This window comes from Pogonomyrmex barbatus, unplaced genomic scaffold (assembly GCF_055798465.1).
Source record: "Pogonomyrmex barbatus isolate J1 unplaced genomic scaffold, ASM5579846v1 scaffold7, whole genome shotgun sequence".
Taxonomy (NCBI): Eukaryota; Metazoa; Arthropoda; class Insecta; order Hymenoptera; family Formicidae; genus Pogonomyrmex; species Pogonomyrmex barbatus.
In genome coordinates this window covers 54645-126733 of record NW_028297171.1, presented here as the reverse complement: position 1 = coordinate 126733, position 72089 = coordinate 54645, and the positions used below count along the sequence as shown (strand labels likewise).

General features: G+C 37.1%; 1 protein-coding gene, 1 non-coding gene and 2 pseudogenes across 2 annotated transcripts; 1 reads left to right on the top strand and 3 right to left on the bottom strand.

The window, feature by feature from the left end:
* Positions 1-6591: 6591 nt before the first annotated feature.
* On the bottom strand, positions 6592-6663 carry TRNAT-GGU (transfer RNA threonine (anticodon GGU)). Its single transcript has one exon. It is a non-coding gene; the product is annotated as a tRNA-Thr (tRNA).
* Positions 6664-45360: 38697 nt separating this feature from the next.
* LOC148934798 (uncharacterized) lies at positions 45361-47234 on the bottom strand. The gene is made up of 2 exons (XM_089083077.1): positions 46323-47234; positions 45361-46250 (listed from the first exon to the last, which is right to left on the bottom strand). The coding sequence occupies exon 1, from the start codon at positions 47232-47234 to the stop codon at positions 46647-46649; it is 588 nt and encodes a 195-aa protein (XP_088939203.1). The 3' UTR covers positions 45361-46250; positions 46323-46646.
* LOC148934797 (uncharacterized) lies at positions 45361-48038 on the bottom strand (annotated as a pseudogene).
* Positions 48039-51095: 3057 nt separating this feature from the next.
* On the top strand, positions 51096-54989 carry LOC148934796 (uncharacterized; annotated as a pseudogene).
* The last annotated feature ends 17100 nt before the right edge of the window (positions 54990-72089 follow it).

The following is a 72089-nucleotide window of genomic DNA, read 5'->3' as shown; positions in this document are numbered from 1 at the left end:
GAGAGTGACAGTCATATTGTACAGTCACGGCAGGAATGCTTACAAAAATTGCTACGAACAGAACATCTAAATCACGAGGAAAAGAAGGCATTAACGCAGATATACTTTTGCGATATATTTCACAGAGAACGATTCATTGACTTACATTACGACAATAGCACATGAAATAAATACACGTAGCGATAGCGTGCCTGTAAATGTGCGACCTTATAGATTGCCGGAGAAACATAAGGCAGAAGTAAATCGGCAGATTGAAAAAATGTTAAATGATGGAATAATACGTCACAGTACAAGTCAATGGAATGCGCCATTGCTAGTAGTAAAAGTGGATGCATCTGGGAAATAAAAACTACGCATCGTAGTAGATTTTCGAAAATTAAACGATCTAACAATCGGAGACTCTTTTTCACTATAATCCAAATATAACAGATATCCTATCAGAGATCAACTGAGAAATGCAAAGTATTTTTTAACATTAGACTTCGCATCCGGATATTATCAATTCCTATGAAGGAAGAACATAAAAGTAAAACGGCTTTTTCTACACTACGAATTTAATAGAATGTCGTTCGTATGTCTTAAAAATGCGCCCATAACATTTCAACGGCTAATGAACTCAGTATTAATCGGAATTCAAGAACTCAGATATCTAGTTTATCTTGACGATATAGTAATATACGATGCGACATTGAACGAACACAATAAACGACTAACTAAAATAATGAAACGACTGAAAGACCATAATTTCAAGTTGCAACCGGATAAATGCGAATTTCTCAAAAAAGAAGTTACTTATCTAGGACATATTATTATGGAAAATGGGATACAATCTGATCCCCACAAATTGCAAGCGGTAGAAAAATTTTCAACACCAAAAAAGGTGAAAGATATACAGTCATTTTTAGGAGGGTTTTTTTTTGTTTAGAGAGGAGGAATCTTCGGAAGACCCCCACCGGACGAAAGGTGGAAAGTGTGGGATTCGAGTGAGTGGCACATCGAACAAAGGGCCACTCAGCCTCGCCTACCTACTAAACCTCTTCTATAACCGACACGATCATATGGGGAGGAGCCCTGGTACGTTGACAGAACAACTCATCGCGAGCTCCTCCCCTGGTCTTGGTCAATAGCAACGTAGATAGTCGTCAATGTCACTGTATTATACCGTGTAAATATATATATAAATATGTATGTATATAACCACTCCTATTGGAGTTTTAACGAACACACCATTGGATAAATAAATTAAAAATAGAAAGTATCGTAAGAGAAAGAGGAAAAGCAATTAGCATAAAAATGGGACTTTAAGCCATGGAAAAACTTGAAAAGTGTCACTTTATGAACACATCCCAGAAGAGGTGTGTTCAAATTAAAGATCCCTATATATTATTAATAGTGATTCGCATCTAAAAGAGCATAACGTCTAGGAACATATCAATTCGTTCACCGATTAATTACTCGATAAAGCTCGGTACACACCACCGCGCCTAGCCAATGCCTTGACGTTCTCTCTCCGCTTTTTCCTTAACATTCATTACTTTGTCTGCAAATCTTTGCAAGGCTAGTCATTGTTGACTGCCCAGAAGTATTGCTTGCTATATATAATATTTTCCAATATATAATATTTTATTAAGATCAGGTGGGTCGATATCTCCAATTGTAAGCCCAGTAAAACCCAGTTCATGAAACAAATCATATCTGTCCCAAGTCCACGCTCGGCAATCAAGTAAAGTGTGGTTTGCATCGTCCCTTTTACCTCTGTCACAATGAAAACAAAGAGGGGTGGGTGATCTATTGATTTTAAATAGGAATTCGTTAAAACACCCGTGATCACTTAAAAGCTGGGTCATTCTAAAAGTTCAACGAACCGTGTTTACGCCCCAACCAATTTCCCAACAAAGGGGTTAATGCTTCTCGAATCCTTGCTCCCGATTGTCTCTGATCTTGCAAAAGGGATTTCCAAGATTCCAGCGCTCTCTCATCTGCCTCCTCTCTTAGTTCTCTTTTGACCCTAAGGACCAGCGGAGTATTTGTCTCCTCTCTCTCTCTCTCCAATAAAGGCTAACCAGTCTTTCTGCCCTGATTTTAAAAGGATATATCCCGGCCAAAAGAGAGGCCTCCACGTACGATACTGTTCTGTAGCCACATATTACTTTAATGGCTAAAAGTCTCAGCAGACTCTCAACCTCCTTGGCAATGACTGATCTGAAATTCAGACGCTCTGTCCAAATGGGTGCGCCATAATATAAAACGGATTGAACGACGCATGCGTATAGGAGCCTCTTCCGTTATCCAGGACCTCTCATATTGGGCATTATCCTGCCCAATGCACCAATCAGGTGTCTAACCTTCGGTATAATATAAATCATATGTTCCCTGAAAGACAAATGCACGTCCAGTACAATGCCCAGGTATTTAATTTTAACGTCTATCTTAATCCTAGCTCCATGAATATCGATTACGGAGATGTCTCGGGGTATACGCACGCCTTTCTTACAAAATATCGCCGCTTCTGTTTTATCTATAGACACATTTAAACCTAATTTCTCTATTCTATTGATAGTATGTACAGTGCATATTTTCGCCCGGTAAACCGCATTATTAAAATTTTTTACTACTGTAATTATTAAAGTGTCATCCTCATAACAAAATAAATGACAATTTTCGCAGTTGTTTTCAGAAAGAATCCTGTTATATGCGATGATCCACAGCAGTGGGCCTAGCACTGATCCTTGTGGTACACCTCTGGAGACTCGAAAGCAATTCACATATCGTTCTTATCGATATAAAACGCTTTTCGATTACTTAAATACGCCCTAATAATTGTCCTTAAATAATCAGGCAGACCCTTACTTTCGATCGCTGTTATAATTTCACGCCAGGGAATAGAATTGAAGGCATTCTTTATGTCCAAACTGACCCTCAGAGTAAAACAATTTCCTGTATTGGCGCTATTAATATATATTTACAATCTTTTAATTGCATCTACGGTAGAGCGTCCAGTTCTGAAGCCAAATTGCCGGTCTGATAAAAGATTATCTCTTTCGATCATCACATAAATCCGATTCGCTATTATTTTTTCAAAGAATTTTCCAATCATGTTCAACAGGCAAATAGGACGAAATGATGAAATAGCATCTAGGAACTTATTAGGTTTTTTCAGCAAAACCAATTTGGCAGCTTTCCGCCGGAAAGTATGATTGTCGAAGGGCCGACTAGCCAGACTACTATAAATATACTACCGAAAATTTATTCAAGATTTTTCGAAAATTGTCAAACCTCTAAAATTAACAAAAAAAAAGAAAAAATTTAATTGGAGTATTGAGCAACAATACGCTTTCCAGACACTAAAGGAAAAATTAATTATTTACGGCACCAATATTAAATTACTCAGATTTTACTAAGGAATTTTTAGTAACCACCGATGCGTCCGATTACGCTATCAGAGCAATATTATCACAAGGACAGATAGATCAGAATCGTCCAATAGCCTATACCAGCAGAGTATTGAATAAAGCAGAACGAAATATATAATATGACTGAGAAAGAGCTTCTAACGATAGTATGGGGAATTAAATACTTCCGATCGTATTTATACGAACCGAAATTTAAAATAATCGCTGATCATCGACCATTAGTTTGGCTATTCAGCGTTACAGACTCTGACTCTAGATTGATACGGTGGAGACTCAAGTTAGAAGAGTATTACGAAATTATTCACAAGGCAGGCAAAGGAAAGACAAACACGGATGCGTTAAGTAGAAACCTGATTACTCTTGACTCACAGTTAAACACCATCGCACACGACGAAGAGAGGAACGATGACGAAGAAAGAAAGAAAGAGATAAAACAAGAATACACTGTAGAAGAAAAGCGACAAATACTTTATGAATATCATGATGCGCCGACAAGGAGGCATCAAGGAGTCGCACGAACTCTGAACCGAATTAAACTATTACATAATTGGCACGGTATAACGCGCGACGATGGAGAATTACATTAATAAATGCGAACTTTATCAGAAAAATAAATTAAACCAAAAAACCAAACTGCCAATGGTCATTACCGACACGCCGAAAAAATCGTTCGAAAAATGTGCGTTTGATATAGTGGGACCACTATCCATTACGAACGCTGGAAATAAATATATCTTAACTTTTCAAGATAATTTAACGAAATTTAGTAAAGCGATTCCAATAGAAAATCAAGAAGCGAACATGGTGGCAAAAGCTTTTGTTATCAAAATAGTTGCCGAATACGGAATTCCTGAAAAGATTTTAACTAATCAAGGCACGAATTTCATGAGTGAAATATTTAAAAATACATGCAAGTTGTTGAAAATCGAAAAGATTCAAATAACAGCCTATCATCCCGAAAGTAATGAAGCATTAGAACGCTCACACAGAACTTTGACAGAATATCTTTGACATTACATAAATGAGAAACAAATAGATTGGGACGAATGGCTACTCTATGCAATGTTGCATGTATAATACAACGCCATACACAATGACGGGATTCACACAATTCGAATTAATTTACGGGCACCGGGCGGATTTATTGATAGCCTTGACGAAACCGCCGAAGATGACTTATTCTTATGACGATTACGTACAAGAATTACGAGAAAAGATCCGTGCAACGAACCAAATAGCGAGAGAATGTGTAAAACAAGAAAAGGTAAATTGAAACAGTACTCTGACCGAAAAGCGAGAATGAAAACATTTCAAATAGGCGACCAGGTTTTACTATACGATGAGACAGTTAGACTAGGACACTCAAAGAAATTAGAAGCGCAATGGATCGAATCGTACATAATTATCGACAAATTGTCCGAAATAAATTACAAAATAAAAATGGACCGTACGATAATCGTGCATGCAAACCGAATGAAAGCATTCGTGGAAACTAATACACTAAAACTAATAAATGAAAATAGAAATAAGAAGACTCATCAAAATCAGAGTTCCAAGGAAACGCCTAGAGAAAATCCAAAATTATACACTAAGAATAAAATAAAACTTGCGTACTACACACAAAAAAAACTAGCTTGCACTAAATACTACGAAACAAACAAAAAACTAAAGTAATTATGGAAGGGTTAATCCCGAATTAATTAAGAGAGGAGAAATTTTCAAATTTCTCCTCCTCCGGAAAATCGAATAACAGATCTTCATCAAGAACCATAACCTCCTCCGGAAAATCACTCTCAATGGGCCCGGGAGACATAATAAAACGGGAAGATTCCGATGACCACGCAGACTGAGGAGCATCATCATCCGTTTTACCACCACTAAAAACACTCTCAGTTACACTAGAATCTTCACTGATGCCCATAAAAGGATCCGTGAGCGAAAAACTTGGTAGTATTGATATCACAGCGTTCAAAGTTGTCACGCGCCAAATTAAAAAGATCCCCATGAAACATAGCGAAATATTCGCGCCAAATACTTTTCTTCCCAGAATCCTGAGAAACGTTAGCACTCTGAGCATTATCCGAAACATAGGAAATCGTATCTGCATTGAAAATATCTGTGTTCAAAAAATCATCGATTTCCTCCTCACTTAACTCGCAAGCATCGCGCACGGGTGAACTACCTACTAAAAAGGAAACTTGCGAGGAGACATCGCCAAGAGCATCCGTTAGCAAAACCCACGGGAAACAATTAACATTAATATAATAAAAAGGATAAGCAGGTGCTATCATGAAAAAGATATCTCGAAGTCAAAAGATAGACACCAAAATCTAAGAAAAGATATAGTGAAGAACGAAATAAGAGTATCTTGTAGAGTATCTATAACCATATCTTGAAAAGTAAAAGAATATACGCGTCAATCCCGACGCTACAACAGCAAAAATTTTTAAGAAGCCTTATTATAATTCCAAAATAACTTTATGGGCCATCATAAACACTGAAGAAATTCAGAGAAAACGCCATTTGAAATAATAAGTTTTTTCCATCATTCTAGGATATATTTCGAAGAAATCGGATTTATCAGTTACAAACTATATGGAAGTTAATTATCAAATTAAATACTACCTCTAGGAATACAAGCACAGCAATTACAAGATTACTTATAACAGACGGACCAGCGATGCAAAAGTATTATTGGACCAAATTTACTTGCCAAAATATCCTACAAATATTGCATAGGGACAACGAGAAACTAACGACTATTAGCATGCTTACAAAGTGTATATAAAACCTCTGACAGCAAAAGAGGATTATTAGATGCAATTGATACGATGAGCAAAACATTATTTGGTACGATGGATGCCGATGACGCGCTACACATAGACAAGCAAATGCAGTTATTGCAACAACCAATAAATCTTACAACATGTTGCAAGAAATCAGATAAAAATTATCAACGCCACGATCAAGGCCACATAGATGGATTAGAAAAAACCATAAGTTATAATGAAGATTAGCTAAAAAATGTAACAGCGCGAATGGAATTGCAATTAGCAAAATACATGCAGCGAGAGAATATGGATGAAAATTTATTAAATAAGAAGGGAGGGTGTGCGTCACGGTGGGGCCCGACCATGAACCAGTCGTGAAAACTCGTAATTATTTTGCGAAAAAATATTACCTCAGCCAGGAATCGAACCTGGATCTCCTGCTTACCGGGCAGGCATCTTATCCTTTCGACTACCGAGGCATGTGATGATATTTATCGCAAATAACGTGTTTAGAATAACACGTCAACAATACAATGATACACACACACACACATATATATATATATATATATATATATATATATATATATACATGTATTCTTTCGAATCCCCACGACCGGTATTCCAGAGAGATGATGGTCCTATTCTCTCGATGGATGCAGGTCGGACTGCAGCGGCGACACCCTCCAACGCCATTGGCAAATATACAAATAATCCTCCTGGAACACGACAGAAGAGATTGCATCAAGCATGGCTCGAGCCCCCGAATAAGAAGGGAAGGTGTGCGTCACGGCGGGGCCCGACCACGAATCAGTCGTGAAAACTCGAAGACAATAATGACAGATTTGATTAGAGATGTTGAAAATACTATTTATCATTAACGAAAGACAGAATAATGCAAACTCCTATTACCCCTCGAGAGTGTTATAAAAGAATTGCGAGAAGCCGCGACACAGCTAACAGAAGGACAACACTTTCCGTTTAAAATTAGCATAGAAAATTGGCGTACTATACAGAAAGAAATACGTGAGAAATCGCTTTCCCAATTCAAATTGATAAAACCGATACCGTTCCCAATACGCGAACATGCGAATATTTTTTTATTCATACGGGTAAATCACGCCTTATTAGCGGTAGATTTAAAAAATCATCATTATATATTATTAGAAGAACGTGAACTGAATGCATGCGTGCAAAACGAGCAAACTTACACGTGCGAACGAAATTTTCCCGTCTATCACATAGATACGAACGCGTCATGCGAAATGCAAATTTATATAAATGCGCCCAAACAGCTCCAGAATTGCTAACAAGGAACGTATAATTTCCGATATACCTCATTATGGTTAACGCTAACGGAACCACAAGCGTGGCTATATTCCGCACAAGTAAATAAAAAAATAGAAATTCAATGTGATAAGTCGGAAGCAAGAAAACTAGAGATAAATGGTAAAGTGAAATATAGGTAAAGTAAAATTAAACGGTGATTGTAAACTAACAACGCCGGAAATAACGATAGTCACGCGACGACAAATAGCAATCGTTATGTACGAGCACACTTACTACATACAATTTAACGTTAATATCGAAAGACATCAAAGATGTAAACAGCTCACAGAAAAGAAAAACTGCGACCGATAATAAAAGATCTGTTAGAATTAACAAGGTTAAGCACAAAAATAGATGAATTAAATAAGCAACTAGATGAGGAGCCGAACGTGTTCCAAAATGTATATTTTACCTACTCCGTTGGTTTCAGTGGAATATTAATAATTATAATTATAATAGGTATAATAAGTGTAATTATAAGAAAAAGAAAAGCGAAAAATGTAAATAAAAACAGCGAACTGCGCACAGTAAATCCAAACGTCAGAAAAAACGAAAGTTCACGATTTTAAAATTTTATAGCATAAATGTATCGAGTTGAAATTTTATAATGCGAGTTTTATAATGCGAAAAATCGTTTTTCTTTCCCGGCGAGGGAGGGGTGTTATAGCCCGAATTACTTTTTACATATTATTTTATATCTTCATTATTTCTTATTTTCACGATCATTTTCGATTCTCGGAATAGCCGGCCGGCAAGCCAGAAATGCAAGCATACAAAAGCAAGTCTGCAAATTCCAAAGCAGAATGCGAACGAGGAATTTGCGAGAGTGCGCCGTTTTGATCATATATGATTTAGAATTATAACGTGACGAAATGCGATACTACTAGAATATTATAAAAACGGTCGTTAAATCACCGAGAGCGAGCAGTCACAACAGGTGGGCAGTAACAGGGCAGTTGTACTTCGTTACGACCAGTGGTTATCAGTAATAGCGAGATTTACACGAAACATTGTCAAGAAGCCGTACCAATAAATCAGCTACTTAACAAAAGAATAATAATATTTGACCAGAAGAACCTTCTACCTACGGTCCTGCTCGGAGTTCTAATTCCTAAAGCTCGGCGAATCCAACTTTCTCTAAATACAATTTTGTAACCCAATCCGGGATATAACAATATTGTAACGGAGCATATGGAAAGGCTCCGTTACTAGCGCGCTATACAGCCCACGTCATCCGAGGCCATCCGAACATCCCCGATTGCGATCGAACAATACACGCACACCGCGGATTAGTCCATAGACATATGAAATATATAGATCGAGTATAAGCTGTCACTTTAGACAAGGGGAGTTCTGATATATGAGGCGAGGGGCACTCCAAGGCGCTCGTCTGACATCGGTTCATTTCGGGTAGACTCGGTAACATTCAGTTTATTTATGTTTTGTGCTCCATTTGAATAGTGATAAATGAAAAAATTGGCCATTTGAAGCAAAAATATATTAATGTCTCATTAAATATATTAAAAATATAAAATAATAATGAGTTTTTGTGTTATATATAATTGTAAAAATCGACATAATAAAAAAAATATGGAACAGCTAGAGATGAAAAATATTACAAATAAAAATCTCGTTTTATTTGTAAGTATTAGGTGTACAAAAAAGTTCTGAGCTTTAGATTTCATACAACCGAAATAACAATTTAAATTTTATATATCTTCCCGCCTTTTTGCGGTTTTAAAGCGTTGACATTTGGCCTTCTAAAATGCCATACGATTTGGCGTTTCATGCACATAACCTCAAAAATCAGTAGTGTTCACGATGGCAAAAGAGCATATTCGATTTTCCATCCACTTCGCGTTTCATCTGAAGAAAAATGCTGCTGAAGCCACTGCAATGATTTGTACTGCATATGGAGAGAATGCTGTAAGTCATACTACATGTAAAAGATGGTATCAAAAATTTCGCCAAGGAGATTTCAGTCTTGAAGATGAACCGCGTACTGGACGCCCTCAAAAGATTGAAACGGACGAATTGCAAGCACTGCTGGATATAAACTCTGCGCAAACTGAAAAGGAGTTTGCAGAACAGTTTGACGTTACGCAGCAAACCATTTCCGTATGTTTACATACGATGGGAAAGGTTCAGAAGAAAGGCAGATGGGTTCCGCATGAATTGTCCGAAGACAACAAAAATCGTCGGCGTGACACTGCACTCACTTTGCTTTCAAAGTTCCGGAAAAAAGATTTTCTGCACAAAATCATTACAGGCGATGAAAAGTGGATTCTTTATGATAACCCTAAACGTATAAAATCATGGATTGACTCTGGTCAACCTTCGACATCGACGCCAAAGCCCAATATCCACGTCAAGAAGGTTTTGCTCTGTACCTGGTGGGATTGAAAAGGTGTATTGTATTACGAGTTGTTACAACCGGGTGAAACAATCACGGCAGACCGCTACCAACAACAATTGACCAATTGGAGCGATGCATTAGAAGAAAAGAGGCCATTTACTGGCCAAGGACGTCGTAAAGTGATCTTGCTTCATGACAATGCTCGACCACATGTTGCGAAAGTGACTCAGGATCATATCTTTGCGTTAAGCTGGGAATTTCTCCCGCACGCGGCGTATAGCCCAGACATGGCGCCTTCCGATTACTACCTATTCCGGTCGCTGCAGCATCATTTGACATACACATTTCGTGAGATTTGAAGAGATACGAAAATGCATTGATGACTTTATCACTTCGAAGCCGGTGAGCTTCTATCATCAAAGAATTCGCAAGCTATCCGAAAAATGGCAAAAGGAGAATATTTCGCTGATTAATATTTTTTGTTTGTTTTTGAATAAAGATTGAATTTTACAAAAAAAAGCTCAGAACTTTTTTGTACACCTAATAAAATTATTGTTAATTGTTAATTAAACTCAAGCATCACGGATTCTTCTGTAAACTGGCATCCGACGAGCATATCCGTCCGACCGAACTACGTCCCCGATTTCGTACTGCTTATTATCCGATTGCGTAGAGACGTATCATTACAATACTAAAGAACGTGAGTTTTGCGTTGAAATCATTAATAACTTTTTTAAGTTTAGTCGCAATTCCCAGAACAAAGGGTAAAGCAGACCATTTCGTTCCCTGTAATTGCACTGTTGTATTTGACAAGTTTGATCTATCTTCCCGCCTAAATAGAGTTTTTAATTTCAAATGGATACTATCAAAGATAAAATTGAGAGGGTAATAATTCATTAACAGAGTCGCGATCACCAAATTCAAGTTTTTTTTATTTCGGGTGAGACAGTAAGAACGCTCAGTAGATATACTAGGTGTTCTAACGCAGGAGCTCCGAAGGGGATGTGGTTGTGCGGGGGAAGAGTGGAGGGGGCAGGAGCGGCAATCCTTTGAAATGAGTCGCAGGGGGGGGAGGAGGAGTAGATAAGACAGAAGGATTCGGTAGTTATAAAAACAAATAGATAAACAAATTCGATATAAGTTATAAACAAATAGATAGAAAATTGCGACTCGAAGGACATGACGTCACGGGGGGGGGGTGTTAAATAAGATAGTAGCTACAAAGGCGAAGATGAAATAAATGAGTAGATAAACAAATTGCGGACAGGGCGCGTGAACATGACGTCAGAGGAGGGCCCTCGCCGCTGCCGCTGCCGCCACCACCACCATGTTCTCATATTATCTTTTTCTTTACCAACTATCTCTCTTTCTCTCTCTCTCTCTCTCTCTCTCTCTCTCTCTCTCTCTCTCTCTCTCCCCCCGTCGCGGCTCTCTCTTATTACGAATCTTATAACTATTTTTTTTCGGATAATGATTGTTTTATGGCGGGAGGAAAGGAATAAAAGACGTATTGTGTATATTATATATGTTTACTTCTATACAAATTAAATACATTTTTTGATTTAAGTGTGAAACTTTTTTATTCACATTTTTTTCTTACACACTAAAAATTAAAGCTAACAGCTCACAATCGATGAGTTGACATCTATCAAAGATATCACAATCACGTATCGCGTTCTGAATAGGACCATCATCTCTCTGGAGTACCGGTCGTGGGGATTCGAAAGAATACATGTATATATGTATATTGTAATATATATATATATATATATATATATATATATATATATGTATCATTGTATTGTTGACGTGTTATTCTAAACACGTTATTTGCGATAAATATCATCACATGCCTCGGTAGTCGAAAGGATAAGATGCCTGTCCGGTAAGCAGGAGATCCAGGTTCGATTCCTGGCTGAGGTGGTATTTTTTCGCAAAATAATTACGAGTTTTCACGACTGGTTCGTGGTCGGGCCCCGCCGTGACGCACACCCTCCCTTCTTATTCGGTACTTTCTCGGAATCTGTTACAACAGACGCGATGTTGAAAAGTTGCGTATACTTGGCATCGATTGTACCGACAAATCTAATGATCGTACGTCGATATATCCGTCCAGATCAAACATTCGGCGTAACGTCAATTCGATCATCGTTATGTGTACGTTCAAAGATTTGAGGCGTACGTCGAGTGTAACGTCATTCATCAGGCAAATTCTGACGATTAACGGTCTGATGATTATAAAATTGTCTTTGTAATCGTTTCGCAACAATTTATAGATATTCCATCGCTCGTAGAGTCTCTTTCACGTTTCGAGCGACAGTATCAGTTCCTGTCCCCGATGATTTCTCAGAGTGATCTCCACGTAGTTCGGTGGACCAACGTTTGATTCCAATTTCCAAAAACTTGTAGCCCGTAGCTGTCAGAGTGTAATGCGTCAGCTCATTAGGCGCACCGCGCGACGCTCCACCGAAATGCTGTGTAATGGAAAATAAAATATTAAATATATAATATTGTACAATATTGGAAAAAAAAGAAAGAAAAAAAATAAAATGAAGTTGAAATTTATGCGTTATGTCCGATCTTTCCTTGTTTCGCTATCATACGGTGCGCTGCTTCCTTTGGCGGAGTACATTGTCTGATCGTACGTACAAGCGAATGATGGAGGAGTGGAGTACTTTTCGTGTAGATCGTTCGGGAGGACTGATTGCATCCACGTAAATTTTGATGTAGCAAACCGTTAATCCCCCTTCTTCTCTATTTTCTTTCTTTCTAGAAATTTTATTGTTGTGGTCAAACATGTAGCGATATGTTCGCAAAGGATCGCGATGATGTTTAAATTTTTTTCCAGGAAAAAAGCCGCGATAAGATGGCTTTTCGTGGAAATTGACGTACGTGTTAAGAAAGAAGCGCCGATACTCCGGCTGCTATAAACAAATTGCGATTCGGAAGACCTATGATGATGCCCCCCGATTTAAACAAAGAAGTAGTATTGATGACTATACATTGTAGCCTATACGTTGTAGCCAGATTTACAGAGATGCCATTTCATGTACGATTGCAGCCACGCTGCAGCACGTAGAGGGGATAGGCTGGCACACACACTAGCGCGAGCGCTCCGTGTATGCTCCGCGCTTCGAGCGGTAAAGAAGGAGTATCGACAACTGCTGTTTTCTTTCTTGAGAAACGTTATATTGCTGATTTGAAGCTGGCGTCTTATGACATGACACGAATTAATCATACGAGGCGCGATGTCATTGTTGATTATTTTTACACTTTTATACATTTATTTTATTAAGTTAATAACATTATTACAATATATTTTTTTCATACATAAATAAAAATTAAAATTTGTAAATACAAAAATCCACTCTTTGCCAATATATACGCTTTTTATTTGCAAAAAGTAATTATTATATTAAAAAAAATTTATTGTGGTCTTATAAAGATATTTAGATATAACTATTAAAAATTGAATAAATATATAAATAAATATATAAATATGTAAATAAACAATATATATATAATATATATTTATATTATATATATATATAATATATATACAAATAAATATATAAAATAAATATTAAATTTATTATTATATAAAAGGGAGTTGCTGAATATAAAAAGGCTATATAGCTTTTATGATAATAATAAATAGTAGATAATAATAAAACTAATAACTGAATATATCTATTAATATGAATATATCAATCGCAAAAAGAAATTCAAATTATGTTAACACTCTTATCTTTTCATTATTGTTATTAGTTTTTAAATGTTTAATGCTTCTTTGATAAATTTTTATTAAAAGAAGTATTAATTATTCTTTTTAGTAATAATTTATCAAAGAAGCATTAAACATTTAATAACAAATAACAATAATGAAAAGGTAAGAGTGCTGACATAACCCACTTAAATTTATTTTTGCGATTGATATATTCTTTTTTATATCAACTATTAGTTTTACTATTATCAATTATATTTATTAAATAAATTTAATAATATTAATATATTCTTTATAATTGTGAATATATATATAAAATATAATTACACACACACACACACACACACACACACACACACACACACACACACACACACACACACACACACACACACACACACACACACATATTATATATATAATTAATAATGTATATATATATATATATATATATACAGAGTGTCCCAAAACTCCTGCATTTGGAATACGCTACATGATTTTTTTATGCTAAAAGAAACAACTTTTTCCTTTAGCAAAATTGCATGCGACGAATAGTTTTTACAGTAAATCAAATTAAAAGTGACGAATGAGCGCGCGTATGTGCGTAGCGGTCAGGGCCGGCGCGCGTTCTTCAGGCTTGGGACTTAATCTTTGACGATTTCACGTATTGTATTATTTAAAATATGATACAAGTTAACAAAATAAGTATTTGTATTCATCTTTCTATTAATTTAATTACTGTACAATTGCATATAACAAAAAAAATATACTGAATTTGACGAATTATTTAGATACTATTATAAAAAAAATCAATTTTTTTACTTTTTGTGATTACGTACTCACGTAATTAATAAGTATTCATTAAATTCAGTATTTTTTTATTGTTATATGCAATTGCGCATACGCAATTACGACAATAAAAAAATAATTAAAATAATAGAATGCTCAGTTCATACACCATAGTGTATTTACATTTATTTTTATTTCGAGATAATGCTACGAAATCAGACAATTTTTTTATTAAATCGTTAAAGGATGAAAACAATACTTATTTTGTTAACTTTTATCATATTTTAAACAATATAGTACGTGAAGTCGTCAAAGATTAAGTACCAGACTGCGCCGGCCTGAGAAATGCGCGCCAGCCCTGACTGCTATGCATATACGCGCGCTCATTTGTCACTTTTAATCTGATCCACTGTAAAAACTATTCGTCGCACGCAATTTTGCTAAAGGAAAAAGTTGTTTCTTTTAGCATAAAGAATCACGTGGTGTACTCCAAATACGGGAATTTTGGGACACCCTGTACACATATATATTATATATATATATATATATATATATATATATAATATATATAATTATATGTCGACTATTTTGACGACACATAAAAAATACCCAATATTATTGTATACATTGGAATACATTAGTATTTTAAAGCAAATGTCGTTTGTTATTTTGATGTATGATGTATCAATAATTATGTATAAGCACTTAAATATTTTAATAATTAATTTAATATGAACTTAACTTAAATATCTCTCATAGATCGACGAATTTGATGACAATTTATGCAAAACGATTAATTTGATATACTTGCACATTTCATTTTTACGATAAAAAATGATATACGAATGTATCCTAATGTATACATTGATACAAACATGAAAAAAATAAGGTAATGAAATGTATAAACAATTAATTGTTCATTATTATATAAATTATTATAAGACAGGGAAATCATAAGAGATTAGGAAATATGTCATAGAGTATTTGCAACACAAAAGTGCTGAATACTATATAATATATTTATTATATCTTCTATGGTATTTTTGATGTTTATGAAAATATTAATTGTGTTATTCTATATACACAACGTCAATGTTATACTAAGAATGCTGCTATGTTATTTTTATTAACATTATTTCCAATATAGAGTTCTGCAAAATATATGTGCATAAAATATGTATGTAAGAAAATTCATTATATCCGTTTTATATTTTTATCAATACTATTTTAGACATAAAAAAATTGAGGGTTACATATTCCATGAAGATGTAGTTTACATTAATAATTTATCTAAAATAATGTTAATAAAAATAACATAATATAGAGCTTATATAATATGATATTAAAAAAGCACTAAGCTTATGTTTTCATAAATATTTGATCCAAAATAGAATATACACAATAAATATATATATATTACTTTATAAAAAGTGTTGTTATGATATATGTTTTGTATATTTTAACACATACTAATAAATTATTATCTTTGTCAAATTTTTCATAGCTGTATTTTAATAGTTTAATGTTGAATATATGTAGTTCATAATAAAAGCAAAAAATTTTCACAATAATTGTTTAAGTTAACTTAAAAACAATAAGAATATATAATATATAAAAAATCCTAATATTGTATTATGTATTTTATTACGTTATTCTTATCAATATCACTTTAAATATAGAATATTGTTCTGTAAACTACATATTCATAGAATATATAACCTTCAATCTTTTTATACCTAAAACAATTTTGATAAAAATAACGTAACAGCATACATAGTATGTTATTAGAATTGTGCAAATAGAATAATGCAATTAATGTATTATAGGCCTTAGATCTAAAAATATTACAGAAAATACATAATAAATATATATAATATTCAGCATCCTTGCCATATAAACACTGTTGTCATGTTTCTCGTTTCTCATTGTCACATATTTTCTAATCTCTTGTGATTTTATCTATAATAAATTGTTATTGTCCTTATTGAGTTGTAAATTTTTATTGTTATTATTGTAAATTTTTCGCCTTTATCAGTTATATATATTCAACTGAAAAATAGCTATTATATAGCGACAAATTCACAATGACTTGGGAATAATAATAATTTATTTTAAGACAGTAAATTAAGAAAAAAAAATAACAACAGTGTTAAAAAGGCAAAGAATGCAGAACATTATGAACTAATAAATGAAATTTGTTATGTATAATGCCATTTTTGGATCAGATACTCATGAAAACATTAATTGAATGCATTACTCCGTACAAAACATTTTAATATTATATTATTACACACTGTTATATTATTTTATTAATAATAATTCAGATACTATTCTGCAAACCACACATAATATATAATCCTCAACCTTTTTATACATAAAATAATTTTAATAAAAATATAAAATGCATTTATAAAGAAATTAAGAGCTGCATATTCTGTGCATGTGTATTTTGCAAAATAGAATTCTATATCTTAAGTAAGAATTCTATATCTTAAGTTGAGAAAAATAACATAACAGCATACATAGTACAACAAAAAATTTTAAAAATTTTATATACGGAGTGATGCACACAATTAATGTTTTCATAGGCAACTTATCCAATGATATCAAGAATATACATAACGAATATATCATATAATATTAAGCATCCTTGCTTTGTAAACATCGTTTGTATAACATATTTTCTAATTTCTTGACTTTTGATTTCATCGACGTTTAATGAATTATTATTGCCCATATCAAGTTATTGTCAATTCTTTATATTTATCATGAATTATATATACAGAATATTGAACTGTTAGAATACTGTTGTTAAGAATTTATAATGATTTAACAAAAATAGTAAATTCTTATAATGTTAAACTTAAGATGTTAAAAAATATGTCATAACAAGAATGTTTGAAAAATGAATTTTATTATGCCCATTATGTATACTATATGATATTTGGATTCGATTTTTTAAGAAGACACTGTTAAGACGTTTTTTATAAGGTCGTCACTTTAACACATACATTATATTTGTCAAGATATTCTAAACTCTATATAACTATATTTCAGCAATGTAGTATTGATTATACGCAGTTCATCGTAAATATAAAAAATCGATAATAACTCAATTAGAGCAATAATAATTAAAAGATTAGAAGTCGGTGATCACAAGTGATCACTATAATAAATCATTATTGTTCTTATCAAGATATAATAAATTCTTCACCTTTATCATAAATTTGCGTATATTTAATATTAAATTACTTGAAATACTTTTATGAAGAATTTACAATGACTTTATAAGAACAAAAATAATTTATTATAAGATGATAAAATCAGACAGGTTAAAAAGCATGTCATAACAACAGCGTTTGTAAGGCAAAGATGTTGAATACAATGGATGTGTTCGAAATATATGCTTAGGGAGCTCGTGTATTTCATCATTTTATTCGTTTAAATCTAATAAAATGCACCAATCGCAAGCAAAAGCTCATTAAATGCTTAGTGAGTGCTGCGTCTAAATGCTCTCAATAACATATTTATTATATACATTTTATTTTTAAATCAGATATTTATGAAAACATTAAGGATCCGAGCACAGACTTCCGCATAATACATAATACATAACGCATAAGAAAATGAACCAATCATAGTATTTTTCATTTCACTCGTAAAGGGCTTTCTATAATAAAGCCAATAGCACACGATGCTTTTTTTCCTGCTAATTTGCTAGTTGAATTTACGTTCTTGCTGAGCTCTTGTCTTTGATATATTTTTGGTATATTTTTTTAGATCTAAAAGAAAATTATCCAATCAGAATTTTTCATTGTGGGAGTTGAAATGGAAGACTATGATTAGTTCATTTTCTTATACGTTATGCAGAAGTGTGTACTGCGGCCCTTAGGCCAAAAGCACACACTTCTGCATAACGCATAATGCATAAAAATGAACCAATCATAGTCCTCCATTTCTATCCACACAATGAAAATAAAAGATTCTGATTGGTTCATTTTCTTATGCGTAATGCATTATGTGTCAGAAGATGTGCAGAAGTGTGTGCTCCGGTCCTTACTCTGTATATAAAAGCACTAACATTATATTATGCACGCTGTTATTTTTGTCAGTATTATTTCAGATATAGAATATTATTCTGCAAACTACACATAATCATAATCATATCACATAATCATATATATATATAATATATATATATATATATATATATATATATATATATATATATATATATAGAGCTCTTAACCTTTTTATATCTAAAATAGTCTTGATAACAATATAAAATATATATAGTTTTGTTATAAATAAATATCAAATGTTAAGATTTATGCACAATAGACAATAGAAATAGAAAAACGCAGGTAACAGATTTCAGTCTATCTAAAAATAAATTGTATAGTAATTGATATATCAGCTTATTAATTGATTTATTTATAGATGATTTCTGATTCTACTGCCTGTATTATTTTGTGTTGTCTATTGTGCATAGACTTAACATTTAGTATTTATTCTTGTTATTCTCTTCATTGTGCACAGAACCTTAACTACATATTCTATGCATGTGTGGTTTGCACAATAAAATTCTATATTGGAAATGTTAATAAAAATAATGTAACAGCATGCATAATATAACATTAGAGTTGTATATATGGATTAATTCAATGTTTTCATAGGCATCAGATCTAAAAATATCACTGAATATAACAAATATATCATATAACATTCAACAAACCTTGGCATGCAAACACTCTTGTGACATATTTTCTAATCTCTTGTAAATTAACTGATTTATAATAAATTATTATTCTTATCAAGGTATCGTAAATTCCTCATTTTTATCATGAAATACATATACTCAATACTGTTTTGTTCTTCAGAGGGAATAATTTAATCTTCACACTGTCTTTCCGCATTTATAATGTTTATTTGTACAATGTCTTTGACTTATGTAATGTTTATTTGTCTTTCGCATATATAATATTTATTATTAACAACATCGATCGTCTGTTTTCATTGTTAAATTATCACTATCAAGTTTATGTCTCGTGGATCGACAACGCGTAGAGGTGATCGCACACCCTGAGCCGATTTTAGCAACGCCTAGGGACGCTCACGCACTCGCCCTGAGCTATTGATCGATGGACCGCGACACACCTTAAGATAACTTATCCTGGGCCACGGTACACACGCATGTATCGTATACTATGATACTATCCGCTATGACACTCTGCTCGAGAAGTGCTCTTGACGCTAATTGGCTTCCTGACTTCGAATCTGCCGCCGTGATTCGATGACAGCGCGAGAGCATGGTACTCACGCGCGTTGTTCTTTTCAGTCTTCAGCCATATTTGCACTTTTTACTTCTTCTCAAGACTAAGGGGTCGATCATATAACTTTTCTCCTAGGGCGGAAACGTGAAAAGTGAAAAGTTTCACGTGAACTTACGATCATGTACGATTTTGCGGGATCATGTAACTCTCTCAAATGTGAAAATGTGAAAATTTTCACATGAACTTTTCACGTGAACTTTTTCGCCATGTATCTTGATGGTAGAAAAGCGGAAATCTAGGGAATTAATAAATATGCTTCTGGAATTAGAAAAGATTAGGGCTGCGTTAGGATTAAGTGTAGTACTGTTGCGTTCCGAGATGACGTAGAATGGTTAGTGGAATTTGGGAAGGGATATCTAGTATATTTATGTTCAATGGCGATATGATTAAACTATATTTTCGGATTGGAACCCGCGATCGAGCGGAAATCGCGGGGAAATATGTTTTGTTAATATAATAATCGGTATGTGATATTATATTGTAAAGTTATGATTGTTGGTGTAATTGATTGTGAAATTGTGATTCAAAGTTATTTAATATGATAGAAAGAAATGATTTGTTTGATTATTGTAAAATATTAAATGTGTGTAAAAAAATTATGTAACACGAATAAATAGTTATATTAAAATAACAATAATAAAAAAATAATAGTAATATAATAATAGTAATGAAAGTATTAATAAGAATTATATGGTGAAATATAATAATGAATAAAATAATACCAAAATATCTGAAATACAGGTTTACATACATATGAATATTTGATCTATGCAAAAGATGAGAGTGATATAAACTTAATTATATATGAAATGGGAATGGAAATCAGAAAATATTAAATAGGATAAGAAAATATTGTGTAAATTCAAAGATATACGATTAAGGAATATTAACACACACACACACACACACACACACACACACACACACACACACACACACAAACACAGAGATATCGACGTTGAACATAGACAGACGTAGATGTAATAGTAATATGAATGATATACAACTCAACTAATTTAAAAATATCAAATATGTAATAATAATGAGATAAGATGTGAATATGATAATTAAATTCTAAGTTATTTCTAAAATTTATATAAATAGTGATATTAAAATGAAATGAAAATCAATAATATAATATAAGCTGGTCGAATAATATAATATAAGCTAATCAAATAATATAATATAAGACAATCAAATAATATAATATAAGCAAATTGAATAATATAATATAAGAAAATCAAATAATATAATATAAGCAAATCAAATAATATTCCAAATAGTATTAGAAGCAATGATTATCTTAAATTGTTAGAGGTAAGTTATTAAACGTATTAGAATTTTAGTGATTTTCTTTTCCTTTTCTTTTACTTTTTCTTTGTAATTACAAGATTCAGCGATTTGAGACAGTGTACTCTCTGATGATTTGATAACGACTGCCGCGTCTGCATCCAAGCCTCTATCTCTAGGGTAGGGCCCGATGCAAAGGGAAGGAACAAACAAAGTACTTCTCGACTGAGCATTTTATTTCGTGCTACGGTTATTTACGCGAAAATAGGAAAAGATAAAAAGAAAAGAAAGAAAAATAAAGCTAAGACCTAATATTTTTTCGGAGATATCATTAATACTTAATAATAAATCTTATTATTGCAAAACGAGAATTCATTTAATTCATTTTCGTCAGTTAAATTTTCATTGCGCAACGAAAGACTCTCCGAGCTAGCCCTTCGTTGGGAAGTTTATATTAGGAATATTTGAGTGCGATAAGCGATAAGCCCTTTATAAACTAAGTATAAACTAAGTATAAACTAAGTATAAACTAAGTATAAACTAAGATCAAACGCTCCTTTGTCTCCTCAGTTGCAGCATCGAGAACGGAAGAAGAGACAATTCGAGGAAAAGAAAATTAAGTTATAAAATTATATTTCCAAATTATATATCCAAATATATATCCAAAAGAAAACAATAATAATAGTAATAAAATAAAATAGTAATCAAATAGTAATAAAATAAATTATATCTTATCGCAAGACGAAAGAAAATGAATTCTCGCTTTACTATTAATTATCTTAATAATAAAAGTTATATAAAAAAAGGAGGAATATATATATATATACATATATATAAAATGATGAGACTATAAAATGCTAAAAGTTATATATCTTAATATTTAAAATCGCGCATGCGTTAACCTAAGGTATCGCTCGACTGCACTACGTCATTTCGGATGAACGTCTGCAAGTTTTAATTTTCTGCGGACGTTACAATACATATACAATTGGTTATTAAAAGATGTATATAATACTGTACCAATAAAATAATTTTCATTAGCTATAAAACCTATGAAACCTATGAAACTATGATTTCACTTTCCACGCATCCAAGCTACATACGTAATCGCTGTACGTGAAAAGTTTCACGTGAAATGTCAAGGTGTAAAAAATGAAAAATAAAAAATGAAAAGTGAAAAATTTCACGTAAAGTTACATGATTGATCTCCAAGTACAAAAAGTGTTGCCAGTAACTGCACTGGCAAAACGAACAGTGGTTGTTACATCATGTTCGATAACAAAAACAAGTTAGTGTACACTTAGTGCAAAAGTACAAAAAGTGCATGCAACACAAACAAACCTAATGGCTAGATTCTGAGGGTTAATCATGTAACTTTACGTGAAATTTTTCACTTTTCATTTTTCACTTTTTATTTTTCATTTTTCACACCTTGACATTTCACGTGAAACTTTTCACGTACAGCGATTATGTATGTAGCTTGGATGCGTGGAAAGTGAAATCATGAAACATAATTTCATAGGTTTTATAACTAATGAAAATTATTTTATTGGTACAGTATTATATACATCTTTTAATAACTAATTGTGTATGTACTACGTATACTTAATCCTAACGCAGCCCTAATTTTCTCTAATTTCGAAGCATGTTTATTAATTCTCTAGATTTCCGCCTTTCCATCAAGGTACATGGCGAAAAAGTTCACGTGAAAAATTTCACATTTTCACATTTGAGAGACTTACATGATCCCGCAAAATCATACATCATAAGTTTACATGAAACTTTTCACTTTTCACGTTTCCTAGGGGAAAAGTTATATGATCGACCCTCTGGTCTAGGGATTCTACTAGCTAGGAGTAGAGTCCTTATAGTAAGATTCTAGATCACAGTTTAATCAGTTACGACAGTAGCCAAAATGCCAGGGTATAAAATTCTAGTGCGCAGGCGCGAGAAATCCAATCCACAATATGGCCACAGTTTAATTGTGATATAGCGATGTTTATTAACTATTGAGAAGAAGTATCGTAAATTATTAAAATGAGTGGATATATTTGCGCTGTGAAAAGTTGCAAGAACAATACAGCTAGAAATAAGGGAAGTTTTTTTCAAATTTCCAAAAGATCTTAAAAGGTAGAATTTATTAATATTATTTTATATATATATATATATGTGTGTGTGTGTGTGTGTGTGTGTGTGTGTGTGTGTGTGTGTGTGTGTGTGTGTGTGTGTGTGTGTGTGTGTGTGTGTGTGTGTGTGTGTGTGTGTGTGTGTGTGTGTGTGTGTGTGTGTGTGTGTGTGTGTGTGTGTGAATTAGACGACCGTAAGCGGTCATAAAAAGAGATTCGGAATATAAACAGCTAACAGAGAGCAGCCGTCGTGGTTGTGCAGACTAAGTGTCGGATTGGTAGACGAGGGATCCCGAGTTCAAATCCAGTCGGTCTCCGTTAATTTTTTCCGAATCTAATAGATATCTTTCAAATTAAACTTAGAATTTTGATGTAAAAATATGATAGATCTCCGATCAGTAAATGTTATCACATTGTCATAAGATTCAAATAGTCTCAATGTCAATGTCCTGATAGCATGTGTAATTTTTGTAGATAATTTAATTATATATATAAAGGTGTGAAGATTATATGTTATATGGATTTTTAATATCATGTTCCATGTGAATAGTGTTTATAAATTAAAATTGAGAATATATACTTATAAATAAATTAAAAAAATTTATTGCATATATCTTATTTATTCGTATCTGATTATATATAAATAATTATACCAAACACAAGAAAACATTAGACATTATTACACTACTTCTATGATGGAGCTCTACCTCCATTAGACATCTTATAGAGAGTAAATAGAATGAGTAAATAGAATATATACTCATTTATATATTTATTGATCATATTAAATATGTGAGATATTTTTCTTATTTGACAATATATGTTTTCTTGTGTTTGGTATAATCATTTATATACAATCAGATACAAATAAATAAGATATATGCAATAAATTTTTTAAATTTATTTATAAGTATATATTCTCAATTTTTATCATAAAATAATCATCTACAAAAGATCTAAAAACCTCCAATTAAGCTCTGTATATGATCCATGAAAGTTTCATGAAACATCTGTAATTCATACAATCCCTATAAGATTCCATACAATCTCTATAAGACGTCTAATGGAGGTAGAGCTCCATCATAGAAATAGTGTAGGCCTCCATTAAAGATTTATCTGACTTTCACCGTGGAGATAAATATCGCATGGAGGCCGTGGAGGTTATGTGGACCTCTAATGGATGTCATGTTCCGTGTGAAACCATTCACCATGAAAGTTCGCTGGACGGCTAATGAACGTCCACGGTGGAATCCTAGAGCACCAACCACTGTGGAGGTTCACTGGACAACTAATGAATGTCCACGATAGAATCCTACAGCACTATCCACCGTGAAGGTTCACTGGATCTCTAATGGATATCTATCTGACTTCTACCGTGGAGATAGACGTTCGATGGAAGTTAAATGGAGCCATGGAGGTTCAATGGACGTCCACTGGAAAAACTAATGAAAAATTATTTCAATTCGACTTTAATCACCAATATTTTACATGATTCTTTATATATATATATCGTAGGAGTCTATATCAGAAATTGCAAGATTATATTTAAAAGAGACAAAATCTCTTTCACTATCTAAGTTTGGCCGGTAATACTTTTTTGTGATTTTCTTTTGGGTATATGATAAATTATAAGAATCATCTTTTTATCTTGAATATAACCAAACTTATCTAAATAAGGGAATGCTTCAGGCGGAATAAATCCAGTTTTTAATGTTTATTCAATGTATTTTTCATCCAGAAAAGGAATTGGAAAAATTAAACTATTTTCAGTAATTCGTGAAGCATCTGCAAAACAATTTCTTATAAATTGATTATAACATTGTCAAATCTAGGTATATCGGCCAAATCGTATATTGTTTTATTACTCAGGTATTTTTTATAATTGGATTGCGGAGATTTGTACTTTTCTAAACAAGTTCGAATATCTTCTTTCAAAAATACGAATTCTTTCCATAAGTGAAGCGCTAATATTGAACCATATTTGACATAAAAAATTATTGGTCTAATAAGTAATTGATAACAAATAAATTTAACTTTACTATTTAAATATTTAGAATAAAATAATTTACCATAATTCATAAACATTTTTTTTGCTTTATCTAACTGAGCTTCTACATGCTTATGGTATAGAATTCTTTCGTCCAAAAATATATCTAAATATCGAACAGATGTTTTATGATTTATTATTTTACCCGATACATTGTTTTCTTTTATATGAAACTTTTTGTAATGTCGACTGATTTGAGACCTAGCATGTCTTATGGAGGGTCTAAAAAGTATGGTTTCACATTTATCGGTATTGACTTTAAGTTTCCAAATGTGATAGAAATCGAAAATTTTATCTATAACTATAAATTGTAGTTCCGACTGTACAGTTAAAGGATTTCTATTTGCATTATACACTATGAGATCATCTGCGTAGATTATTAATGAGCAGTTAATGTTATTCAAACCAAATAATCTCAGAATATCACAAGTGTAAATGTTAAATAGAATTGGAGAATTTATAGTGCCTTGTTGTAAGCTATTTATTTATAAGAAATTCTTTAGAAGCAATTACATTATTGTGAAAAGTGTGAAAAGATCTATCTCTTATCATGTTCCAAATAAGTTTAATCAACGGAGATGGACATTTTTTCGTTTTCAATTTAAAGATAAGTCCCTCCTGTCAGACTGTATTAAATGCTTTTTCGAGATCAACTAGACATGCTCCCAAGCAATTATCCCCGTTTAATGCCCAATGAATGTCCGAGGTAAGCTTATTGATAGCGTGAATTGTAGAGTGGCGCAATCAAAAATCAAATTGATTATCAGGTATAATATCGTTTGTTCGACAAAAGGTATTTATGATATCATTAATTTCGTAAACTTTACCGATATTGGGCAACAACTGGACTTGTAGCTAGAGGGAAATATCCTATCTTTTCCTTTTTTTGGTATAGCTATCACTTTGGCTTTTTTCCAATTTTGTGGAAAGTACATATTGTTTAGCATTGTTAAAAAGATTAGTGTAATAATATATAATTTTGTCTAGAATATGCTTGAGTACAAAATTGGAAATTTGATCTCTACCTAATGATTTTTTATTATTAAGTTTCTTAAATTTTTTCTTAAGTATCAAAGAATTTGTAAAGAAATATGGAATTTCAATGTTATCTAGAGGAAAATCAGCGGTATTTGAATCATGGAAACGACAAATAGACTTATTATTAGTTTGATCATTCACGATTTCATTAATAATGGCCTTAGTATTATTTTCTATAATTTTATTTAGTTTTGGTTTTCCCAACATCTATTTTGAATATTAGTTGATGCAAAATGTGCTCCTAAAACATTTAGTTTCTGATGAATGTCATATATTACAAAGTTATCATCGGAATCCTTTACAACGTTGTTAAAATTAACGTTTGCATCTATAAGAATATTTATGTTATTGCCGTTTAACTTTAAAAGAGGAACTGTAATTTCGTCGTTTCTTCTAAATAATCTATTAATTTCCGGAAACATGTTATTAGACTTTGTATGTGAAATATTGCGAATTCTACTGTCCCAATATTCGTTCATCGAACCAGTAATTTCGTTTTTTATTTTGTCCTTTAACTTTTTAAAAATATTTTTAAGTCTGCGAAATTCATCAATTGAAATATTATGTTTTTTATTTAACCTATGCAAACAAGACAAGATATAACTTTTCTCTTTTTGCAATTTCTTAATCCTCGGATTCAAATATTTATCTACAGAATTTTGTGATTTAATTTTAGGAATGGACTTATTCATTGCACTTTTAATTTCGGACTCTAACAAGAAAACTATCGATTTCAGAATTTATCAAATTTCGAGAGATTATTAGAGATTTCTAGTTTGACATTATTTATTAGAATTTTTTGAAATTGTTTCCAATTAGCTTTTTTTTTATTTTATTATTATTAACAAGATCAATTTTGCCATCGTCTATTGATACATTAAAGATTAACGCTTTGAGGTCACTATCAAAAAGAAGTGTAGTTAATTTGCTCGGGCTTTTTTCTAATAAAGATTCTACTAATAAAGATTCTACTAATAAAGATTCTCGCATCAGTAAGAACTAGATCGATAAACGAATGACTTCTAGGATGAGAAGGAGAATCAGAGCTATACAAATTTATTTTATAATGAATAACATTATTGTCTAGCCAATTTTTAAATTTAATACCGCGCTCATTATTATTAATGTTAGCCCAATCGGTATGCTTGGCATTAAAATCACCTGCAATAATATAATAGTGCGAAGGATTACTCAGATCTAAATGCACAAATAATTGATTCAATTCTGATAAAAATTCATTCTGATTTCCTTTTCTTGCATTAACTGAAATAACAAATAGTTTATTATTATTTTTTAACTTAATAGACACGATAGTTTTTTCTAATATTGAATTATTGTCACCAAAACAAATATGATTAAAATTTATATTCTTTTTAATAATTATGACTGTACCTCCTCCTTTCTTTCCAATTGTCCTATCATTTCTAACGCAGTGAAAGTTTTTAAAAAATAATGTATGTTTATTATTTAGTTTAGTTTCATTTAAAAGAACCAAATCTGGATTTTTTTTAATTCAAGTAATTGAATTCTTTTAAATTGAATTCTTTTACTTATTAATGAATTGAGATTCATAGAAATGACCTTAAGATTTAAAGGTATATAAGAGTCTATTTCCATAAATCAGTACCGAGAAATAAATTTTTCAAGCAAATTAACTATAGAATTTAGTTTAGAATTAATAGTTTCTATCGAATTTTCCAATTTGTCAAGTCTAAATTGGCAATGAGTTAACAATATATTCATATCTGAATTAGAAGAATTAATTTGCTTTGAATTTACAATTTCTTTTTGTGGATTTTGTTGATTAGAAAGTATTTTGAGATGCAACTACATCAGCAAAAATATAATTAGGATTAACTAGTCTATTTATGCTATCTACTTTTTTTTATCACGCATCTGTTTTAAATTTAACTGTTTCTTTGCACTTTTATTTTTAAATTCCAATAATTTAGGGCAATCTCTATAAGAAACGGGATGACCCAAATTGTTGCAATTTATGCAAAAAAATTCATTATAATTATTTGCTGATATTTTACACTCGCCTGGCAAAAGATCCTCCTTACATTTTACGCCATGATATTTTAAATTATAATTAGCTGCTGTGTGATCAATCCTTTGACATCTCTTACATTGGATGATCTCTTTTCGTTTCAGTTTTTCCCAGTGCACTACATGATTGAATAAAAATTTGATTTTTGGAGTTGGTTCAGGTTGCTGGTAGATGAAATTTGGATTAAAAAGATTGGTAACAGTCGTCCTTGCATCGCTCTTCTGGTAGAGAATCTAGAGACTTTGACAAAGTAAATTATTGATGTTTAGATTTTTCAGCTCTTCTTGAACTTCTTCAACTTCAAAGGTATGATTCAGGTCCTTCAACAGATAGGTTGCATTTTTCTCTTCTTTCGGTGTAAAGACTAAAACTTAGAATTAGCTTGTAATAAAATTTCTTTGATTCTTTTGAAATTATTTAAATCATTAACAAGCAGTGTACGAGGGTAGTCTAAAAAATTTTGAGTCTTAACATGAAGATGACATTACTCGTCAAAACCATTCTAGTATTAAACCATTCTAGTATGCTTTGAAAGACTTTTGTGAAAATTTCATTTTAGACGCTCAGTTGTTGTTTGACAGTCGTTTGTGTCAGTCGATGTCAATGTTTTTGTAAAAATGGAAAAAATTGAATATCGTGCCGTGATTAAATTCTTACATTTGAAAGGCAATACGTCTGCGCAAATTAAAATCGAATTGGACGCTGTTTACGAGGATTCTGCCCCATCATTTGCCACCGTAAAAAGATGGGCAGCTGAATTTAAACGTGGTCGTACCAGCTTGGCTGATGATGAGTGTTCGGAACGACCAAAAACTGCGACCACCGCTGATAACATCGAAAATGTTCACCAAATGGTACTGGATGACCGTCGAATCAAGGTTAGAGAGATAGTAGAGGCTATGAGCATATCGAAAGAACGCGTTTGTCATATATTGACTGAAGAATTGGATATGTGCAAGCTATCCGCGCGTTGGGTGCCGCGCTTGCTCACTTTGGACCAAAAACGAATTTGAATGAATATTTCCAAAGCCCTGTTGGAGCGGTTCAAGCGAAACGAGTCAGATTTTTTGCGTCGATTCATAACTGTAGATGAAACTTGAATCCACCACTACACTCCAGAGACAAAAGAACAGTCAAAACAGTGGACTGCAAAGGGTGAACCTGCTCCGAAAAAGGTGAAGACGGTTCCATCAGCTGAGAAGGTAATGGCGACTGTTTTTTGGGATAGTCACGGAATTGTGTGTATCGACTATCTTGAAAAAGGTAAAACAATAATGGGAGCGTATTACGCATCATTACTTGATAAGCTGAAGGCAGAAATTGCAAAAAAACGGCCGCATTTGAAGAAGAAGAAAGTGCTGTTCCATCAAGACAACGCACCTGCTCACACTTCGGTGGTCGTCATGGCCAAAATTCACGAACTGCACTTCGAATTGGTTGACCACCCACCGTATTCACCAGATCTGGCCCCCAGCAATTTTTTCCTGTTTCCTAAGCTTAAAGTTTCGCTTGGAGGACAGAGATTTTCATCGAACGAGGAGGTCATCGCATACGTAAACGCCTATTTTGCGGAGCAAGACGCCAACTACTATTTGGAGGGGTTAAAGAGGTTAGAGTATCGATGGGAAAAGTGTATCAACTTAAAAGGAGATTATGTTGAAAAATAAAACTATATTTAACCGAAAAAATACTTGTTTCTATGTTAAGCTTAAAACTTTTCAGACTACCCTCGTATATATATATATATATATATATATATATATATATATATATATCCTTCTAAAAAATGTGAATAAAAAAAGTTTCATGCTTAAATGAAAAATGTGTTCAATTTGTTTAAAAATAAATTTATAATATACACAATATGTATCTTTTATTCCTTTCCTCCCGCAATAAAAATAATTAGCCAAAGAAATAGTCATAAGACATTTCGTAATAAGACAGCCGCAACGAGAGAGATAGTAGATATACCATAGAGAGAACCGCAACGGGAGAAAAAAGATGAGAACATGTGGATGCGGCGGCCAGCGCGACGGGGCGGCGGGCGTGGCGGCGGCGGCGGCCTCTGACGTCATGTCCACGCGTTCTGTCCACGCGCAATTTTTTTATATCATCTTCGCCATCTGTCTATCTATTTGTTTACCTATTTATTTAGCTATTTGTTTATCTGTTTGTTTATCAATTTGTTTACCTATTTGTTTATTTATTTGTTTATAACACCTTCGCCTTTGTAGCTACTTATCTACCTCCCTTCTCCCTCGTGACGTCATGTCCTTCGAGTCGCAATTTTTTACCTGTTTGTTTATCTATTTGTTTATCTACTTGTTTATCTATTTGTTTATCTATTTGTTTATATCATCTTCACCGAATCCTACTATCTTATCTAGTTCCCCCCTCCGCGGCTCATTTCAAAAGACCCCCGCGTCTACCCGCGCCCCCCTCGGAGCTCCTGGTTAGGACCAATGTAAATAACCAAACAAGGGGGCCCCATACCCCCGAGGGGGAAAGAGGGTGGGGGAAGGGGGTCAGGATCCCCGGGAGGTTCGCATCTGGGGGAGGTGGATCCCCCTGGTGGTCGGGGGATGATTTCTTTCTGGTGGTCGGGAGTGATTTTTTTCCCGGTGTCGCTTCTAGGGGATGGTTCTTCTCGCCGCGGGTCCGGCGAGAGGACGTCGCGTGGTCTTTTGGCGTCGTCCAGCGAGAAAATGTCGCGCGTCCTGTTTTTTAGGATGTCGCAGTGAGGCGCGCGTCCGGCGTCTTCTATGGAGCCTAGCGCGTCCTGTTTTTCGTGGCGACAGGAAGACGCGTGTCCTGCGCGTCCTGAGACGAAAGGATGCGCATTCTGTTTTTTAAGATGTCGCGGTTAGACGGCGTCTTCTACGGGATTTTGCGCAGGACGCCGCGGTTCTTCGGCGTCGTCCGCGAGTCCGGCGAAAGGATGTCGCGCGTCCTGTTTTTTTAGGATGCCGCGGTTAGGCGCGCGTCCTGTATCTAGGCGTCTTCTATGGGACCTAGCGCGTCCTGTTTCTCGTACGGGGTCTGGCCGCAGAAAGGCGCGTGTCCTGCGCGTCTCTGGGGCTTTGCGCGTCCCGAGACGAAAGGATGCCGCGCGTCCTGTTTTTCAGGATGTCGCGGTTAGACGGGCGTCTTCGCTTTACGCGTTCCGAGACGACAGGCCATCTTTTCGTCGGGAGAATGCCGCGGTTTGATGCGTCTTCGATGCTGCCTTAGAGTATATATTTCACTAAGGGTATCGACGTATCATTAGTTTGCGAGATGGAAAGTCAATCTAAAGTTCCGGAGAATCAATTGAAGGATCCGAAGATAATAACGCTCTTAGACGAACCGTTCGAGTTCTCGAGAGAGATGGAATGCGAAGTAGTGGAACAGGAAAAACGCGTGACGACAATGGAACGGGAGAGACAACCGACGATCGAGTGAGAAGAGGAGGAGGGGTATCGATGGAAGCCGACGCGATCAATTCGCTCAAGTTGATACACGCGATGTGGACGAATACGCATTCGACGATATGTAATTTGCGGCTGATGGCGTTCCTGTCTAGACATCTGGCGCTTCGTTGAAGAACGGAGCCGATTGCGCGTATACGCGAGCGTATGAGGAACGCTATACGTATCGTCACCGACGTGTGGAATCGGAAAGGCTCATTGAACTCGTACTGTTCGGGGGAGAGCATGGTTCGTTTCGTCGATGCCGGACGAGCGTGCGTCGCTTGGAGATCGAGCGAAGGAGACTTCCTTGAAGTGGATACAAGAGTACGGGGAGCATCTGGCACGTCTGGATATGACGAGGAGGAAGAACCTCGACGACGAAATTTGTGGCAGCGGTTTAGACGCGTTGTTCGTGTCGTTGTCTAGAGACAAGGAGGAGACTAATTGATTCGTTCAGTACGTGACAAAGTTGGAGGGTGGGCGACAGCTCGAGGCGAGATCTCCGGGCGAAAAGGGGACCGATTGCGAGTTGGTTCGACTGTACGTGTACAATGTTAAGGATATAGTCCTTGAAGAAAAAGAAGCGCAACTGGTGGAAACACGCGAAATTGAGAGTTCAATTTTTGAACTCCGTATCGGATCGGAAGAAGGAGTTGATAGAACGATCTGAGGAGAGTGCCTGGAGTGCGCGGGGAAGCGAGAAGTGTCGAGTGCGTCGATAGCGAGTAGGAATGCCGCACGAGAGAGAGATCTATGTACGCGCGATCGATATGAATCGTTGTAATACGATAAAAAGCTCGTACAAATCGTGAAAGATTGTAAAAGAGTGTGCGAGTTTGCGCAAATATATAACTATATATAAGTATATGTATAAGTGTAATAAATATATGATATATATATATATATATATGAAAATATATGAAAATATATGAAATATATGATATATATATATATATATATATATATATATATATGCTAAAATAAAAAAATATGAATTAATACACATCGCCATTAATACACATCGTTTTTATTCTCTTTATAATATAAACGTATAGACGCAAAAGATATAAAAAATATAAGATATACGATATATTATAAATATATACAGTATCATTTTCCTTATTTTTTTCGAATCGACGGGTACAATAAGCAAGGTCACTCTCGTCGAGCAATTCCGCGAAGAACGAATCGGACAAGATAAACTCGGAGAATGAATCCGACAGGATGACATATTTAACACTCTAATAAAAAGAGGAGCAAAAATATTGGAAAAAAATATTGGAAAAAAGATATTAAGACGTAGTAGTAGACGAGTTTTAAAAGAGTATACGAGTTTTAAAATAAAAAAATATGAATTGCATCGTTGTTATATAGCTATTCTAACCACGAGAGAAGGAGTTCCCTTTCCCTTCCTCGTTCGTTTACATATCTTAGAAACGAGAGGCGGGTCAGTGATTTGCCGGAAGTTTTCAATTAGCGATACCGAGGGTGATGTTATCGGGAACGTATGAGAGGCGAGACGTAGAATCGCGCGACGAAAAAAATCGTTCTAGGAGCGTTAATAACAGGAGGAATGACACAAGTTAAGGTAAATCATAACTGTTTCTCGAGTAATATTACAGTACTTGCATTGTAGTTCTTGAATCATGCGGTTCCGTCCTCCGTGCCCAATGTCTAAATAAGTGCTATGTAAAATATTAAATCAGTTCGTCTTGATGTACAAAATACAAGACAGGTTTTGATTCGTCTGTAATTCGTTTGATTAGTTTCTCGTTACCAGCAATGTTAACAAGATCAAACCGTTCTAAAAGCCAGTAGTGTATGGAAAGTTTTGTCCCCTTCTTACTGCTCAAAACATCTTTGGCTTCTTTGACAGCACGTATTCGATCCTTGCACTGATGAATGGTAAGAAAGGTGCTGTTATCTTTTTTTCTACTTACGAGACCGGCCAGCTTTTCCTTGAACGTTTTCCGCATTTCACTTACGTCCATGAAAAATAAACACGACTGAGAGGACAGAACCAAGGAGACGTCTATCAGAATAAAAGAATATGTAGGCAGATACAAGCGATAACAGATGAAGATAAAAGAATGTCAATTATAGGCAAAGTACAAGCGATGAAAGATAAAAATAAAAGAATATGAACTATGGATTCAATACACTGTCCAACGAACTGTGAACATTATATAAAATGTCCGAGCCATTTGTGAAATACCTGCCATTATACACACTGCCAAAAATTGGGCATTCTATGCAGTGTTCGATCATTTTACAAAACGCCCACGTTAAACACATTGACCGTAACAATCATATTATAATCAAATACAACAAAATAAATGATATCAACAAACTTATTTTTTATAAAAAAATCTTATTTTTTTATAAAAAAGTCGCCAAGTATACGCGCAGTGTGCATGTGAAAGATTATTATGTAAAAATGTTATTTTTTAATGGAAAAAAGTTCTTCTATTACTAACGCGAATTATATCCTCCTAAAAAAATAAAAATAAAATTTAAGGTTTATATTTTTTCACCCAAGATCTTTTTATTTTATTCAAGTTTATATTATATTTACAAAATTATACAATCTTATGTCTAATGGTCGAATAGTATATAATGTTCAATTCTAATATTTAATTATAAAAGATTTGATATCGAAGAAGTGGCGCCAAGTTATAGTTACATTATTTCGGAAGTTCAATATATTAGGTGTACAAAAAAGTTCTGACCTTTTTTTTTTGTAAAATTCAATCTTTATTCAAAAACAAACAAAAAAATATTAATCAGCGAAATATTCCCCATTTGCCATCTTTCGGGTAGCTTGCGAATTCCTTGACGATAGAAGCTCACTGGCTTCGAAGCGATAAAGTCATCAATGTATTTTAGTATCTCTTCAAATCTCGAAATGTATATCAGCCAAATGATGCTGCAGTGACCGGAATAGGTAGTAATCGGAAGGCGCCATGTCTGGGCTATACGCCACGTACGGGAGAAGTTCCCAGCCTAACGCAAAGATATGATCCTGAGTCGCTTTCGCAATATGTGGTCGAGCATTGTCATGAAGCAAGATCACTTTACGACGTTCTTAGCCAGTAAATGGCCTCTTTTCTTCTAATGCATCGCTCAAATTGGTCAATTGTCGTTGGTAGCGATTTGCCGTGATTGTTTCACCCGGTTGTAACAACTCGTAATACAACACACCTTTCCAGTCTCATCAGATACAGAGCAAAACCTTCTTGGCGTGGATATTGGGCTTTGGCGTCGAAGGTTGACCAGAGTCAACCCATGATTTTCTACGTTTAGGATTATCATAAAGAATCCACTTTTCATCGCCTGTAATGATTTTGTGCAGAAAATCTTTTTTCCGGAACTTTGAAAACAAAGTGAGTGCAGTGTCACGCCGACGATTTTTATTGTCTTCGGACAATTCATGCGAAACCCATCTGTCTTCCTTCTGAACCTTTTCCATCGTATGTAAACGTACGGAAATGATTTGCTGCGCCAAGCTGTTCTGCAAGCTCCTTTTCAGTTTGCGCAGAGTTTATATCCAGCAGTGCTTGCAATTCGTCCGTTTCAATCTTTTGAGGGCGTCCAGCACGCGGTTTATCTTCAAGATTGAAATCTCTGAAATCTCCTTGGCGAAATTTTTGATACTATCTTTTACATGTAGTATGACTTACAGCGTTCTCTCCATATGCAGCACAAATCATTGCAGTGGCTTCAGCAGCATTTTTTTTCAGATGAAACACGAAGTGGATGGAAAATCGAATATGCTCTTTTGTTATTGCCATCGCGAACACTACTGATTTTTGAGGTTATGTACATCAAACGCCAAACCGTATGGCATTTTAGAAGGCCAAATGTCAACGCTTTAGAACCGCAAAAGGGCGGGAAGATATATAAAATTTAAATTGTTATTTCGGTTATATGAAATCTAAAACTCAGAACTTTTTTGTACACCTAATACAATTGCTTTTAAAATATAAAACCCAGGATAAATATCAATGAAAAGCTTTTCATCAATTATATCTGGCGCATCATCAGTTATATCTTCTTAAAAAAATAAAGCTTAATAAAAATAAAACTCAAGTACATATCTTTACATTCAAGACTATTTCTATTTCAATCCAAATATTACAAAATTATGTCATTATACTGATGTTCAATGATAATATACATAATATATACTACTCACTTCTAATAACATGTATCATTTATATAAAAGATTTGATATCAAAAAAGTGGCATCAAGCTATAGTTACATTATCTGGAAAGTTCAATCTTTTTAAAAAAATAAAAATAAAAATTCGACACATATCTTTGCGTCCAAGAATTTTTCTATTTTCTATTTTAATTCAAGTATTATATTACAAAGTTATGTAATCTTATGTAATGTTCAAATAATATGACGCTATTCCACAGACATGCGCTGGTCATCGTTTTCTGGTCAAGAAACTTAATTCCTCTTACCAGGGATAGACCACGTGCGTCTGATGGGGAAATGAAACGAGTTTAAAAGAAATAAAGAGAAATTAAAATTAAAATTAAAATTAAATTAAAATTAAAATTAAATTAAATGTCTAATATGATTAATGTTGTACATGTTTTGAGAAGTAAAAGAAATGATATAAAAGAGTAATGTACATGTGTGTTATCGCGGGTGTTACAATCGTTCTGCGGTTATCAGGTAGGATTTTTAGTAGGGAGAATGTGAGTGTAAGAATGTGTTAAGATGTTAAAATGATTCTATTCGGGAAATACAACACATGAATATATTTTGCGAATAAATTTAAATTAGTAAAAATGAAAATATGGCATTATTTAGACAATATATGTATGTGTATGTATGTGATAAGATTAATGATGAAAAATTAAGGACGAGAGTAGGTTTGGATTTGTTCTAGAGGAGAGGCTGTGAGATCAAATAATCCAGGGAAATCTACTTCGAAATTGAAAAACAGAGGTTTTCCGGAGAATAAAGGACGGAGAGATAAGGAAATGATACGATGATAGGTTCGAGTTCGAATGCATAAAATGGATGTTCCCTAGAACCAGTAGAGAACTCAGGGAAAAGTTGGGAAAACGAATTGAGAGGAGATTCAGAAGAAGGAATAGTTGAGGTTGATTGTGAAAGAAGAGGAGAGGGAGATTCAAGAGCGTAGAAGTGACGTCAATAGTTCGGTAGATTGTTGCTCGTTTCGTGTTGCTTCTTTGTTTCTGTTTCTTTTTTGTTCTAAACGCCCGCCAGGCTTCACCATTATAATGACGACGAGGTCATTTTAATAAACAGGTCAGATTGTTAAACTTTAGAAGGTGGCACATTTGATTGATTCACTAAGAGGAAAAGAGAAAAATGAATAAAAAAAAATTTGGCACATGGTAAAAGCAGGAAAAGAAAGGTAAAACCGGGAAACTTCAAGAGTCTTTAACGAAATTTAGAAGTCTCAGAGAGTCTGCATCAGTATAAGAGGGAGAGAGAGAAGGGTAGGTAAGAACAACCGGGAGTCTTCAAAGGCCTTCAATAAAATTCGGAATCCTTGGCAGTTCGCACCGATATAAGAGAGAGATAAAAGGAAAGGTAAAGTAACCAGGAGCCTTCAAGGACCTTCAAACGAAAATCGAAGGTCGCTAGTAGTCCATATTGGTATGTGAGAGAGAGAGAGAGAGAGAGAGAGAGAGAGAGAGGGGGGGAGGGAGAGAGGGAGGGAGGGAGGAAGGGAGGGAGGGAGGAGGGAGGGAAAGAGGGAGAGGGAGAGAGAGAGTGAGTAACCGGAAGCCTTCAAGGACTTTCAACGAAATTTGGCGGTCCGCACCCTGGCAGTCCGCGCCGGTAACAGAGAGGGAGAGAAGAAAGATAAAAAGAGAAAAAGAAGAAAAAATAGGTTTAAAAAAATGAAGTGAGAATCCAAAAGTTCAGAATTGGAAAAATTCTATAATAAAAAACTTACTGTTGGTACTGAGGGTACGTTCTCGAACAATTCTCGATATTGTTTTGAATTCACTAATTTCATTTTATTATATAATTATTATATAATTCATTAATAATTTTATTATTTTTTATTTTAATTTTAATTATTTTAATTTTATTATTAATTTTGAAAGAATAAGGAATGCTGCATAGATAGTACTGAAGTACTTAACTTGTGACGATCAAGTGCTACTATAGAAGTGAAGAATGAGCCCGGACTTCAATGAGAACGAATGGCAAAAAATAATGACTATACTGAAAGAGAAACGAAGAATGAATCGCAAAAGATAAATGGCCCTGAATGAAAATTGAAAAATTAAGGCTCTGCGCCCCAGAAGAGCTCCGTTTTTAGAAGCCAGAGTCTGATTTTTATAGAGGAGGGATGTTGATTCTACAAATCTGGGATAGGCGGAATAAGACAGGATACAAGCAGATAGAATGTTTACGTTAAATATCATGTCTCGCTCGTGTCTGTTATATCCTTATGCTTGATATACAGACTTGCAATAGATCCAACCTGAGGATCACCTATAACAGAGGTGGTAAAGCGTGGCTCGCGAGTCATCCCCTTCATCGAACGCTGTCCTTTCTAACTTGATTCATCGGCCGATTTCAGTAACGGTTGTTAGTTACGATGATATGGGACTTCCCATCATAAACGAAATTTATATTTTTTTTCTTCGCTATACGACATAATGTAGCCAAGTCAATCGTATTGAAAATAAAAATAAGTCAGCGCGTCATATGCGCGCGAGATCGATCGTGACCCTTTACGTGAGCTCCTCAGTTGCGAGTACCTGAGACTATCAGATCTCAGAAATGACTGGACTGATTAAATTATTAATATATTCAATCGATTGAACTCGAATTACATGCAAAGAGAATTACATACATACGTTTTTTTTATTTTTTTCTTGTGCTACACATGCCCCATAGGCGAAAATATTATATTTTAAAACTGAAGAATGAACATTTTTATTTAAGAAATGTCATCTTCGTACAGTGAACTATATGTATTTGTTACGTCCGAGGTTCCGAAGGAAAGATAATACCTTCCGTCAGGAGGAGGAGAATTCGGGTGGACGCACGGAACCTTTTCTGTTCTCACAGAACGATGTCGTGAGGTCGATCCGCGAGTCGAACGCGCATTAAGGGGACAGGAATCGGATCAGCGTCGGTGACGTTATAACCCTTACCTGCGCCAGTGCTATCGGTGGTCCGTTTTTTGATCAGAGAACCGAATCTCTTTTATCAGGGATGGACCTCGTGCGATCCTCAGGGAGCCGTGAATGGTTTGGGGTCAAGTTTTAGGGTAAATAAATCGAGACGGAATTCGAGTTAACTGATTTAATAATAATAATAATAAAAGAATTACAATATGTTAATTCGCAAATTTTACTGTGTACATTAAAGTGTTGAAGTACTGGTTACAAAAAAAAATTTTTATACGTAAATTTTGAGTAATAATAAATAACAAACAAACAAAAGAAAATCTGGTATTTATATACCCAATTCTTCCAATTGGGGCAAAAAATTGATGATCGCGAGCATATCGATGGGATCGGATTGTAGGTGTGATGGGGGATCAGGGTGAGCGCTGCGGAAAACCTTGACTGGAACGAGGTAGGGAAGAGGATCACGGGAAATGTACATAGGGATGGTATCGTTAATTTGGTATCTTGAGATTTGAGACCAAAACTGGCTGTCGGGTTTGAATTTTCTTTTAATGAAAAAGGTGCCAGGAAGTGGATGGGTGGGAGAGCGGGGAAATTGACGGATGAGATAGAAGAACTTCTCCACGTCGAAGTTCTCTGGAGTACATTGTTTTTCTGCCCCGGAGCGGAGGGCGGTGGCGTACTGTTGTAAGGTGATATTAGCTAGTCTCGATTCTACGTCTATGAACTGCTCCGCGAGTTCTTTGGCGTGTCCAGTTTCGCGACAAATCCACTTATTTAACTTCTCCCGATGGTGTCGTCGCAATGCCCGTTTCGTTGGGTTGTTCGGGATGGCTTTCGTTCATTATGTAAATAAGAGTTAGATGAGAGAGAGAGTGTGAGATGAGAGTGGTAAAAAAAAAGAAATTGAGGAATCGTGATAAGGCAGTTTCACCGAATCAATCGGCGGCTTGCCAGGTTGGAATGTTATGGAATCAGGGGAGGCAGCTTCACCGAATTAATCGGCGGCTTGCCAAATCGGAGTGTGGAGAAATCGGGGAAGGCAGCTTCACCGAGTTAATCGGCGGCTTGCCAATTTGGAATGTTGGAGTGTTTTAATGAAACAAATATGTAGAGATTGCGAACCAAACAGCCAGTCTACCGCGGGAAAAAGTGATAAAGATGGACTTACTTTTGTTGTAGTGGCCGCTGGTGATGGACGAGAAGTGTAGTGGCTAGGCTGGATCGAGGATCGAATCACACGAAAAATATAAGAATCGCGCACAGATTCTAACTGAAAAAGATTTTTCGACAACCTCGGATGATCCCGTCCGTGAAGGCGTGGAGCAATGAGAAGCGAGAAGAGGGCGATCCGCTCCAAGTCGCGGTTTTTAAAGGGTTCCGAAGGGGTGGGAATATCTGAGGGCGTGATGGATTTCCGCGTTGGCTTGTTGAATGATAATTTAGAAAAATTGTGAATATAGAGGAAGGAGGGGAGCGGTGTTCTGTGAATTGTGGTTGTTTTTATATTTCCAGATTTCCTAGCGAATGATGGAATTAGTTAGTGAAAATTTTCCCGCCATTCCACACCCTCAATCATTCATTGGTGTGGCCGTCAACGGCCGCTAATCGTTTCTTCTTGATTGGCTTTTCCCTTAGTTTCCCCACCAATTTGGGGAGTGTCACCCTCGAACGATCCGATGCGTTTCTTATCCGTTAGGAATTTGCTTTTGTTAATATTTTTTATTTTTATTGGTATGTTATAAACTTGTCGGTGCCGACAAAGCTATCTATCGCAAGGATTATTCTTTTTTTATGATAGTGAGACGTATCTCGAGAGGAATTTTTGTGTATTTATTTAGGGTTTTTTTACATCATTTGAAGCGCTTCATTTTCTGATTAGCAGCTGTTATCTTTTTCCGAAAGAGAAGAATTCGTGAAGTCCCCCGGACGTAACATATTCATTTTTTTTTATTAGTGCATTCTTACTTACACATTTATACATTTAATTTAATACATTTGTTATTATTAACCAGTTCTGCAATATCAACTTCAATTTGCGTTATAACGAGACGAAATTGATGTTCCAACGATTCATTAGTCAATTTATTACAACAAAGTTGAACAAATTTAATATATTTTAATACAGAAAATGTGCTTTCACAAATATATATGTCCGAAAAAAGATTTTATTTTAAGAGCAAAGTCAATGAGTTTTGGATATTGATCTTGTGATATGATTTCAAAAATTGTAACATTTATTTTTGTTCTCGATAGCATGAACGGATCATTTTGCAAAATGCACACTTTTTCTTGAAGATCATTTCTAAACATGTTCAAGATTTTTCATTGGATTATTGAAGAATTAATTCTGTTTTTAGAGATTTAAAATCTATAAAACGACAGTTAAACTCATTGGAGACTTCATCAATAATGGATGTAAATCTTTAAAATTTTACTTCCTCATATTTTTGTTTTAATTCATAGCAACTCGGGAAATGATAAACGTTTTCCTTATCTAATTGTAATTTAAACAACGTAAGTTTATATCGAAATCTATTGATATCTGCCAAAATATTAGAAATAGTGCATCCTTTCCCTTACAAATGTAAATTTAAATTATTTAAATGATTTGTGAAGTCTGTTAGAAATGCTAATTCTGATAAAAAAAATGGATCCTTTAATTTATTTTCAAATTTTGTAGTATCCGACTTTACCTTTTTACTCAGAAACATGCCAAGTTCTTTTTTAAATGCAAAAAAACGAACTAAATATTTTCTTGCGCTCAGCCAACGAATTTTAGAATGAAGAAGTATATCTCCGTATTTTGCGTCCACTTCTTCCAAAAATGTTTTCAATTTTCGATGAGTGATCGGTTTTCTCCGCGTATTATATTTGTAATTGTTGTTACATCTTTCATTACGGAAAGCATTTTCACTTTTCCCATATAATGCTTCCTGATGAATAATGCAATGAAAAGTTAAACAATTTATTCCGTTTTTTCTTAACTGATCAACAAAGCCACTTTCGCTACATAGTCGATGATCGGTACAAATTGCAGAACATTTATGGAAACCACCGATTTCGTCGACGCATTTTTTAATGACATTAAAAATATCCAAACCTGTTGTTGTTCCGAGCAACAAAACTAAAGCAAGTAATTCTTCATATACAGAAAAATCGTCCACACATTATTATTACACGAATGAAAATTAGTAGTTGGCTGATATCTGTTCGGTCAGTACTTTCGTCCACATAAAAAATAATATCGACAGTTTGCAACTAAATTTTAGTTTTTTTTTATGTTACGGCCCATATCAAGAATTCGGCTTTTCACAGTGTTACGTGACAAAGCAGCTATTTTAAAATGTTCAGCCGCATCGTCATGACCAAATCTTTTTGTTATTTCTATTGCACATTCTTTAATGACTGTATCCTCGCTGAAGCATTTCTGAGCTTTCGCTAATTTTAAACATACTACATATGAGGCAATTAAACTCTTGTTTTCAAGATTTGATGATACAGATCCTTGCATTTCTTTTTCTATTTCATTCACTAAAGCGTGTCGCTCATTATCAGAATAATTCCCGTATGTTGCTTTATGGAGGGAAGAAAAAATATCGAGCAAGAATGCTATTTTTATTTTGACTTAAACAATTTTTACATATTAAACATTGGGGTTTTTTGTCAGAGTTCTGTACAAAAAAATACTTAATCTCTTACTCGTCATTGAAAGGTTTTCGGTGCTCTTTCTCTTTGACATTTTCAGGAATCGTAATAGAAAAATAATCACAATAATAATCAGAGTAAAAATAGAACGAAATAAAAAAAAGAATAAAACTAAAAACAGAATAAAACAGAATAAAACTAAAAAAAAAAACAGAAAGTAAAATAGAACCAAAAAAAAAACAGAATAAAACCAAAAAAAAATAGAATGAAACCAGAATAAAACCTGAAAAATAAAACAGAACGAAACCAGATCAGAACCAGAACAAAACCGTAATTCGTAATAATCAAAATTAATTCAAGCAATAATCAAAATTATAACCCGAACAGCCTAAAAGTGAATAAATCACAGAGCACAAGCGGATCTACGAAACATTTTTTTATATCCTGCTGCGTTATTTTTTAATTACGTAGTAATTAGACTTCATGCGACTTCTGTTGACAGTCGCTTGAATTAATCTATCTGAATTGTATTACAGTCAGGAAAATTTTATAGATGAAAAAACCTATATATGTACTCTGCCGAAATTTGGATGCGCTTGCAATTTTTTTGCATCTTACGAAAAATTAAGTACAGTAAAAAAGAATCATAGAAAAATTTTTAATAATGTATTTTAAAGATCAAAGACAGTATTTTAAATCTGTGTTTGAATTTCACTTCTATGATATTTTGTTCCTAAATTATATAAAATTGAAAATTGATATTTTTGTAATATTTTTGTTTTACTTTGAAGCGCTGCAGCACTGATTAAACATCATCGGATAAAATTTAACATAGAAGTATATTAGGCCTTTTAAACATTAAAATGTTTTGTGAAAAATATTGATATGATTTTTAACAACGATATCCAACTTTTTATAAAAAGACTCATTTCTTATAAAATGTTTTCAACTTTGAAATTAAAGGGTTATTGAAAAGGAAGAAAAGAAAAAAATGTTTTCTATAAAATAATAAACAGATAAACCTGGCTAAGTTTATAACGACACCCGACTCACCCCCCTCAATTACTAACAATTTAACATTATTTGAATAATTGTTAACAGTATTAAAAGTCCCCGACCGATCAACCGTCGGGGCGCCGACACGGCGATCCGTCCGCGATCCCACCGTCGAGAAAAGCCCGTCGAACAGCGGACGCGGCAAACCGATGATCACGCGGCTTCACGTGCGCGCCGCGTGAGACAATAAACACACGACGAGGCCACCACCGCCGGCCCCGCTACCGACCGCGCCACCGAACATCCTCGCGGAATTCCCGTGCGCGTTCGGCGAATTATCGCGGAGATTCCGACGAAACATCTCCCGGAAACTACCCCGACCCGAGTCCGGCCGATCCATTCCCGACGAAACCCGACCGATGGCCGGCTCGGGTATATTAAGCGAGTCCGGGAGATAAACGAGACCGATTCCCAGCGAGACAGTTACCAGTCCGACACTGCTCTCGATATTCCGAATCCTCTCCAGAAAAAGCGATCTAGGGTGCTACCTATCGTGCCAGGAGCTTCTGGCCGATCGCTTCTCTAAATATCCACCAGCGCACAAGTACTCACAGGTTGAGGAGCTTCTCAACCTGGGCTCCACAAAGAAAGCCCTTGTGCACATATTCCTTTGGCGATCGAGAAACAGGGAGCTTCCTGCATTCGAGACGTCATAAGCCTTACACACAGCTGATCCGTCATATCAACACTCGCAGCTGATCCGTCAAAACAAGCCGGCCGACATCCCCGCGCACCGTCGCGCCCGCGCCGCGCCTATCGAAGAACGCGACGAAATTCGGAGAACCGACCGCGAGCAAAAACGATTGTATATAATACGTGGAAACCGCGCGTCTCTTCGCCGTACCAACGGCGAAATACCTGTAAATACATGTAAATATAAAAAGCCAGTCAGGCATTGTAAATATAAAACTAGAAATATCAAAAGACACGATAATTTATTTCTCGTACCGAATCCTGACAAAACCGATCGACGCTATCCTGCAAAACCGAGCGACGCGGAGATAGAGACGTTTTAAGTTTAACAAAATTGATAAAGATGAAGGGCATGTAAGACCTGGATCTTCTTGTTTAAAAATTGGAAATTTTTAAGCAAGATTATTGACCAATAATAAATTCTATAAAGTATTTGCATAAAATTTGTTCAAAATTTTTTAAAAACGTTTTTTCGACCATCAATAATTTTTATTAAAAAATACAATCTTATCTACTTTTTATAGTTTCTGCAGATTAAAAGTTAGAAATTCCGATAAAACATACATAAATTATATGTATTATATGAGTAGCTATATAAGGCCGATTCTAACTCGGGAGCTCCGAGGGGGGTAGAGGGGTTCCGCGACGCGGGACACTCCATAAGCGATGGATGCAGGATCCGCGGGGCAAGGGAGGAGGGAAGTGCGTCACTAGGCGCGGGGTCCGCCGCCGCCGCCGCCGTCACTGTCACCATGTTCTCTCTCTTACCATTTTTTCTTCTTTCTTCCTTCCTCTTTTCTTAAGTTCTCTTTCTTTCCACCAAGATATCTCGTTTTGCCTTGATATTTTTTTGTAATTTTAATTTTTTAAATTAATTATTTTATTTAAAATTAATTATTTATTTAAAATTAATTATTTTTTTAAAGGAGATTTTTTTAAATATTACTTAGTAATTTAAATTTATTATTATGATATTATTAGTGATAAATTTATTATTAGTGATATTATTATTCGCGACAAGATGCGTCGCGAACGCGACTCATTATCGCAGCGCAACCTGAAACCGCTGAATTGAAAGGAAGAATGGAGAATAAATCGAGTAATATTTATCATAATATACATTTATTGGTCATGTAATGCATAGTGTACAATATTATCTATTGCGTATGCTGATTCACAATCTATAATCGAAGTTTTGTTCTTAATTTTATGGTTGATATTATTTATTTTTTATCTACTTTATATATTATTTGATACACTCCGAAATTAGATATCACATGCGAAAATATTCCACATAGGTCGACGGTATGAAATATATATCTTTAAAACGGTAAGATCATTTTATCGGACACGTGTTAAAAATTACAAACTTGCAATTTTACGTAGGTCAATGAAATATATTTTATTAAACATAAATAGCATAACGAAACATAACGAAATATAAAAAACATTAATTTAAGAATGTAATATGATAGAATACAACATGTACAATATGTTAGAAAATAAATTCTAAAATACTGAAATTTTAAAATATAACATATAAAATGTAAGAAATATTATAAAATATTATTTAGTAACTTAAATTTAATTTTCTTCGTCTTGTAATATATCTATCTCATCTAACCAATAATATTTTTCATTATTAATTATAAACTCTTTAATACACTCGCGACAATCTGAAGCTACATTATATTCCATTAAAAGTTTATGACAAATAAAACATTTTCTTTTTAATTCATAATTTTCTGGCACTACTTTACATAATGTGTGCCAGTTTGTTATTGCTCGAACACGATTAAAGTCTTGCACTTCTGCATGAAAGCAGTCTTCGTATATTCTTCGAAAAGGAGCGTCATCTTCTCTGTAGATGACACTGGCAGAGTTTATAGCTTTTACGCATGTTCCCAGCAGAAGTGGCTCGTAAGTTTCCGAATACTCTTCCGGGATGACTCCGTCTACTGCTTTCACGCTTTCTTGGCTCGTTGGCGGTTTCATCTTTTGATTTTATTTCACAATTAATATTATATTTTATTTAACTCACAAATTTTTTTCTCTTATAATATTTACCTTATAAATTACTCGCACGCACTTAGTATTTAGTCAATAGAACTTGCACTTAATACTTGATGAATCGAGTCTGAACGTCTACTGACGGTTAAGGATGACACTCCTTCGTCTTGTCGCTGATACATGATACGCTTTGCATCTTTCTTATCTTTTAGAAATACGGATTGACGTCGCGAGATTTATGTTAATGTCTTCTTTTTTCACTGACTATAACAAATAAAAACAAAGAAGTTATTTAAAATTTAAAAATTTATTGTAAATTTAAAATAAATATTCGTACCTTTATAATTTATATGTAGCATTTATGTGCTCTATAGTTTTAATTTACACATATAGAACACATAACATTATTTGATATAGCGGAGTTCTACACTCGGTACAAAATACTCCTTCCATTGTGCCAAAAGAGTCAATTTCGTGTATACGAAGAACATTAATGTACGAATACAAGTCTCTAATTCTCACAAAATATTCTGTACAAAATCTCGAATTAGAATTTCCAGCTGAATAGTAAAATGTAACGCGGCACATTCTTCTTAGTTCATTTACTGCATTAATTTCACGTTGATTCAAGAGTTTATGTTTGAAACTCATATTAAAGTCAGTATCATCACTGTCATAATCAAAGTGTTCGAGCACTTCTTTATCAATATTCATTGCATCATCGTCGTCATCACTATCATCATCACCATCATCAATGTCATCAACAACATTATCATCATCGTCATTTTCATCTTCAATGTCCATAACTTCATCCTCAATATTATCTTCATCTACTAAATCAATCACTTCAATTTCTTCTTGATCTGCTACTATCACTTCTTCATTCACTAAATCTATCACTTCGATTTCGTTTTGATTATTTGCCACTACTTCTTCATCATTAATTAATATAACATTATTATCAGCCATAATATCTTTAATTTCTAACAGTAGATTCAGAAGTCTCGTTCTCTCTTCCGTTTATATATCTCAATTACTGACAAAAGTCTCGGTTTCTTTCGTTTATATATCTCAATTTCATATATTATATATCTCAATTTCATATATTATATATCTCAATTTCATATGTTATATATGTGTATGTACTATCATTTGTGTCAAGCTAGCAGTTTTTGCATTTATACTTATATTTAGCATCTAAACTACAATATATACATGGATAGGGTAAAGGAATACAACACATTAATGTTTAAATATTTTTTATTTTAAAAATTTTTCTTTCTGGCGTTGTAACCACTAGTTAAATATTTTAAATACATTTTGTAACGCGCAATGTTTCGAATGTTTTACACATCGAAAAGTATTGTTAACATCTAGATTATTCAACGATTCTAAATCTTTATAATCAATATCCAAGGTTTCGATGATGACATCATTCCTCGCATCGCTATCGAGCATATTTGTCAACCATTCTTTCTTCTGACATCCTTTAAGGTATATGAGAGCTTCATCTTCTATGTCAATCACAGGTATTGTAATCAAACGTTCCGCCATGCTATATGGAATCATTCCGTCTTCCCATCGCAAGCCATGGTGATTTACAATCAACCAGGAAGCACAAGATTTATCGGATTTTGTAAGGAGATGCCACGGTATAGGACTTGCAAAAATATAATGAGAGAGAATTGTCCCCTTTCTCAACACAGCCACTTCCTTCACGACAAATCTTCCGACGACGAATCCTTGCAGATCCGCAAACTTTGGAACGATCATGACGAAAAAACAATTCCTTTGAGACTACGCTTCATCGACAAATACATCGGATTTTTATTCCTTTCTTATATTAAAAAAGACGGGATATTTGCAAACATTGCAGTTACATAATCTTGAGCACTACATTGGATAATGGGCAATACTCAATAACGCGATCGTGAAAGATGAGACAATAAGCGGTAGTATTCAGCGGTACATTTTCTTTACAATCAAATTCTATTCGTACATCTACAGTAGCGCTCTTGATGGACTCGTTTTGTCGCGAGCAGTCAATGACCACAATAGGTCCTTTTGTCAAAAATGTTCCTACGGTGAAAAGCGTAACAATCGTATCCGTAATATGATTTACGAAAATGTGCATACATGTCAAAGAAGATGGTGTATCTATTTTTGTTAAAATCTAGATTTAAGTCGTCGTACGGATAAAATTCGGAATTTAAATAAAGTTTCACATTGGTCAATTTACAGTCATCGAATATCATAACATCTTTAGACACGTTATTCTTTCGGCCCGCCTGCAGAGCAAAGATAACATACCACGGTTTCTCTAGCTAAGTCGACGTTTTTACAGCCCACGAATGTTTGGTTGTACTTTATAATAAAGGATACTCGTATAAATCCCACGAGCGAAAATTCATGCTCAGATATCACCCACTTTCCAAAGCTCGCAACAAAGATAGTTTATTGATTTCATTCAACATTACATGAGGCATTCGCCACTGTACTTTGAATAATTCTATTTTCGGTTCCATCGTCGAAACTTCCATACAGTTGTTGTCGCTGCGCGCTCGTATCAGTATCAATTCATGACGAGTGTTAACAACCACACGTTTGTAATTTTCGCAAAAGCCAAACAACAGATTGAGTGGTACGCAAAAATTAATCCTTCCGATATGGTCGATAAAATATCCCATCCTGCGTTTCGCAAAATTAGCGCCTTGTCATATGTCAGCGATACATAATTCTTGATTGTACTGGTTATTCCGACGTTTCTGTTGCGATTAACCTCCACACCATTGAGTTCGTATCGAATTTCATCAAATATAAATGCTACACAATTGTTTCCAAGAGTTGTCACTGATTCATTATTTTTCTTCTTTATCGTCAATTTTCCTTTGACATTGAGAAAGCTTTCGCATGGCAAGATGTATAAATCTTGCTGTTGTATAGGTATTCTTATTTCATCGTTATGTCCAAACATCGTGTTTGCGTACGGATTGTACGTGTGAGTCTCAATCTTGATGACGCAATCATCAAAAACCACTTCCAATATTTAAGATATCAATCATTTCGAAGGATGAATCTTAATGATCTTAAAAATTTAATGTTGGATATGTTAAGTTTCTTTTTACCGTATGATTTAGTACTCTTAGTCGTCGCCTCAAAAATTGTGTCCTTTATTTGTTTCACCTGCTCGTTCAACACTAGCATTTCATTCAACACCCTTGTTATCGCTGTCGTTTGCGTATATGCAATCTAACGATGATTTCCTCTCCGCGAAAATCGAGCAATCGGTCATCTTGATCCACAATGCGTATCGTTAAATCTGTAATGCTCCGTGCGATGATCGGAAGGTAAATGATTTGCGTCGGTGTTTCCGATATTTTATATCCTGACGGCACGCTCGGTGAAAACTCATGTATCGTATGTACGCACTTGTCGTTGCTGTACGCACCAGCAGTCATATTACATTCTATGCGAATGATATTTACGTTGACGATCGGTACGTCTGATTCGTGCCATTGTTGCGGCTCCAGCATACGATTCGACGAAAATCCAAGCAGCGATTCAATGTTGTCAGGTTTGACGAAATTTATTCGATAAGCGCACTTGATCTCGCTCTTCATCGTATTGTTATTAGTTCGAATAATCAGTGGACACTCGTTCCCTTCATCTTCTCTTTCGAGCATCTTTTTCACAACATCGTTGAGACGAGGATATTGTTGCACGTTTTAAATATCTGCTTATGTCATGCAGTTCGTACTATCCTTCGGGAATGACAATTTTTTTGTCGTCTTGGTAAAAATAAAATTTGTTATTAGACAATGTTACATTCGGTATCGCGTGGTACGTCAAAATCTGCCAGACCGAGTTCGTAATCACCATCGCTCAAATCTATGGCTGGAAAGTAGCTTACCGAGAGCAGACTACTCTTACTGTCAACGTAAACGTTAGTGACATGTTTGATCGAATACTGACTTTATACAACGCAATGTCGTTTCTTAAATTGATTGTCAACTCTCTTCAGAAACTGCAGGCATAGTTGTTCACAATTGCTTTGATCATACCGTTGATATGCTGTGCGATTATATTCGATGTATGTCTTTTCTAGATATCGTACCAATTCCTTCGGTAGTTAAAGATTGCCAAAACTATCAAAATAAATAACTCGATCCCCTCCTCTTTGCATACGCTACTCAATGAGTACCTGGTCCCTCAGCATTATCTAAATTCAAGATACCGCTCTCGTTTCGATGTACTCCTGTAGGTAGTACGCATAAAAACACCTCTAAAATACTGAATGCGCATACGCGTTGCCAATTGTTGTAGTTGTATGTTGGTAGTTATACCTTTAGGAATTTTTAACGTCTCTTTGACGTTTTTTTTTTTTTCTTGAAGAGGCACCTCGTCCACGCTTGTACGGAGCGAGATAAAGTCCATGACCTTCCATAGCACGATTATGACGTTTCAATTCTTCTAGTTGACGTTGTGCAGCTTTGTTATCGTTCACTGCCTTGGCAACTCCCGCCGCTCCACCAACCAATGAACCGAGAACTCCCAACAATGGCAGGATAGATAGGATACCACCGCGTTTCGCTACTGGAAGTATTCTTTTATTCATGGCTTCTTCTTCATTTTCAAACCCATGCCGATTTTTGTCTTGGCCTTCATGGCCGCCCAGACAGCTGCGGCGGCAGCTCTTTCACCCAGAGTCAAATCTCTCGCGATACGTTTTCGCGCTTTTGCGGCGAGTATATTGTCGGCTACGTGTCGTTTAGCGAAATCGTTGCTTTGTGAGTAAGCTATACCGTGTTCGCGGCACGCAGCATCCAATATATTAATTCCTCGATCCTCCAGCCAACTGCTTTTTTAAATGCGTTCCAGGACCGCAAAATTGATATCCGGAGATATGCAATTCGAAAGGAAGCGCATTTATCGCTCGATTTAACAGACCTCTGCCTCTCGCTGACATTCGTCACAATTCTTTATCAACGGTGTCGGACCGTCGATGTGTGTGCGTTGCCACAGTTATAATGTTCAACGCAGCGACGATGGAGGTTCAAACCTCCAAATCCTTCTTTATATGCTCGGGCAGCTTGTCCCACAAGAGATCTATGCAGTTTTAAAATTCTCGTAATAAAACAACTTTCGGTATATATTGTAACTGTTCGGATGTTATATTGTAAATATCGCAGCTATCTGACACGATAAGAAACATTTTGATTACTGCGCGGTTTCGCTCCATACTCCTCTATAAATAGATCCGCTTTTTCTACACCGTTTTCAGTTATTGTCGTTGTAGGGAGACAAAATGCAATTCGTGCGACAATCACAGACGATCAGAGTGATTAATTTAGACGACAAAGTACAACTTGGAAGGAAAACACGCAAACATGGAAACATGCTTCCTATTTTTATACGTGGTATCATATGTGGACCATCAAATTGTGGCAAAACAAACGTGTTGATGTTTGCTGGAGAGTCCACACGGTGTGCGCTTTGAAAACGTGTACATATATTCTAAATCACTGCAGCAACCGAAATATCGATACTTGGAAAATTTATTAACATCGATAGAAGAAATTGGTTATTTTACATTCTCCAATAATAGCAACGTCATTCCATCGAGCGAAGCGCTTCCATCTTTATCTTTGATGACGTGGCGTGCGACAAGCAAGATACAGTAAGAGAGTATTTTGCAATGGGCCGTCATGCTGACGTCGATTGCTTTTATCTCTGTCAGACGTATGCAAAGATACCCAAGCATCTTATATGCGACAACGCAAATCTGTTGATTCTATTTAAACAAGATGATACCAATCTAAAACATGTATACAACGATCACGTAAACACTGATATGTCCTACGAAGATTTCTGTGAATTGTGTCGCAGTTGTTGGCAACAAAAATATGGTTTCGTAGTGATAGACAAAGACAGAACGCTTGCTAATGGACGATACAGAAAAGAATTTAACGATTTTGCGATACTATAATGTTGTTATTGATACGTTAGTTGTTATTGATACGTCGACTAGACAATGTTTACGAACATGGATAATAACGAGGAGATTAGAGATCGCGAGAAGATAGTAAAGCAGATTGCGAAAATGAGCGATTCAATTCGCAAGAAGTATCGCGCCTTAAAAACGGGTAAGATGGAAGAGGCTATTGCTGTGGAAAGACAGTTCAAATTGATTGTCGAACCTTTGATTCAAATTGTTGAAAATACCGGCGGTGAAGAACCTAACTATAAGATGGAGTCTAACGTGACAAGGCAGACAAAACGAAAACGATCGCAAAATTTAGATGATTCACTGATAACTTCTATTCCACGAAAACGATCAAACGCTTTATCGGATGTATCAGTGATGACCTCTGTTCCGATTAATGTCACACATCATGCAACACCATATGAACAGCCTTCGAACAATATTTTGTCGAAGATGTTTTCAAAACTACCAACGAGTCACTGGTGATATCTGTTCGACGTCAGTTACAAACCTCGGAAGGTCTAGAAACGTTGCAAAATCATTTCGGTCCACTAGGACAAAAATACATGGGAGTTGTTTTAATCGGAAACAAGGATATAGATAACGTTTATGGTGTTTATTTCACCAACGATGGATTGATGCTTGGTGATAAGTGTTTCGATGTAAGCAAAGATGACAATATATTTATAAATGGAATAAGATACTTGGGAACGGAAGGTCTTTACGAGTTAATTTTTAAAAAAGTACCTGACGATGAATTGTACACTGAAGAAGATAAACAGAAATACAAAGATTTTGCTACTGACAAACGCGAATAGACGTAATCATAATATGCTTAATCCAGTTATGGATAATAAAGGATACAAATACAAGTATGTAATCGCACCCCTTCTATCCCAAAAAGTCGGAAGAAGTATACCACGTGTCATGACACTAAACGATAATGCCATCGATTACGTGCATTGGGATGATCCAAATGAACTTGTAGATCGTCTCCGATTACTCGAGGCTTCGCGCCAAGCTGGACACAACGCTCACGACAACGAGATATAGTCAATTATCGAGGAACTTGTTGAAGCTGATCTCATTATAAATTGAACCGCGTGTCAAGGAAATGAGTCATTTAACAAGTGTCGAAATGCCAATCAACAAGTTTGGATCACTTGGAAGAAGCGGAGCGGAATCATACTACCAATGGAGTGGATTAGTTAGAAATTACGTGCGCGATAACGCTCTTTGCGTGGTCGCAACCGACTTTGATGCAAAGTCACGCAAAATTCGACGTGTAGCGTTACCGGTAGATGATGGCGACGTTGTAAATAAACGGTACGTGGAACATAGTGTACAAATTTTGAAGGATCGACAGAATGAAATCGAGAAGAAATTGATTGCGTTCCAAAAGGACATGCAGATTATTTTAAACGAGCTTCGACAAATGATGATTACTCATCGCACCGAGAATACGTAGATAAGAATATATACCAAATTTTGTGTTATTTGCGTGTCATGATGTTCGAGAAGAAGAAAAATTCTGAGAAGCAGTGGCTAGGGCAGAGGAACTGCACGCTCCGGTGAGAAGAAATTTTCCACGAAGACGTATCATAGTATGCGGATACGATGATGCAGGCAGATATAGTCGAAATGCGACTTTATACGCGATTCAACAAAGGTTATCACTATATCCTCACTATTATCGATGTGCTGAGCAAGCACGCATGGGCCGTACCGCTCAAGACCAAGAATGGAGACGAAGTTGCAAGAGCGATCGAAAAGATAATTCGAGACGATGGAAGATGTCCGAAAAATTTGCAGACCGACAGAGGAAAGGAATTTTATAATGCAAAATACAAAAAGTCATAAAGAGACACGATATTAATCACTATTCGACATATTCTGTAATGAAAGCATCAATCGTCGAACGGTTCAATTGCACGTTGAAAAATGACATGTGGAAGATGTTTACTCATAATGGTAATTATAGATGGCTCGACTTGTTACCACGTCTCGTCTCGGCGTATAATACGCGAAAGCATCGAACTATCGATATGCGACCCATCGATGTTACTCCCGCAATCGCAGACAAACTCTTGACCACAGTGTATAATCACATAAAAATTGCTGCACCCGCACGATTCAAAGTAGGTAATTCGGTACGTGTGAGTAAATTCAAGACAATATTTGAAAAAGATTATATACCAAATTGAACCACGGAGGTGTTTAAGATCATCAAAGTTCAGAAAACTAATCCCGTGGCATATCTATTGCAAGATTCATGTGGAAAATCAATCGCTGGAGGATTCTACGAATACGAATTGCATCGCGTTGTAAATCCCGTGTATCTCGTTGAAAAAGTAGGCAAAAGGGGGAACGAGGTTTATGTTAAATGGTTGGGATTTGATAATTCGCACAATTCATGGATACATAAAAGTAACGTGTTGTAAAATAAATTTAATACAAGTTTCTTTATACATGTATTACAATTTATTATAGAAGTAAAATGAATTTTTATTTACAATATATAAATATATATTATACAAAATAAATGAGTTTTTTATTTATAAGATACGTATTATAACAATATTTTATAATGTCCCCATGGCAGTGTGTCGGTAGAGTCGGGTACAATGTATCGCTTATCATCGAACTTAGAGCAATTTTTGTTTCGGATATCGTATATACTTTATGCAATTTTGATTTTATACAAGACTGCTGTCGTGTTATTTCAATCTCGTCTTGCAAACACTGTGTGTAATCAAATGTTATCAATTTTGTTACTACGTTATTTTTGATGCCTTTCACTTTTTTCGTATCATTTTTTTCATCAACACGTACATTTTTGCTCTAAGCCCTACGAATTCAGTCATAATTGCACCATTGTTTTCGTTCTTCATCAAACCTGGTATCTTTTTATTAGCAAGTGGAATACCGTATACATTATCAACCGCATAATCACTTGTGTTGAATCTTTCAATATCACGTTTCATAATATCGTAGACGTAGTCGCACTCGATGTGATAAATTAAACTATCGGTATCCGTGTACATTACTTTACATTTCTCGCCATACAATGGCGACATGTAATCGTAATGAAATTCATACAAACATGTCGAAGATGCACATACCTACACAGATTGGTTTGTCGAACTTCACCTCGAGTTTACGCAATTCGATCGCGATCAAGTTCTCTGAAAAAACGCTTTGAATTGTGGAAATTTGATTTCGCGATTATTGCCTCCGCGTCATATCTTCCCTCCCATTTTGTTAAAAGTTTAACGTTGACGTGATTGCGCACATTCTCCATGGTTTTGCCAAAGACCACATTGTTCATCAATTTATATAAATTTTTCTCGAAATCATTTTTAGCGAGTGTTCTAAATTTCGTATTGAATTCGATATACTCTCGAAGCCATGAAGATTGCGAAAATTGCAATACGCGATGTATTTATGTAACGCGAAGACCGTGACGAATACATTGCTGTAGGTTGTGATAATGTATGACATAACGTTTGTTATCGGGGCAACCTATAAGGTTGCGAGGAGTTTGTCCTGTCGCTTACCGGGTGGTTTATCACGCGTTGGACAAAACGGTAGGTTAATGTGCGCGTCGTGAAGATGTTCCGGGTACTCTAAATCTATCTCGAGAATGTAACCGATAGGCGAATCCAGTAGCGTTTACGTTAAAATTGGACACGTCGACGATTCATCGAAAATTTGCGTAAAGCAATGGTTGACACATTGCCCAATCGTACAAGTTGTTAACGTCAAAGTACATAAGATACGACGATGGTTTCGATGGATCATATGACTGCTTGTTGTTGGCTCGCGCGTATCGGTTGGAACATTGACTTAGATCTTACTACTCGTCCAAATTTGACACTCGAAAGAGTTCATAGTTTTTTGTGTTTATACTTTTATTGGCGCGTTTATCGCCCGTCACAAACTTGCCGTTGAACGCGGTGTTCACTTTCACACTATCGTCTTTGTACAATGTCTCGCACTCGCTCGAGCTACACCACCAGCGTCTTTCAAAAATCATCGCGGCTCGATATAGTCCATGTTGATCACCGCACCAATCAATATACAGCTTTCAAACGCCGTATCAATCTCGCGCTAAATAAGAGATTCATTATCTCTACTGGTGCTCCCGTACTCGCCACCAACATGCACGAAACGTCTTTCTAAGTACCTTTGCACTCGCGAATCGTGCGATCCTTGCCCCCACAGATTGCCTATTTGCAACGGTGAGAACGGTTGCAACGCTTAACACGGCTTTCTTCAAGTTGTTCGATGCACTCGTCGCATCGTTGCAGCCACGCGAAACATTCCACCAAGGTAGCGATCTGATTGCACTGCTCCAGCAGCTCGCGTTCCACTCGCTCTAGGTATTCCATATTTCTCTCACATTCGATTCATTCATTAGATTTTCAAAACACCTACTGTGATCTCGCGCGCCCGATGACCCATTATATATCATCGACAATTTCTTCGTCCCTTTGTCCCTCTGTCTAAACCGGAGCATTATCAGACGTTTGCAACCGAGTCGCAATTTGTTTATCTATTTGTTTATAACTTTTATTATCTTTGCAATTTGTTTACAGCAGCCAGAGAGTATCGGCGCTTCTTTCTTAACACGTTGCGACACGTATATCGATTTCCACGAAGAGCCACCTTATCGCGGCTTTTTTTCCTGGAAAAAAATTTAAATACATCATCGCGTTCCTTTGCGAACATGTCGCTACATGTTTAATCACAACAATGAAATTCCTAGAAAGAGGGGGAGAAGGAGGAGGGGCGGAAGGGATTAACAGTTTGCCATGTTAAAATTTACGCGGATGCGATTAGTCCTCCATTGAATGATCTGCACGAAAAGTATTCCGCTTCTCCATCATTCGTTTGTATGAACGATCAACACGCAATGTATTCCGCCAAAGGAAGCAGCGCACCGTACGATGGCCAAAAACAAAAGAAAGAACGTAACGCGTAAGTTTCAATTGCATTTTATTTTTTTCTCTTTTTTTTCCAATATTGTGCAATATTATATATTTAATTTCTACAGTATTTCGGTGGAGCGTCGCGCGATGCGCTTATTGACGTTATAGACGTTACACTCTGACAGCCACGGGTTACAAATTTTTGGAAATTGGAATCAACGTTGGTCCACCGAGCTACGTGGAGATCGCTCTAAAATATCATCGAGGACAGGAAAGATATTGTCTCTCGAAACGTGCTCTACGAGCAGCGATGGAATATCTATAAATTGCTGCAAACGATTACAAAGACAATCTTATAAGCATCGGACCGTTAACCATCAGAATTTGCCTAATGAACGACTTTACACTTGTACGTCTTAAATCTTTGAACGTACGCATAACGATGATCGAATCGACGTTATGTCGAATGTTTGATCTGGACGAATGTGACGTTCGATCGACTCGTCAGATTCATCGATACAATCGATGCCAAGTATACGCGATTCTCCAACATCGCGTCTGTTGTAACAGATCCCGAGGAAATATCGAAAGCGATACGCGATTGCGATATCTTCGATAAACGTTAACTCGTCGATTACGAGTTGTTAACTTTAGTTTTTAGTGTGTAAGAAAAAAAATGTGAATAAAAAAAAGTTTCACGCTTAAATGAAAAATGTATTCAATTTGTTTAAAAATATAAACATATATAATATGCAAAAAAACATGTATTTCTTTTCATTCCTTTCCTCCCATCATAAAAATAATTAGCCGAAAAAATAACATTAGTTATAAGAGAGAGCCGCAACGGGAAAGATAATACGAGGTATACGAGAGAGAGATAATAGATATACAATAGAGAGCCGCAATGGGAGAAAGAGAGAGATAGTTGGTAAAGAAAAAGAGAAAAGGAGAACATGGCGAGCGGCGGTGGCGGGCGCAGCGCGGCGGCGGCAGGCCCTTCTTCTGACGTCATATCCACGCGTTTTGTCCACGCGCAATTTCTTTATCATCTTCGCCACCTGTTATTTATCTTTTTGTTTATCTTTTTTGTTTATCTATTTGTTTATCTATTTATTTATATCCTTCACCTTGCTACTATCTTATCCTTCCCCCCTCCCCCTCCCGTGACGTCATGTCCTTCGAGATTTTCTATTTATCTACTTCTTTATCCACTTATTTATATCACCGAATCCTACTATCTTATCTAGTCTTCCCCCACGGCTCAAAGGACTGCCGCCCCTGACTTCCCCCTCCCCTCTTCCCCGCGCCCTTCGTTCCCCCCGCACACCCGCATCCCCCTCGGAGCTCCTGCGTTAGAATCGGTAGTAGTAGTAGTACCTACTCGCAAGGTTCCGAGATGCATTTAGTCGATGAGAGCAACGACACGAGAAAGAGAAAGAGAACGTTCGACAGGACGGTTGCGTCGAATTATAACAACGTCGATTAGTCCAGTCAGAATGCTAGAACGAAAATATCCTTTAACTAAAATGGGATACAAGTTCCTCGACGTATGCGTCACTCTCGAACGTTCCTCGCGCGTGAACATTATTTTAGAAGATAGTCATGGCAAGAAGGAGATCTCGATGTCGGATACGTGGAGGGAGCTTCTCGAGCAACGACACGTTCTCTCGAAATATCTGCAGAATACCAATGGAGAATCGTCCTTCCGTCACACATCGGAAATATAACCGCATTTCGGAAGAATCAACAACCTGACGATATTACGCCTCGAAACGCCCGCGGCTCGCATAGCCTTGTCGAAGGAAACGGTGAATAACATGTTCGAGCTCAAGCATTGCGTCAACCGATTCTTATTGACTAAGATATTAGAAAAAATCGACGCGAAATTGGTGCGTTTCGAGGATATCGCGTCCACCGCCAAGGATATTGAGGACGTCTCGAAAATCATATGTGATAGCGAGGCTTTCGAGCATAACATTATCGATTGTGAACTCGTTGCTCTGTTCTTTGGGATGTAAAATGGAGATGAAATAAATGAGAGAGATATTGCGTATGAAATGTCTTTTATTTCTACTTTCCTCATGCATTTACGAGGGTAGTCTGAAAAGTTTTGAGCCTAACATAGAAACAAGTATTTTTTCGGTCAAATATAGTTTTATTTTTCAATATAATCTCCTTTTAAGTCGATACACTTTTCCCATCGATACTCTAACCTCTTTAATCCCTCCAAATAGTAGTTGGCGTCTTGCTCCGCAAAATAGGCGTTTACGTATGCGATGACCTCCTCGTTCGATGAAAATCTCTGTCCTCCAAGCGAAACTTTAACTTAGGAAACAATCGCTGGGGGTCAGATCTGGTGAATATGGTGGGTGGTCAACCAATTCGAAGTTCGTGAATTTTGGCTATGGCGACCGCCGAAGTGAGTAGGTGCGTTGTCTTGATGGAACAGCATTTTCTTCTTCTTCAAATGCGGCGATTTTTTTGCAATTTCTGCCTTCAGCTTATCAAGTAATGATGCGTAATACGCTTTCGTTATTGTTTTACTTTTTTCAAGATAGTCGATACACACAATTCCGTGACTATCCCAAAAAACAGTCGCCATTACCTTCCCAGCTGATGAAACCATCTTCACTTTTTCGGAGCAGATTCACCCTTTGCAGTCCACTGTTTTGACTGTTCTTTTGTCTCTGGAGTGTAGTGATGGATCCAAGTTTCATCTACAGTTATGAATCAACACAAAAAATCTGACTCGTTTCGTTTGAACCGCTCCAACAGGGCCTTGGAAATGTTCATTCGAATTCGTTTTTGGTCCAAAGTAAGCAAGCGCGGCACCCAATGTGCGGATAGCTTGCGCATATCCAATTCTTCAGTCAATATATGACAAACGCGTTCTTTCGATATGCCCATAGCCTCTGCTATCTCTCTAACCTTGATTCGACGGTCGTCCAGTACCATTTGGTGAACATTTTCAATGTTATTAACGGTGATCGCAGTTTTTGGCCGTCCCGAACGCTCATCATCAGCCAAGCTGGTACGACCACGTTTAAATTCAGCTGCCCATCTTTTTACAGTGGCAAATGATGGAGCAGAATCGTAAACAGCGTCCAACTCGATTTTAATTTGCGCAGGCATATTGCCTTTCAAATGTAAGAATTTAATCACGGCACGATATTCAATTTTTTCTATTTTTACAAAAACACTGACATCGACTGACATAAACGACTCACTGTCAAACAACAACTGAGCGTCCAAAATGGCTGAAATTTTCACAAAAATCTTTCAAAGCATATACTATTGTAGTACTAGAATGGTTTTGACGAGTAACATCATCTTCACGTTAAGGCTCAAAACTTTTCAGAGTACCCTCGTATATAAGTGATACAAACAATAGAATATCTTATATATATAGATTATTTATATTTTCAATATTAACTATTTTAATACTTTGATATGAATAATACAATTTATAATCTAATATAATAAAATCTGATATATAATAAGATATAATTTGATAATATATAAATCGTTGACGCGACATTACAATTCCGTAATACATTCCTGTCGCTTTGACCACCAGTCGTAGAGCTTATATACGCATTCTCCATAGCGCAATTCTTCGCATGACGCTCGCAATGTAAGGCGCGAACGTCGTCCAGGGTGTTCAGGCGCCCTATATCCTCGAAATCTGCGTTGATCTCGACGTAGTGATTGTTGGTGTCACCGAGAATCTCCTCCAACCACTTCTTTTTCTCCAAATCTTTGACGTATACTCTAGGCGCGATCGGTTGCATACGCCACTTCGAATCACGGGTTTCGAAAATCTGTAGGCGATGTCGCCGTCGCTCCACTGCAGGTCGTGATGATTGGCAATTACCCAACACACCCTGGATTTCTCTGCCTTTGTGAGAAGATTTCAGGGTATCGCTTCTCGAAACATTCGATAGGTTAGCTCCTTACCAATTCCTCAATATCGCTACCTCTTTAAACGTGAACTTCCAAACGGTAAAACCTTGCAGATCGACGAAGATCGGTACGTTTGACATCGAGACGGGGGAAACTCGATACCTTCGCACTTTCTTCTTTTTTATACGTTTTTTAAAGAAGGAAATCGATATCTCGCTCTAAGGAAAACCGCGATTTTTTGTTTACATAAGTTTACATACGACGTTCGTCAGGGGGTTGTACTCTATCGTAAATAATGAGACAATAAGCTGTGGTGTTAACTGGAAACGTTCTCCTTGCATTCTATGCGAACGTCGACGATGGCGCTCTTGATCGATTCGTTCTGGCGGGAGCAATTAATGATCACGAGCGGACCATATTGCAAAAATCTCTGGTGATAGTCATGAACGATTCCCAGGTCTCGCACCTGTAATACGTCTTTCGAAATTTCAAATACATATCGTACAGCACGGCGAATTTGTTATGCTCGAAATCTAGGTTTATATCGTCGTAGGGATTCAGAACTCGGAAGAACTTGGAATTCAAATAGAGTTTCACATTAGTCAGCTTGCAATCGTCAAATTTGGAAACATCTTCCGACGATACGTTTTTCCTTCCAGTCTGTAGAACGAAGATCATGTATCGCGGGTTCTCAAATTGCATCGCCGCTTTTATCGCCCACGAATGTTTGGTCCTACTTTGTAGTAGGGGAAATTCGTACAGATCCCACGAACAAAAATCTATGCTCAGATATCGTCTGCTCTCCAATGTTCACAAAAACGACAGTTTATTGACGTCATTTAATATCACGTGCGGCATTCGCCATTGTACCCTCAACAGCATAATCTTTGGTTTTTTATCCGGATGCGCCACGACGCAATTGTTATCGTTGCGAGCGCATATCAAAATGAATTCGTGTCGCGCGTTTATCACTATGCGCTTGTAATTCTCGTAAAAACAGAGGAGTATGTTAAGAGGCAAGCAAAAGTTGAAATCGTCTATAGGCGCTATAGGCGGAATCTTCCATCCGGAGTTCTGTAAAGCTCTATCTCTCTCGCAGCTCAATGATATGTAGTTTTTCATCAAGATCATTATTCCGTCGTTTCTGCTTTTATCTATCTCTACGCCCTTAAACTCTACGATATACTCTACGATATACGTATACTACGTATCGACGTATCGAATGTAAACGCGATGCAGTTGTTGACTAGTTTCGCGGCGGTTTTCGTACCTTCCTTCGCCGTATCTTCCTTCGTCGTATCTTCCTTCGCATTCTTTCTCGCCGCGAACTTTCCCTCGATGTATAGAAAACTTTCGCACGGCAACGTGTATAGATCTTGCTGCTGTATAGATATTCGTATCTCGTCACTGTATCGAATGTGGTGTTAGCATACGGATTGTAAGTCTCTATCTTCACGATACGATCGTTAAAGATCAGCATCTTCGATACTTAAAATGTCGTTCGCCATGTCGATTCTTCACAATAATATCTAAAGATCTTAAGAACACGACGTTCGCGTTCAATTTGTTCGTCTTTCTCTTGCGCATCTTCCTCGTTGCGTCGTTCTGCAGTAGAATCGCGGACGTAGCGTTTGCGTCTCCTCTCGCGTATGACTCATTCAGAACGAGCACCTTTCACTCTCACACATTTCTCTCTACTGTCTTCGTCGTCGCACCATTATCTCCTCTCTGCGAAAGTCGATCGGCCGTCTTGATTCATGATTCGAAGCGTAATATCGTTGACGTTTCGCGCAATGATCGGGAAATAATAAATGATCGACGTCGGAATGTTGGACAGTTTATATCCCGGAAGAACGTTCGGAGAAAACGTGTATCGTGTGAACCGGTTCGTCGTTGCTGTACGCACCCGCGGTGATATTACTTCACCCGAATGATGTTCACGCTCGTGATATTCACGGATCCGTCGGATGTATGCCATTTGTTCGATCATAACACGCGCGACGACGAGAATCCCAGGAGCGAATTGATGTTGTTCGGTTTCACGAAGTTGATTCGATAGGCGCACATGATTTCGCTTCTCATAGTGTTCTCATTGGCACGAATGATCAGGGGCCGCGTGTCCCTCTCGCCCTCGTCGCTCTCGTCATAAACGTCATCGTCGCTCGTCCCTATTGCTCTCGTCGATCCTTCGTCTCTAAGAGATAGCGGCATTCAGATATTTGTCTATCGCGCTCAACTCGTACGAACCCTCGGGAATCGCGATCGTTTCGTCATCGTCGTCATAGTAGAACTTATTCATGGAATCGATTCATTCGGTATCGTGTTGTACGTTTCGAAATTCGTGAGACTTAACTCGTAATCATCGTCGCTCAGATCTAAGGCGGAAAAGTAGCACGCCGTGAGGACGTTACTCTTTCCGGTGAACGAAAGACTCAACGACATCGCGACAGATCCCCAAGAGAAATTGCAAGCATAACTGACCGCTTTGATCATACGTCTGATACGAACCGCGATTGTACATTATATTTACATCGTCGCCGAGATATCTCTCCCCTTGGCGGAAGATTGCTGAAACTGTAGAAGTAAGCCGCGTCGTTGTCCCTCTTCACGTAGGTGACCCAGTGAGTACCCGAATCTGTTGAGTCGTCGAGATTCACGATGCCGCTCTCGTTGCGTCGCACTTTCGACGACGAATGCGTTATGCATAAACACTTCTCTGAAGAAGGGCATTTGCAGATGACGTGCCGAGCGGCTCAGTTGCTCGTTCGTGATGCCGGAAAATGGTAACTCGAGCGATATTTTTTTCTACGATTTTTTTTTTCATTCTCGTCATATTGCTGTCACGTAAGGCGCTAGGTGCAATCCGTGATCCTCTATCGCTCGATTGTGACGTTGCAACTCCTCCAGTTGACGCCGAGTTCATCATCTTCGCGCCCGCTGCCCCACCGATCAAAAAACCGAGCGCGCCTAGTATTGGAAAAATGAGCAACAAGCCTCCACATTTCGCCGTCGGAAGTATCCTCCTCGTCGTCTTCTTCTTTCTCAAACCCATGCTCAGCTTTTGTTTTCATAACCACCCATACGGCGGTCCTCTCGCCGAAGGTGGAATCTCCGGCCGTTATACATTCGCACGCCTTCTCGGCAAGAACTCAATCGGCGGCGTGGCGAGTTCCTTGTTTCGCGAGTAGACGATGTGCTCGCGGCACGCTGCGTCCAATGGGTTGACGCCTCAATTGCCGCGCGCCAGTCGCTTCGCGAGATGGGTGCCGGGTCCGCAAAACTCGGGAATATATAGTTCGATGGGAAACGCGTTTATCGCTGCATCGAGTATCCCGCGTCGCTGAGCATTCGCTACAGTTCTTGATGAAAGGTCCGTCTATGTGCGTTCGTTGCCACGGACGATTGTAATGCTGCAGATACACGCAACAACGTGGCACCTCGGGGTCCGCTCTCAGATAATAGTCTGTTCCACAGTATCTCCACGTATTTATCGAAATCGCGCACGAGAACGATATTCGTCGCAACTGTTCGGCGGACAGGTTGAGAATATCGCGTTTGTCCATCAACAGGGAAAACATGTCGATCACTGTGCGCGATCGAATTGTTATCGAGTATAAATAGAGCGATTATCGATCACGTTTCCTCGAAGTGAGCGTACGCACGTAAATGCGAATCGTTCAACAATTGTCGGCTATAGGAGTATCCAATCTCGATGAGTTTCGGCGCGGTCGAGAGGACGCGCAGACACGGCCCTCTACTACCGAATACGATACGTTGCATCATTTGCGGCCCGTCCAATTGCGATAAATCGAACGTGTTGATAAGCATGCTCGAAAGTCCGCACAGCATGCGTTTTGAGAACATATACATCTACTCGAAATTTCTGCAGCAACCGAAGTATCGATACCTGGCGGAGTTGCTCGAGATGGATGAGATCGGCTATCACGTGTTCTCGAACAATAGTGATGTCGTGCTGCCGAGCGAGGCACTTCCCGATTCGATATTCGTATTTGACGACGTGGTTTATGACAAGCAGGACGCGATAAGGGAGTATTTCGCTATGGGTCGACACTCGAACATCAATTGTTTCTATCTCTGTCAGACGTACGCTAAAATTCCAAAACACTGAATACGGATATGTCGTATGAGGATTTTTGCGCCTTGTGTCGCATGTGTGTGAAACGCAAGTACGGTTTTGTAGTCATCGATAAGGACAGCGCGTGAAACAAGCACGAATAAAACTAACGCGAATCGCGCCTCTGCATAAATCAATGAGCATCGAGAAAAAGAGACTTGTTGAGGAGCTTTACGCACCCGCGCGAAGAAACTTTCCGTGTCGTCACGTCGTAGTGCGCGGTTACGACGACCTGTGGCAGGCCGATATCGTCGAGATGCGTGCGTACGCGTGACGAAACAAAGGTTACAACTACATGATGACAGTTATCGACGTGTTGAGCAAGTACGCGTGGGTAGTGCCGCTGAAGAGCAAGAGCGGAAGCGAGGTAGCCGCGGCGTTGTCCAAGCATCGAGCCATCTGTATCCGTCTCGATCCGTTGAGCGTGAAGAGCTTCCACATGTTGTTCTTGAGCATGCGATTAAATCGTTCCACAACCGCCGCCTTTATCACCGAGTACATTGAGTAGTGACTTATATCGTACCTGTCAGTAATCGCTTTTACGGAGGCGTTGTAGAACTCCTTACCCTTGTCTGTTTATAGATTTCGCGGATGTCGTCACGAAATATCTTGACGCTCTATCGTGTTTAATCTCGGAATATAACAACCGCGCGCATCGAATGATCGAAATGCGACCGGCGGACGTAACTCCCACCAAGAGACTCCTCTCCACGGTATACAGTCACTTGAAGATCGCAACCCCTGCGAGGTTCAAAGTGAACGATCCGGTACGCGTCAGCAAGTTTAAAACAATTTTCGAGAAGGGATATACGCCTAACTAGATGACTGAGATTTTTCGAATCGCCAAGGTGCAACGCACAAATTCCGTGACGTATCTGCTGAAAGACTATCGCGGAGAGCCAGTGACCGGAGGATTCTATGAATACGAGTTACTGCGAGTTTCCAATCCCGATATCTATCTCGTAGAGAAGGTGCTACGTAGAAAGGACGAGAGTTTTCGTCAAATGGTTAGGAATGGACAATACACACAACTCTTGGATTCATAAAACGGCTGTATTGTAATGAATAAAGAGTACAAAATAAAACGACTGCTCATTCTACATTGGTAAAAGTTTTATACTACATTAATATCTAATAATGATATCTTATAATGACCCCATAGTAATGTATCGATGGAATCGGGTATTAAGTATCGCTTGTCGTCGTGAGGACTCAAAGCTAACTTTAATTCGGACACGGTGTAAACCTCGTGCAGCATCGAGCGTACGCACGCCTGGCGTCTCGATTGCTGCGACGATTCGTTCAAGCAATGCGCGAAATCCTTGAACGTTATCATTTTCGCGATACAATACTTTTCTTAACGCCCTTTATTCTCTTCGTATCGCTCTTTCCCAGAACTCTCAGAGCGTATATCTTCGCCCTGAGTTCTATAAATTCCGTCATGATCGCTCCGTTATTCTCGTCCTTCATCAAACCGAGAACCTTCTTATTCGCGCGCGGTATATCGTACGCGTTATCTTCGGGGTAATCGCTGGTGAGTCAAATCTCGCGATATTCCGCTTCATATTCTCGTACACGTTTCGGCATTCCAGAAAATATATCAAGGTATCGGTGTCCGTGTACATGATTTTGCATTTAGAGCGATAAAGCGGCATCATATAATCGTAATGAAAATCGTACAAACGCATCTTGGATATCTCTAGAATGCACATACCGACGTAGATCGGTTTGTTAAACTTAACTTCGAATTTGCGCAATTCGACAGCCATGAGATTCTCGTCGAAGACGCTCCTGCTGTGAAAGTTTCGGTTTCGCGATCAGCGCCTCCGCTCCGTATCTTCCGTCCCAATGCGTCACAAGCCTCACGTCTACGTGATCGCGCACGTTCTCCATTGTCTTGCCGAAAACCGCATTATTCATCAGCTTATACAGATTTCTCTCGAACTCGTTGCTCGCGCGAGTTCTCCGTTCCATATTGAACTCAATGTACGCGCGCAGCCAAGGAGACTGCACGAACCGCAACGCACGATAGATCGTCACGCGTAAACCGTGTTGCACGCACTACTGAAGATTGCGATAGTGCGCCATGTAACGTGACTTGTCATAGACCGTGACGAGTAGCTTTTCGTTTCGATTTCCCGGCGGTCTCTCGCGCGTTGGACAGAACGCAAGATCCGCATGGCCGTCGTGAAGATATCGCAGATACTCGAGATCGACCTCTAAAATTTAACCGATATCGGAGTCAGATGGCACGGATATAACATCGAGACCTTCGACGTTCTCGACCCACCGAAATTCCGCGTATGGTAAGGGTTCGCACATGGCCCATAGAGATTCACATCGTAGTACATGAGATACGACGACGGTTGAGACGAGTCGTATGACGATTCGTATTGGTTGTTAGCTCGCGCGTACCTATTCGAGCATTGACTCAGATCGCCGCATATACCGCGCTCTACGAACATCACTATATCGATATTGGTAAGCAGATCGAATCGAACGTTCGTGTATTTCAACATAGCGTCCCACGTGTATCTCGGTAACGTGAAATAATGCGCTGGATCCAAACCGTAACTTTTCATACAGGTATCCCGAAAATTTTCAAAAACATCCATCAAGAGAAGCACATCCGTTTTCAAATATAGATCGCTGTACTCGTCCAGAGTCCTCACGCGAAAACGCTCTCATATCTTTTGCGCGTGCTCGTAATCGCTAGCGCTTACAGTTTCGCCAGTTAAAGAACTATAAAAAGCTTCGATCGGCGGTAACTCAGTCTCTAATAGTTTATCAGCGTTGTCGATATATTCATACGGCAATACGCCCTTGCGCGTGAACAACTCGAAATCCTTCGCGACGGGACTGGAGAATTCGAATCGCTACTCAATTTTTCCCGATCTAAATACGAAGCTAATTTCTTGAGACTGGCACTGAGAAATTTAAACGAACCTACGAAACGTAGCTTAACGCAATTTTTCCATTTGCTTTACACCGAATCGTTAACGGTTTTCGAAAACGCGATGTAATGCTCCTCAGCAGTAACAAGTCGACTCTACTCTCGAAAACATTCGCTACATCCCTGATAATAAAATGCGCGTCATAACCCGATAGATTGTGAAAGAATATGGGAATAACAAACGCGTTCTGGTAGTTCAAATTGCAGCTTGCAAATCCCTCTGCGTGGGACCTCTGTAACGTCCGGTAAGATGACAATGATCGCGCACGCGAATCGTGCGATTCAAAGATCCTCTCGCACATGTGGCAACGGGTCGCCCTTTGAAAAGCGTTCCGTTCGTCCAGTGTGAGTCGACTCCAACATCGTTATGCTCGCGAAGAGAACCCTCCTCACGCGACACGCGAGAGCGCGCAGCTCATCGACGAACCATGAAACGCAATCGTCGCCGCGACGAGATCTATACGCGGATGCGATTCCGTTGTACGGGCTACACAAATATTAGGTGTACAAAAAAGTTCTGAGCTTTAGATTTCATACAACCGAAATAACAATTTAAATTTTATATATCTTCCCGCCATTTTGCGGTTTTAAAGCGTTGACATTTGGCCTTCTAAAATGTCATACGGTTTGGCGTTTGATAACCTCAAAAATCAGTAGTGTTCACGATGGCAATAACAAAAGAACATATTCGATTTTTCATCCACTTCGCGTTTCATCTGAAGAAAAATGCTGCTGAAGCCACTGTAATGATTTGTGCTGCATATGAAGAGAACGCTGTAAGTCATACTACATGTAAAAGATGATATCAAAAATTTCGCCAAGGATATTTCAGTCTTGAAGATGAACGGCGTGCTGGAATGCCCTCAAAAGATTGAAACGGACGAATTGCAAGCACTGCTGGATATAAACTCTGCGCAAAATGAAAAGGAGCTTGCAGAACAGCTTGGCGTTACGCAGCAAATCATTTCCGTACGTTTACATACGATGGGAAAGGTTCAGAAGGAAGGCAGATGGGTTCCGCATGAATTGTCCGAAGACAATAAAAATCGTCGGCGTGACACTGCACTCACTTTGCTTTCAAAGTTCTGGAAAAAAGATTTTCTGCACAAAATCATTACAGGCGATGAAAAGTGGATTCTTTATGATAACCCTAAACTGTAGAAAATCATGGATTGACCCTGGTCAACCTTCGATATCGACGCCAAAGCCCAATATCCACGTCAAGAAGGTTTTGCTCTGTATCTGGTGGGATTGAAAAGGTGTGTTGTATTACGAGTTGTTACAACCGAGTGAAACAATCACGGCAGACCACTACCAACAACAATTGACCAATTTGAGCGATGCATTAGAAGAAAAGAGGCCATTTACTGGCCGAGGACATCGTAAAGTGATCTTGCTTCATAACAATGCTCGACCACATGTTGCGAAAGCGACTCAGGACCATATCTTTGCGTTAGGCTGGGAACTTTTCCCGCGGCGTATAGCCCAAACATGGCGCCTTCCGATTACTACCTATTCCGGTCGCTGCAGCATCATTTGGCTGATACACATTTCGTGAGATTTTAAAGAGATACGAAAATGATAACTTTATCGCTTCGAAGCCAGTGAGCTTCTATCGTCAAGGAATTCGCAAGCTATCCGAAAGATGGCAAAAGGTCGTTGATGCAAACGGGGAATATTTCGCTGATTAATATTTTTTTTTGTTTTTGAATAAAGATTGAATTTTACAAAAAAAAAGCTTAGAACTTTTTTGTACACCTAATAATATCCCATGCTAAACGCCTTGTAATGTTGATAGATGAATCTCTTATCGAGATTTCCCGCGCACCGTCAATCTTCCTTTTCTAAAACGCACTTCAGATCGTACACATACGAATCGGAGTTTTTCTTTCCTGTCGTGATTGCGGAAAGAAAGCCACTTGTTCTCCTCGCTGGGAAGAATAACGGCGCAGTTGTTCGCTCTTCCGCACTCGACGCTATGCGCAACCAATTTTTCGTTCGAGTAAAAGTAATGCAGACATCTGAAAAAAACGATCTATGATTAATATAAAATTTACCTCGTGACGAGCATAGTCTCTCTCTTACACTTACCGATCGCATATATACTTTCTCTCCTTATGCCTGTTTATTTGGGATCCCAATAGTCGAGACAGGTGCTTTATCCATACGAAGTGACTGACGTTATCGCTGCGCCACTTGTTCGAGATAGAGCAAATTCACATGAGTAGACCTCTTGTTCTCCATGAGCAACAAGGGAACGATCTTGATACCGTTCCTCTCCCTTTTCTCTCGAATGGCAAATACGTTGATAGACAAATCGTTTAGACGCTCGAATCTAGCAATTTGTCATAGCGTCATAAGAAACTCGATACCGTTGAGATTCAACATCATCGAATAGTGAGGATATGACGAAGGTCTCTCCGGATGTAGATCAACGGAATATAGAGCAGCCATTACCGCCCATGCAAAACACGCCTTATCGTTTGAACGTACATTAATCACGGTTCTCTTATTCCTTATCTCCGACGGATATCCAACATCCAGCGTGCATGGGATTACACTTGTTCACATTGAATCAAATTTAATATCCGATATGTCCAACCGCTGTCGCGTTCCTAAAATTCCTCCAGTGCCGTCAAAATAACATCCATAACATCTCTGTCATATTCTCGTAGATTGGATATACCGAATAGCTGACGATTCCTCGTGCAAATGCTCTTAACAGCGCTCTTATTATTCGCAACGAACTCCCCGTAAAACACGATGTTACCTTTCAAACATGTGTGTATACCGAGATTGACGCGCATTCGCTCGAGCACCATGTCTCTCGCGTCCTCGAGAAACCGCTGGAGTTCGATGTACTCGATGTTTATCACCACACCCGTTTGTATGCGTTTTGCGAAGGCCATCTTGATATCCACTCACTCGAACTCCTTTGAATCGTCGTACCCTGCACCCGCGTAACCAAAACGTCGATTCAAAGCGATTCTCCAACTGCATTATTTGAGAGACCAGAGAATTTATCGTTCCGGTAACCATAGGGTTGACTCTATTCTCGCACCTGTCTCGCAAAATCTCAAGACACTCGACGTATTCTCGTTCCCACACACGATAGGCGCACATCCCTTCAACTCCTGCCGCGCGCTCGAGAAGACTCTTCTCCATATCATCACCCCGAGCGTTCGCCGAGATAACGCAACCTCCACACGGTGTTACCCCGACCGTCCGTAGGAATGACGAATTTGACGTCTCGAATTTCTATCTTTTTCTCTCTCGCTTTTCTCTCGTAGATCACCGCTCTGTCGCTCAGAGCGAGCAACATTTCGATCCACAGTTTCTCTCGTGGGATCTCTATACCGATCTCGTCGCAGGTGATGCGTGGTTATGTTCCAACGACCGTCCTCTCTCATCACGATCCATTCCTCCATTACTAGGCACGATAGTCTCGTAATATTTTAAACTATCGTTACTACCAGTGTAACGGTATGTCCCTGCGCGCTCGAATCTTATCTCTGGGCACGGACGCGGGGACGTGCGCTCGGTTATCGCTCGTCGGATGCCGGGTTCGTGTGAGATGCTGCGGCCGCTGGGCTTTAATTTCTAATTATAATAAATTTGTGACGCCTCTCGCTTTGCGCAGTCGTTCTTTGCCGTTTTTTCTTGGCCGGTCGCTTTGTGATGTAACGCGATTCGATTACGGATATGTCGGACGCCGGGAGTCGTATCGGGATGCGCGTTGCCGGGCAACCGGGCCCGCGCGTGTGCGTTGCTAGGCAACCGTTGACGCTAGCCGTGACACGTGGGGCGGATGTCGCGGGAAAGTCCGAGAACGCTCCGACTTTCGAGATGAGATGGAGCGACAATACTGAGAACTCTCGGTATTGTCGGGAGGAGGAAAATCTGAGAACACTTCGATTTT

Bases quoted from the DNA above. Each gene is read 5' to 3' on its own strand.
- LOC148934798 (XM_089083077.1), bottom strand. From the start codon at position 47,234: ATGGCTGATAATAATGTTATATTAATTAATGATGAAGAAGTAGTGGCA.